Below are 50,836 nucleotides of genomic sequence, written 5' to 3'. Positions count from 1 at the left end.
TATCCCCTACACACAAAATAATTATCCTTCCATGCCCCTTACCTTTATACCCCAAAACTATTTACCCTTAATGCCCATAGAAGCTTTTGTAGATGATTGTCCCTTTTTTTTTCTTTTTCTTTTTTTTTCTCTACTTCTTATCTTCTTTTCTTTTTTCTCGTTTTTTTTCCCCTTTTTTGTTCATTTATTTCTTTCCCGAATCATACTTTTTTTTTTCTTTTTCACCATAATTTGATTCCATATTTAATACTAGCTCCTTTCTTTTTCTTTCTTTTTTTTTATTTCTTGTTCCTTTTTTAATTTCATTTATTTCTTTTTTATCTCCATAATCTAATTTATTCACCTTTTTTTTGTTAGTTTTATTTATTCTTCTTTTTTAGTTTATGGAGATTTTTTTTTCTTTTTATAATTTCATTTTTTTCAAATTATTATTTCTTTAGTTCCTATATTTTCATAATCTAATTCTACCTTTTGGATCTTTTATTTTTATTTTTATTTTTTTATATCAATAAGAAGGATAACTCATATATTATCTTTTTTATTTATTTATTTTTGTTTTTGGTATATCTCAAAAAACATATTTTAGCATATACCGTATATACCAAATCGATACCCACAGCAGTTGACGTATACTATTCATTCTTTTAAAAATAATAGACTATGATACTCATAGTATATATCATATATCGATGAGTATCATACAGAAATCACGATTCATTCCTTCGAGAAAAACACTTGGTCCTCAATGACACCAACGCGGTATATATCATATACCAAACGAGGTATCACATATAGCAGATTCATTCCAATCCTCTATGATGCCCAAACGGTATATTCATATACTGCTTCTTAAAAAAAAAAAACACTCATTGGTTCTCTATGATACCCATATGTTATATATCATATACTATATACTGACAGGATATCATAGAGAAATGATTCATTCTTTCAAGAAAAACACAACTTAATCCTTTATGATACATACATGGTATATATCATATACTGACGGGGTATCATGGATAACTGACCCACATGATATATCATATGATTTCATAAAGTACTGATTCATTCCTTCGAAAAAAAAAGCCCCGTCATCTATGATACTCACATGGTATCTTAGAGACTGGTTCATTTCATAAAAATACACTTCTCAATCCTCTATGATATCAACTCCATATATCATAAGTATCGATTTTATATCTTTCGAGAAAAACATAGACTAATTCATCAATTCGAGAAAAAAAAAAACTCAATCCTCTATGATACCCACATGGTATATGTCATATACTGACAGGGTATCGTAAAAGATTGATTCATTCCTTTTAAAAATAATACTCTGCCCTTTATGATACCCACATATGGTATAATATATCCGAGGACAAAGTTATTCCTAGAAAAACACTTACTCATTCCTTCAAGAAAAAAACAAGGTATCCTAGAATCATTTTTTATGATTTAATCATTTTTGACAAGTATATGATCATATACTATGGATATCAGTTTTGTTTGCAAGATTTTATTCCAACAATAATTTAACTTTATTTTTTATTAATCTAATATTAGTATATATTTTAATACTTAAAAAAAAAAAAAAAGATAAATGAAAAGTATCATGAAACACACACCCACATAGTTCAAAAAATATGTCTTCAAAAAGAAAAAAAAAATCGTTCAACAATGAATACTGGTCTGATATACCTTTGAGCTTCAACAATACATTATCAAAAGATTTAAGTTCATTTATTTTTATTTTTTTTAAATTCCAATCCTATGTGATACTCATATGGTATATATCATATACTGACATGATATCATTGATGATTGACTCACGTGATATATCATATACTAAAAAGATATCATAGAGGATTGATTCATTCTTTTAAAAAGAGCTTAGGGTCTCATAGCAATCGGTGCTTTTGTCGTGGTATATATATACCTGGGTAAATCATATCTTGAGCAGTATAAATTAATTTATTATTCGGCATTTTAAGAAAAACAGTTTGCCTATAGGGGCCATTTGTTGTTTCCCCTATTATGATACCCCTTCAACTGGTATATATCATATAAAATCGAAGTTATGTGTGGTGTGACATAAGTATCATGAATGGCATATTCAATCATTAATAAAACACTACCTCGCGAAAGATAACATAGGGACGTAGGTGCAAATGACCCTTTCTTTTCACAATTACTCGATGGAATAAAATAGGATAAAATTAGCTATTTTTTAACCCCGTTCATAATCAACACAACTCAATCCTCTATGATACCCATGCGATATATATCATATACTAACAGAGTGTCATAGAAGATTGATTAATTCCTTAAAAAACACACTCGTCAATCCTCTATGATCATATTTGATATCATATATTATATAGTTGACTCATATTGTAGTATCAAAGATATACTGACGTGTCGTTCGTTCTTTCAAGAAAAACATTCATTAAGCATTTTTAGCTAGTCGATACCAACTCGGTATATGTCATATACTAATTGTGGTATTCACTCTTATTGGACTTCGGCGTTCATTCCAAAACTACTCGGAGGGCATAGATACGACATGCATGTGACATGATATATATCATATTATTTGTGGTATCATAGAATATTGATTCATTCCTTCAAAAAAATACACTCCAGTCCTCTGTGATACCCATATGGTATCATACAATGACAGGGTATCAAGAGGACTGACAGTTCATTCCTTCAAGAAAAACACTTAGTCCTCTATGATACTAACCCGGTATATTTCATATAAAGCTTATTGACAGTATCAAGAGGTAACTTTTATGGTGTTGCAAGCGGTCATTCTTCAAGAAAAAACTTAGTCTCTTTGGTTAATGATACTAACCCTTATGTATATTTCATATCTTGAAAATCATATCATAGAGAATACATTCATTTTGAAAAATTGTTTTTAATCATTTTTGACAAGTTTTACTTATGAAAAATAATATAAAAAGTAGGGTCATATTTTAGATATAAGTTTTGTTTGTATTAATTATTTTTCTTCATTACTTCTTGTTATAATCTAATAATTTAACTTTTATTTTTTATTAATCTAAAAATAGTTAGGTAATATTTTTATTTTATTTCTATACTTAAAAAAAAAAAACGAAAGATAAATGAAAAAGAATTTACATGCAAACACACCACCCACATTTTGAAAGAAAAGAATGGCGAACTGGTAATTCAAAAAGAAAAAAAAAATGACGTTCAACAATGAATAGTGGTCTGCACATGGCTTTAAGCTTCAACAATACAGGTGGGCACTTCGGTTAAGATTTAGGATCAAATTTACTTGTACAGTGCTCTTACCACCGCATAGGTGTTCTCTTTATTGTAAAGCTTTCAAGTAATAAATTTAGCTAATAGCTTTCTCTTATTTTTGTAGATTAATTTTGTATCACGTGTCAAAAGATATAAGGATAAAATTTATAAAGTGAGTCAAAATTATAGTAATATGTTCCTATTAGGATGTAGAATACCTTTACAAGGTAGCAATTTGTCAGCTTAAACAAGAGGATGACAGAAAATATGGTTTAATATCTAAAAACATATTTATATGAGAATGCAGTATTATTTTATCACATCTTAATAGAGAAAAAGATAAATTCAGACTCAATAGAAAAAGGAATCAGATATGCAATCTAACCAGTAAATGGAAATTAATTAGTGATTATAATCCGGTAAATGAATAATTTAAAGAAATTATTAGGATCAAGTGATGTTGATCTACAGACCAGCTCTCTTTAATTGTTTAGTTTAAAGTACTTTTTAATATGTAAACAACATCAGATGCTATAAGCACAGAGCTTCGGACTTGTGATCGTGGACCACTTCAAAACAACGTCATTTCAGGCCCAACAGAAAAATCACAACTTATGTTTAAAGATTGAATGATCGTGGACCATTTCAAAAGTGTCATTTTTAATGTCCATCGGATAAGTAAACTTTGTGTCAAGGTTCAATGATTGTGGACCACTTCAAATCAACTTCATATTTAGGCCCAACATGAAGCATGTCTTATGTTTAGTTTTATGTGATGGTCCAAGCCCGAAGTAAACAGGCCCCTCAGTGTCCTTTTTCTTCAGAATTTTTCACCTGTCGCTTTTTGGGATACATGTTAATTAGTAAATGATCATTTTTTTTTTATTATAGTTTTAGATAACAAGGTTAAAGATTTATTTTAAGCAATTTAAAAATTTTATGAGTAAAACGTTGGATTACTGTTTGAAATTTTAAAAGTTATTATAATGGTAGAGGATAGTCTAATGTTTGGCCATGTTTGCTCAACTACTAAAATAAAGATAAAATCTAAATGTGAGCATAAAAATGATACTCACGTAAGCCAGCCCTTCAGCTCTGCTCCGTCCCCCCACCCCAAAATGTTTGGTACGTACAAAAGTTTCTCATTGAAAGTAAAGGAAACACAATCTACATAAAAAAGTATACAAATATCTCAAGGAAGTACAAATTTTAGCAAAAACTAGCATAGACTTGACCTAAAACAAACAACAATAGCCTAACAAAGCACATACCACCACTAGTACTCTTAGCGGTATCCTTACATCATCCTTTTTCGTCTATCTCCTACTTTTGCAATTTCTGATTTTGTTCATATTTTCACTTTGACTTTCACCCTGCGAAGATGTACTAGTCATATTCCACAATATAAACTTTAAAGAACTAAAGCTAGTTTCTCTAAAATTGCTTTAATTTCTTTTTCCTATTTCTAGTCGTTATTGTGTTTGTATTAATTCATTATAAATTATAAACCATGTTGGTTTACACATGTGGTGAGATGCCGGGCGTGGAGCTAGCTATTTGGTAGAGGTTCAATTGATTTCGCTTTGTTGAATAATTATACATAAATAAGGTAAAAATATTTTTTTTGTATGTATGTACATATTGCCGATTCCCTTTTTAAATGATGTATGCTGATATTTTTTATTTCTCTTATTGTAATCGAAAAATGTTATGTATAATAATAATTTTCACATTTGAATTTGATCGACAACAAGGGTAAACTTAAAAATTTAACGGTAACACGTACAAAAAAAATGTTGGAAATTTATAATATCTCCCACATTAGAACTTAATTGCACATGCAAATTATGTAAGAAAGATATCATGCCTCCCATGTCAAAAGTGTAAGAGCAACTATAGAAAAGCTTATAAAGTCTCCAACGTCATCAAAAGGGGAAAGTAAAGAAGAAGAAGAAAGACTATTCTAGCGGTTGGAATTACTAGCAAATTAAAGTTAAAAAACACGCGAAGATTGAAGAAGGATAGAGGGATGATGTTTCCTTGACGGCTTTTTTTGGGGACTGTCCAAAAAGATGAGTTATCCTTCACGTGCAGTGCGTAGACAATACACTATTTTGACTTGGAAAAAAGATGATAGAGCAAAATCTACCACAACTTAATTCAACCACCACAACCCCATTCCTCTCTGAAGCTTCCCATTTGTCTTCCCCTTATTCTCCACGTTTTATCACGTACAGCTTGTTGTCAATTTTTCCTTGTCCATTATTAGCTCTTTTCTTACTTCATTTTTTTAGGAATCTAAGTTTTTATGTCCCACGTTATAGAAGTTTTAATCAATCTATGTCTTGGTGCACATAATTATACACATATATATATAAAAGTTCGAGATAATTGATAACTACATTTGCTTAACCCGTGTGTAGAGTTACCAACCCGTGTGTAGAGTTACCATGCCCAAGAGGCGATTTAAATTTTTTGCTTAATATATGTAGATTTTTACAATGCATTGAACACACATATTTTTAAAGTTAGGGGTTCATATCTCTTATTTATTGAATTTTAATAATTTTTTATATATAATAAGAAAAATATGTACTCTTTCATTTGGGGTTGGTTGACCCAAACTTATTTGGCTAAGTATACGGTGGCCTTTGCCCAAGTTTTTTTACATTACATTTTGCTTAACCCGTGTGTAGAGTTACAATGCCCAAGGGGGAACATACATTACATATATGAAGCAGTGTCATTCGACACCATTTCGTTGAAAATTTAAAATATTTGTATATAAGTAATATGAAAAATATATATTATTAGTTAAAAAAATATAAATGGCACTGTTTGTCAGGAAGGGCTCCCTTTACCTAGAAGACCCAAAACTAATCAGTAGCCCATAACCCATTTTTGTAACAAAATTAGACAAAAAGTAGTTTAAACTCATTTTGGAACGGGATGTTTAAGCAAAGTTGAAACCTTAATTATTTTGTCAGTGCTTATGAAAAAATTATGTGCATGCTACTGGCAATACATGTGTTGGTGTTGAAGGGAGGTAATTCATATCTAATGAAATAGTTGAGTTGCGCATGAGTAGGTAAAGACGGCACCTCTATAAAAAGAATCACATAGGATTATTTTCTTTTAGAAACTTCTATTAATCATGTGTATGGTTCAAACAGAATGTAATTTATATACCTGGTCGGCGAAATGTTGAACCGACCATTAATATGTTTTCATAGTCCAGATCGATATGATTCACTACACTGTTTGTTTCGTCCACCTTTTAGCCAACTGGCTAGTCTCTAAATTTGTTACGTTAAGTCATTTGAGTCAAGTGGAAATTTTTTTGGTCAACACACCTAACTGTTGGTTACAATTGCAACCGACTTTGTTTCGGGTCTTAATCACATAGTCGTACTAAACACAATCATTTAGCCTTAATACTTTTCCTTCTGCGTTGTGATTAGCATACTTTCGTGTGGGAGATAAATAAATAATTAGGTATTACAACTATTAATATAACTGCGCAATGAGTTTTCAGTCTAACAAATAATGATCTCAGAGGTTTTTTCTTAAAAATAGTTGATGATAAGGTAATGGCCATTTCTTTTCTTTTTAATAGAAATTATCGATGATGTTAGAGTCTCACATTGCTGGATCGAGAATATATATATAAATTGTAATCTAGTCATATGGTTATAAATAGTTCTCACCTCCTATCTCTTGAGCTAATTTTGAAGTTGAATTAGGTCAAATATTCATTTTCATAACTTGGTATTAAGAATCAGACCATCCATATTATTAATTTTCTAGTGTAGGGTCTCATATTATGTTATCGATGTCCAGTGGTTCAGGCGTGCAATGAGGCATTAGATTTGTCTCATATTTATTGATTGTGGGGTTATTTTCTCATCCTTGTATATTTTGGATAATCCTCATCTTTTAATCTCTGTTTAAAATATTATATAAATTTTTTGAGCTAAATTTTGTGATTGAGTTGTGTACGATGTTCATCTTCCTAACACGTGATTAGGTCCTAGACACATTAAAAATGAGAAATAATTAACCATTTTGATTTATCATTGAATGCTATTCTAAAAGAAAAAAAGAAAAGAAAAAAGCATGACGACAAAATAAAAAACAAATGACATATCTATCTATTGGAGGCCAGGCCATGCTATAGGCGAAAATTCAACGGTCTTTGGCGTATACTACTCTTAATTACATTACTTTAGAAGTTCAAAGAGTGTAGGTAAAAATTAAGTTAGAAAGCATTTTAATTAAAATAACCAATGACAATTAGTTGACAAAGCATTTACACCTAACCAAGTGGTAGGATATCCTAATTGGAGGACACACAACGAGCTAATGACGCAATTTGCTAAACAACTCTAAATATCATAGTCACTTGGTCTAGACAAAGTTGATAACACGATAGGGACGTGGTAGAACAAAGTGCATGTAATTAATCGACTACAAGTTTGGTCAGGAACTAAAGCCAAATTAAAGTTCCTTGTACCAATTATACTTGAACATCCACAACGCTACTTTGCCTTTGACATGTTCCACTATTGCTTTTGGAAATATTGGTCCAGAAGTCATGGTCTACACAGCCATTTTTCCATAAATACCTAACCAAGAAAACAAGCCTAAAAGGTCTAACAATACTTTCCTCTTTTTCTTCTTCACCCTTTTTTTGACTGTTGAAAATTAAACTAGAGCTTGACTTTTATATTTGGATAATGTGAAGAATTTTAACTCTGTTAGATCACATAATGAATGACATTTAAGCTTGCATATATAAATATATTTGAATCAGCAACCTGAAAAATTATAGCAGGGTACCTGTTATAATAGGTTAGAATATATTGCAAATATAAAATATCTATAATATCATATCAGTAAATCCATTAAATTGAGGCTTTTGGATAAACTAGGTATTGGCATGAATGTCTTTCCAGAAATTATACAAAGATGTGCTTCAAATGAACCAGAAATATGTTTACGTGTATGTTGGGAACATTATTATTTTTCATTTACTTTCTTTTCTAAGACAAGATAGACCACCAAATTCTACAACTACTCTTTTTATCTTCAATAGAAAAAGTATATATAGTTTAACTTTGAAAAAAGATGGAGTTATAGTTTAACGAACCCATTAATTTCCTAAATTATTCACTTTAAATGTCTTCTGTTGAGACTACAGGGGACAGGGCACATTGGAAACTTTAAAGTATAAAGGCTCCTATCAATAAAACTTAAATGACGAATTAAGATAATATAATAAAATAGTCAAAGACTTCCTTGTGAGACTGGTGGATGGATAAAAATATGGTGATATATTTTTGTTTCTTGCTATCTTTATTTTTATCGTGTTGATTTAAGGAAGTGTTTTTCGTGTTGTACCAAAACTAATCCAATTTCTGTTATCCTCCGTGCCAAGTGTCAGCTAATTTCATCACATACACAGTTAAATAATTTTCTAGACTTTTCTTTAATTTATCTTTGCTCTAACAAACACTTCCACTAAAGAAAATAATTCCAATATAGTATATGTAGGCTTTGTTAATTCAAAATGTGGGTTAGGTACATGCCTAGGCTCTTCCTTTTATCGTTGAGCGAATTAACTAAAACAAAAACCTAATTAATGTCCATGTAGTCCATTCTGATTTACATAATCACATGACATTGAAGGAGCACCTTTCACTAAATGTCGTTCCTCAACTATGAAAGATGCCTCTAATTGGTTAATTAACTCAAGAAGAAAATTGTTTGCTATGTGATAGGCAAGCTGAGGCATCAGATCATTTATTCTTTCAATGTGAATTCTCCAAAGCTGCTTGTATTACTTTCCTATTGCAGTGGGTCCAAATAAGTATGCCGAATATGGATTTGACTGGAATCGCTAGGAAAGTCCAAGGGAGACTGAGTAGGAAATTCCTCTGGACACTGGCACTACAAGAAAATATATAAAAATTGCAACAAATTTTTTTATATTTGGCAACAACTTAGTTTTATTGATAGCAAATGATTTTTGTTGCCAAAGAATTTAATTTTGTTGCCATAGTATTGATTATTATTGCAAAAAGTACTTTTGGCAATAATGATCTATCATATATGGATGACAAGGAATGATGCATTATGGAATCACAAAGTACCCAGGCCCCAGGTGGTGTGCAAATCAATCCAACAGGAATGCCATGCTAGAGTTGTACATATAATACATAGAAGACAGAGATTTAAAGATAGGGACTGGATAGAAGATGTTATAGCTAGAATGAATGTGTAACTGAGGAATAGGAGAATGAGCAATAGTTTAATTTTTGTTTGGTCTTCTTTTCTGCTACTAGCAAAGTTGTAAATGACTCTGAAGTTCGGGTTATCAAAATCTTTAAGATTCTAATTAGCACATAATTCATTATTGTTACTTTTAAAATTATGGGTTCGAATCTAATGTTTGTTAAATTTAATAAACTTTCACTTACATAATATGTTTATATTCAGTGCAAAAAATGTTAGTTTAAGATGAATCCGATGTTTGAACATATGTGTACCAACCATTATCTAGCATTGTGATAGTTTTAGATGTAAGCTGGCCGGCCGGCCGGCTGCATTATTGTGGCGGTTATTTTATTAATCTCTCGTTTAAAGTTCTAGTTACATAATAGTCTCAGTCAACACATTGGGGACAGTATTTGAATTTTAACATGAGAAAAAGCTAGCCACTAAGGAATCTGTGTAGTTGCCATTTTTTAAATTGTTAGTAGTACGCATCATAATTCATGAGGCAGTTTACACGCGGTATTAAAATACTGATAAGCTAGATAGTTAGCTTCTAGTATTTGTTAGAATACCAACAGGACCAAATACTCCAATTGAGCAATTTATGTCTACCTTTCCGGGGATTGAGGCGAAGTACGAAATGTCCTAATGGCTGGCCTTAAATTAGTTGCATAATAAAATATAGTATTAAGATAATCAGAATCTAAGTATAGTTGGCTAAGCGTGGGGTTGTACGAATTGTCCTTAGTGTTCAACGAGCTTCATGTTATTTGAGTTGGTAGCTGAGATTCAATACAAGAAAACATTACAGAACACGTACACAGAGTTCGTTTTAGATCCGAATTTTAAGATTTCTATTAGTACTTACTTTGAACAGGAAAAAAGAAAAGAATTATTTTGAGAATACTTGGACAGCCTGGATAATTTTTGACTCATCGATGCGTTATTTGTATATTTAGAGTTTTATGTCTTGTACACCGACTCTATATATAAATAATTTTTATATTGCTAAATTAAGTTGATTTATAATAACATGTGACTCTCAATGTCAAGCCTTATATAATAACATGAAGAAAAAAATATGTTATAACCCGTTAAATTGCACTAGTAGATCACAATTCTTTATGGTTTTGATGTGGAGTATAACTTATTTCTTCTTTTAATAGAAAAGTTACAAGTTGCAACAAATATATACAATATAATAAATATGCCTAGAAAAATAAATATGCCCATGAACATCCATCCCCCTCAATAAAAAGTGGAGATGGGACTACATGAAATTCGACTTGAACGGACAAAATTAATGAGACTATAAATCTTGCGTTAAAGACATCGATAAGCTGATAACAGGACAAGCGTCGCGTTCTTGCGCATAATTAAAGTAGTAACACAATTAATATCAGTGTTTTGGTTTTTGAAGTCTTGAAGTTAGGGTTGACAAACTAATACTACATAATATGAGTGAAAGTTCTATGAACTATAAAAAAAAAGTTCTAGAACTGATCATGCAAAAAATATTTATGTAGTCATTATGATATAATAACATGTATATATCTATCATAAGTAATTAGTAATTTGAATATTTGATAATAATAAGTAAGTTACTTACTACAAAGTGGTGCATAATGCTGTGAAAGTCACCGTAACAGACAGGCCGTCAATGAAAAAAAAAAAAGGTGTCGAACGAAAAACTAAGCCAATGACTCTTCTAATGATACCAAAGGCCTACTCTCGCAAAACTTGGTGCTGAACTTAGATTCTTAGCTATTCTTAAATGAGATCTGAACCTATTAGGAAAAAGACATCCAGTGTATTTTCTCTTATTTAAGACGATGGCGTATAAATTAAATCTATATATAATATAAAACTAGGCATAAATAAGGTGATGTGGCACCTTTATATTCCCTCCCTTTCTATTTATCTTTTTCTCCTTTTTTAAAAAATATTTTTCCTCACTTTAAAATCTTTTTTGGCCTTTCTTATTATTTAAATATGAACATTCCTTTACAACCATTGAATGCACATTATAATGGCCTGAGAATAAAACATTCGGTTACAGTCTTTGAATTCGCCCAATAATGGCCTGTGGTTAAATTCAGTTTTCCTATTTAACATCTTTACATAGATTTTCAGTTTTAGAGTACTTTAAAGTCTCTGTAAATTCTGATTATACTCCCCTTCCCTCTAATTAATCATATTATAAATTGGTCCATTGATTTAAATTCATACCAAATAATCACCTAGACTTTGAAGGTAGCACTATTGCAACTGAGTCTTTATTCGCTCAACAAATTGTGGAGAAAAAGAATGTTGGGTGATGAAGAAGGAAATGGCAGTGTTAGAGAAGAGGGTGCCGGTGATGGGAGAAAACCACAGAACATTTGAGGCTATGAGAATTTGTTTGTGTCGTTCCTTTTGGAGTAGGACAGGTTTGGCAGTGAATGATTTATTAGGCCATAGCTATACGTAACGACTTAGGCGTGCTAGTTTATTTTTGTATATCCATTAATGGTGTATCATTGTTATTATATTGTTGGTTGTCGATCTGCTAATTGCAACGACGCTTGATTGACTGTAGCTTCATTGGAGTACGATTTACACTTTCTCCTACCAATTAAGATCCACCAACCTCATTATATGCAATCAAAAAATATTTAACTTCCTGGGTAGTAAACTCAAAAGGTTAGAGTTTAGATGACCTCCGTCATGTCATTCTCTCTCTCTCTCTCTAAATAACTGATATTTGATCAATTCGAGTTACAGGTTTTGGTTTTTTAATTTGTGATTTTAGGGACAAAATTAGGGCATTTGGGTTGCTAGAATTGAAGTAGAAGCAAAAAATGATAGAAATATAATAAAGGAAGAAATAAATAAAAGGAAGAGAATAAGCAAAAGAAAAGTAATAGGAACTAGAGTGTTTGGTCCGATCACTGAGGGGATACGTTTAATTGTTGTTGTTTTCATTTGTTTTAAATTTATTATTATTTTTTGTATCTTTCCTTTATTTTTAAATTTTTATTTGAAAGACATAAAAAATGTTAAACTTTATTAACCATAAGAGTCAACAACTCTTACATAGAAACAAAAGTAAGAAAACTAAGAGCATGAGGAAACAAGTTGCATTACCTAAATTTTTACATTATCATCATTTTGCTCTTGTATTATTCCGCTCATATTTAATTTGAGTTTGTTGTCAATATTATATATAGGATGTTAAATGAATCAACAAAAAATAATAGAATCATGAAAAGATTTTCGTTTAAGAAAGATTAATTTTCTCTTATAAAAATAATTTTGAGATTACATACTATTTGCGAAAGAATACTTTAAAGCCAGAAATTTGTTCTAATAACACATGCTTAACTTAAGAGGATAAGGCAGAATATATTCTTTCTCTTTTTGCAATGTATGTTTTTAATTTCTTCAGAATTCATAAGCTCCATATTCATTGTATCTAAAAGACAAGTTTCAAGCTCAAGTCAAAAATGTATTATTATCCCTCTACATATCCTAAACAATAGTAGTATATATTGTATATTGTATTTCTTATCGGAGTATCATTTGATATGACATACTAGTATAAAGTATTTCTTATAAGAGTATCATTTTTTGACAAAATAAAGATGTCATTTTTTCGGATGAGGCTCCTCTCCATTTTCACTCTCTCCATTTTCCCCAAATTTCTACTTAGATGAGAGACACATGTCATAGTTAAGAATTAAAGATTAGAATTTAATTGTCTAAAAGCAAAATCTTAATCATGGTTAGGATGATAACTATTTCCTTTATTTACTCTAAATTTTTTGACAATTCCACAATTCTAGCTAAATCATTATCTCATTCAAAAATATATTTAATTTTTTCTCACCTTTCCTATTCTATTGCGTGTTCCTTTTTTTTTTTTTTTTTTTTTTTTTTTTTTAGTTACACATATCATGAATATCTATATTTTGTCAAATTGTGTTATAACTCTTTTATAATTACATTTGTTCCATTGGACATTTAAAACATGACAGCACTTACGATCATCTAATTCGACGAACAATCTTATTCTATTCATTTTTATAGCTATTTTGTTGCTAAAAGATTTCCATAACTATCAGTTATAGCAAAAATTAAGAAAATTAACATCTTACAAATTCTTTTTAATTGAAAATTTACAAATATTATTTTTTATTTTAAAAAACTTGTTGATTCAATTTGGTCTTACTGTCCCCCCTGAGCCAATGATGTCAATTTCTCTCATGTTTGATAGGAATGTAAAGAGGAATTAATGGGAAAATATAAAACTGGTAGTTTAGTACATGTATAAAAATAAAAACAAAACCAGTTAAAAAAAAATCGTAATAAAGTAGGAAAAGTGAGAAAACCTTAAATATATTTATGTAACTATGACATGCGTCTCTTATCTAAGTAGGAACTTGGAGAAAATGGAGAGAGTGAAAATGGAAAGGAGCCCATCCCATTTTCATCAAAAAAGAAAACGTTTTTCTGAACCATCCGTTTCTGTCATCATTGATCTTATCTCAAGATGACAAAACACAAATTCAAAGCAACTCATCAGCCCCACAAAGCCAAAAAGAGGATTGGAAAAGTGAGCCATCTTTAAAATGAGGTTGACAGTTACTATTCTCTAACCTTATTATAATTATTACTTAGTTGAATTCGACCAAAGCTTTTAATAATTATGAATAGCTTAGAGTTAATGCCGTAATACGCCATCAGAATTTAATATAAGCTCCACTCTGCTACCTCAACGGTAGTTTTAATCATTAGTTTAATTAAAATGAAAATAAATGTAACTGTGCAATCGCCGCCTGAATGTTCCTAGGAGCTTCTTTTTTGATCTTGCAACAATATAATCCTGAGATTCCACGAAAGAAAGCTCAACATAAGTTCCAGGAACTGCGAACGAAATTACCACACCCACGTGATTCTTCCATTATATTATTTACTACTAATACTACTCCTCCACCACTTTGCTTGGATCTATAGCTAACTCACACTCCACAATCCAAATCCACAGTCCAAATCCACAATTAACAGTTCTACAAAAGGAAAAATATATTATATAATAAAGTGTGACTATTACTTGTTAATTAAGCTCATTAATAATGCCGGATTAGCAACCCACAACATAAAGTAACCATATAAATTATGAGTTTAATTTTGTATATACATGCACTAACAACGTGCAACAAATAATTCAAGAAAATTGTCCATATTTAGAGCGAGATTAGTAATTTGAAAAATAAGGCAGGTACTCCAGTACATACATGCTACAATAAGTTAAAATACATAAAAATTATTTACAATGCTTAAATCCATAATTATAAGAGTATATACTCTTCATTTATGTAATTAATTTAAATATTAATATGTAAGTGCATCTAATAACACTTACGAAGGAATTAGAGTAATTCATGGCACTAGTTATGGTTCTTGCTAGAACTTAAGTACTAGTGATGGCACTATCCTTTGTACAAATGTTTGATAAATAATATTAGTTCCTTAATGACCAAAAAAGTATTAGTAATATCACCACAACAAAATATGCTTTTAGCGGCACTTAATTTGTGGCAATAACTTAATTGCCGCTAATTATATTCTAGAATCAATTATTACCTAAGAATACCAAACTTGAGCCCTAACAATAAATGTCATTAAAAGCTTTAGCGACCTTGGATCTAATGACATTAATCAATTGTTGGTAAATCTTTTTGTGGCAATAACTATTGCCGCTAAAAGGAAAATATATTGCCACTAAAAACCTCTTTTGGTGTAGTGTATGTACTATCATTTATATTTATATTGTATGCAGTTTGATACTTAGCTTAATTATCCTCTTCTCAGCTAACAGTGTTAATATTAGCTTAATTATCCTCTTGTCAGCTAACAGTGTTAATATTAGCTTAATTATCCTCTTGTCAGCTAACAGTGTTAATATTAGCTTAATTATCCTCTTCTCAGCTGACAGTGTTAATATTGTTTTGCTCTATTTTTTTAATGAATTTTTTCTAGAGAAACTTAAAATACTATTATCGATGCATCATTTTGTTTCTGTGATGCATGCCATGTATTAAGAAAGAGCAACACCTTTTAATTTGTTTCTCCTGCCTCGTGTGATACTTGCATAATACACGCAGAAAAACACAGCATTTAAATGGCTGTTTTCCTGTATAGGATATTAATTTCATATTCTATCTAAATACTAGTACTACTATAAATTATAAGTGATACTCTTAAGAGGTCATGTAGCATGCTTGTAGCAATTAAATAAGTGGATTGATAACTCTTTAAGAGGTCATGTAGCATGCTTGTAGCAACGGAAATTAAGTGGGCTATCACAATCAGGGTCCAACAATTTTACCAGAAACTAGCCTCGTGGTTGGGTGATGCACCACCCAAGTCCAAAACCATGCCCCCAACTGAGGTGGCTAATGTTAGGCCCACACGCACCCCAAAATTAGGGCTATGTAGACGTGCTGGGTCCCACCATGTCCCCTTTTGACCATACACCTAGATATTACGAAATTGTCCATGGCCCCAAGTCGACTTCCTTCCAACCTTCTTTTTGTCTTGCCGCCCTTAATGGGTCCCACTATGACATGGCACCTGACGTGTCACCCCCACTCTTCCTATTTAAGCACCCTCTTGCTCCATCATTCGCACACCTTACAACTCTTTTAAGTAATTTTCACAATCTTCCTCTTTTCTCTCAACAGTCAATTATTCTATAACCTTTGATAAATTACCTTTGTCTCAAAATCTCAAATATGGCTGTTGATTCGGTGTTGTCATCTCCTTTGGGTCCTCCTACATGTGAGAAAGATGCAAAAGCACTTCAATTCATCGAAGAGATGACTAGAAATGCTGATGCCGTCCAAGAAAGAGTCTTGGATGAAATATTGACACGAAACTCTCAAACTGAGTACCTCAAGCGCTTTAAACTTGACGGCGCTAGTGACCGTGAAACGTTAAAATCCAAAATTCCGGTGGTAACTTATGAAGATCTTCAACCGGAAATCCAACGGATCGCTAACGGCGACCGTTCTCCTATCTTATCCGCTCATCCCATCTCTGAATTCCTCACAAGGTAAGCAGTTAGTAGAATATATTATTCGATCTGTTACGATTTTACGTGACAACATTATTAAATACTTTACGTCATAAATTATTTCTTACTACTTTAAATATATTTTTAGTGTTACCAGAATTATATGTACTTTCTAAATTTTGTATATTAATTCAAGAAAACTAAAGATTTTTAAATAATTTAACTTTCTTTTACCACGAATTCGGGCACGTTAAATGGAACGAAGTAGAACCTAGCTGGCCAGCTCTTTTTATAAGCAAGCTTTTAATTTATGAACTAAAGTTATTGATATTTCTTTTTATCTCTGTTAACAGCTCTGGCACGTCAGCTGGTGAAAGGAAATTGATGCCTACAATTAAGGAAGAGTTGGATCGTCGCCAGCTACTTTACAGTCTTCTTATGCCTGTTATGAACCTGTAAGTATTACGAAATAATAAATGCAAAATTAAATAGAGTTTCGTTACCTCTTCTGGTATCCGTATTATTGGGGAAACATAAAGCCTATTTCTTACGAAACTTCATTTATGTGACAGATACGTGCCTGGATTAGACAAAGGCAAAGGACTATACTTCTTATTTATCAAGTCCGAGACGAAAACTCCAGGTGGACTATTGGCTAGACCCGTTCTCACAAGTTATTACAAAAGTGAACATTTCAAAAGCAGACCACATGACCCTTACAATGTTTACACAAGCCCAAATGAAGCCATTCTTTGTGCTGACTCTTTTCAAAGCATGTACACTCAAATGCTTTGCGGTCTTTACGAGCGTGAGCAAGTCCTTCGTCTTGGAGCTGTATTTGCCTCGGGCCTAGTCCGAGCCATTCGGTTCTTACAGCTCCACTGGTCACAACTGGCTCATGATATTCGAACCGGAACTCTGAACCCACAAATTACAGACTCGTCCGTTTGCGAACGCATGGGTAAAATTATGAGACCGAACCCAGACCTAGCCGATTTTATTGCTGATGAATGTTGTAAGGAAAATTGGGAAGGAATTATCACGAGGATTTGGCCTAAGACTAAGTACCTTGACGTAATTGTCACCGGTGCTATGGCTCAGTATATTCCTACTTTGGACTATTACAGTGGTGGATTACCAAAAGCCTGTACTATGTACGCAGCTTCCGAGTGTTACTTTGGACTCAATTTAAATCCCATGTGTAAGCCCTCGGAAGTTTCGTACACCATCATGCCAAACATGGGTTATTTCGAATTTCTACCCCATGATCCTACCAAAAATTCTTCACCTACCAATCTCGTTGACCTGGTGGACGTTGAAGTTGGCAAAGAGTATGAACTTGTTATCACGACTTATGCAGGGTTGTACCGCTACAGAGTTGGTGACATACTCCGAGTCACCGGGTTCCATAACTCTGCCCCACAGTTCCATTTCGTGAGGCGAAAAAACGTCTTGTTGAGCATTGACTCGGATAAAACCGACGAGGCTGAGTTACAGAGAGCCGTAGAGAATGCTTCGAAACTACTAAGGGAATTCAACACTAGCGTGGTGGAGTACACTAGTTATGCAGACACAAAGACGATTCCAGGTCATTACGTGATTTATTGGGAGTTATTAATGAAGGATTTAAACAATTCTCCTAGTGATGAAGTGTTGGACAAATGTTGTTTGGCCATGGAAGAGTCGTTAAACACAGTGTATCGACAAGGCCGAGTTGCTTGTAACTCAATTGGTCCATTGGAGATTAGGGTGGTAAAAAATGGGACATTTGAAGAACTCATGGATTATGCAATTTCAAGGGGTGCTTCTATTAATCAATATAAGGTGCCAAGATGTGTGAATTTTGCACCTATTTTGGAACTTCTTGACTCGAGAGTAATGTCAAGACACTTTAGCCCATCGTTGCCTCAATGGACACCTGAACGACGTCGTTGAGGAGTACTGTTTATTAATTACACATGCATGAGTACTGACTGGGAGGAGAGTCAATAAAGATTCCCTAAACTTTTTTTTTGTTTTTTGTTTTTGTATCTTTTGTTTTTTCATTTTTTCTTGTCTTACTTTTGTGGCTAGATGGGTCCTGATTGTAACTAGACTAAGGACGTTCGGCAGAATTAGCTAGGTTTGTACGTTGTGGCTCAATTAACCTGTGAAAATGATGTAATATCCCAAGCTTGTTAAATGAACTGTTTCTTTCTTAAAGTTTAACTCATCTATGACGTAACTAACTCTCTTTCACTAACTTTTCTTCTAACCGTAAAAGAAATACATGATTCCGAAGTAAGAGGTTCTATTCATCTATATTAAATGTATAAGCTTAAAGATTATTGAAAATCATAAATCACAACATTTTTATTATTGAACACTTGATGTATATATACATTACAAGTAATGTTTTAGGTATACATAGTATATACAATAACAATATTGTAAAGATTTTTACAATATTATGTAATTTAACCCATTATAAAATTATTTACATTATTTTTCAGGTTACCAGATTGTGTTTTTTAATAAATTGTTACACATGTTATTGCACGTAACATTAACATGATGATCAAAAGGAATTATACATTGTAAATGCAGAGCAGTTAAACTCTATTGATATATAATAATGCCATACAAAGAAAATGGGAGAGATTATTTTGCTCCATATTTTAAAATATTATCTGTTCATGATGAACATGACCCGTCCACGGAAAGTGGAAGGTCTCCATCACTATTAACCAAGTCACTGCATAACTTCGTCTTTCTTTTTAGTTGCATTATTGAGCACTATTCATATTTTGTGATATATAATTCAAGTCTGTCTAGCCTTAGATACTCTTGCCAGGCTTTTAGGAATCTAAGGCTTTAATAAATTTCAGTTTTGGCTTTTCATTATGGATAAAAATTAGTTAGTTTCGTCCGCTATATAATATGGTTTGCCAACTCGGAGCAATAAATGATGAAACAAAAAGAAAATGAAAGGACGGCTAAATAAGAATTTAGAAAATTTTGGAGCTTGTTTTGTGGCTGGTTGAGTTAGATCAAAGATTCATTTTCTTAACAAATAGAAGAGATTAGAACTTAGAAGAGTTAGACTTAAAGAAAATGAGTTCTGTAAAACGAAGAATATCATAAATAAGATTACTTGATAAAGAATATTAAACAGAAGTATACAAGAAGAACTGTGTCAAAATATTGATAAGAGTATATTTCAATTTCAGACAGAAATAAAATAAATTGAAGAACTTGTGAAACAAGGAAATAAATATAATTTAAGACGAGCATTATATATTCTACTTTATTTCAGGCTATTATATATATGTATCGGCGTGATGAACATGGCCCCATCCATGGAATGTGAAGGCCTCCATCTCTAGCTATGAAGAAGTGACACGATAACTTCAAGTATATTTTTCGGTTGCATTATTGAGCGCTTTTTTTATACCAGTAACATGCTTTAATTTAATTACGCTTATATTATCCTTAGATACTCTTGCCATGCTTTTAGGACTCTAATTATTTTTTATTATCAGTTTTGCTTTTCATATTAGAAAGTTCATCAATCTTTTTCTCAGATACGATTTTTTTAGTGGTTTTCTTTTTCGGTCTTAATTGCCTATAATGATTGAGTTTTAATGGACTCGAGAAAACAAAAAGAGTTCCAAATTAAATCATCTGTCTGCAGCCTGCTTATTGACTTGAGACCGGAATTCAATGGGAATTTACATTATGGAATAATAAAAGAAATCGTTTAGTCTGGTCCACCGTCTAAAATGGTTCGCCAACTCAACGGCAATTAATGTTGAAACATAAAATAAGGTGCGGGCCTTGCTGATAAGATGGCTATGCCATAAGAAACTCATTAATTTTCAGAAATCTTAAATTTTGTTTAACCATTCAGTAAGCCAATCAAACATAGACAAGTATGACCTTTCTTGTAGTGTAATTCCGTTCGAGTCCTTAACGTGAGCATAGTTACACTTGGGTCCAGAAGAACTTGGGCTGTAAGGTTTCATAGATCTGACATACTAATAATCCTTTATGCTTAAAGTAATGTGAAGTTGTGAACTAGAAATTTAGATTTTGAGCCATGCAACTTTGAATAACCCTACCCTGTCATTTTATTACATTAATGTAGATCATCTAATATGAGATAAAACGTACCGGAAAAGAATACCTAATCTACCTATCAAGTAAGATTCTTGTCAGTTTGTATATAGCTTGGATACAGATAAAAGGTATATGTTAGGGGTCGTTTGGTACACGGTATTAGTTGGGATATCCAACACTAACTGTGGGATTTTGTATCATGTTTGATAGAAGGTATAAATTTATCCTGAAATAAATTTATACCTTGTACCAACAAAGTATAAAGTGCATCCCAAACTTAAAGATGAGATATCCATCTTATCCCTTTAATCCTGAGATTATTTTATCTTTTCTCCTAGATGAGACAAATTAGTCCCAAAAAATAAGATAAATTAATCCTAAAATTATAATCCTAAGAAAATTTTATCTAACGTACCAAACGAACTACTCGCGCGGAAGGATAATCGTGGATGGGCATTGTAGCTGGATTAGTACCAAGTCCAGTCAGGAGTAAGGACCGGTCCTTGTTAGAGTGAGCTAATCAAGTATTGCCAACCCAAATTAGTATTTGATGGTTCTGGCCCAGGGAAATGTACTTCTCAAGTTGGGTCATTTGCACTTTGGTCCCTATTTTGTGCTGGTCTTTAATTTTAGTCCCTCAAACATTAGTGTATCAGTATGGACATGCATATATTTTTCTTTAAATAAGGACCTGTATTGCTTTAATTCATATATAAGAGCAATTGAACAATACATGGAAGGTATGCCAATAAAAGTAGGACTTGTGAATAATTTAACAAGATAGGTAAAATAAAGATAATGTCAAGTCTTGTTAATCACCATGACTTGTGAACAGTTAAACAAAACCGACACGTCTTGCCAATTTAACATGACTTGTGATTACTTTAAAAATATATAAAATAAAAATTGTACTTAAACTCATGCCTCACCCCAGACATGACTTGTAAGCAAGAAAAGTTTGACAATCTAACTTATGAGAAATCCAAATATTAGTAGAATGAAGATTGTACTTCATGTATTGGCCGACATGACACTCTTGAATAACATGACTGGTGAACAATGCAAGTTTGCAATCCCATATAACTTGCGAACAATTTAAAAATTAATAAAATAATAATTATACAGTCAAATCTCTCTATAACGGCATTCGTGTATAGCAGCACCTTTCTATAACAGTTAAGATTTTTCGAAATCGATTTTTTATGTTATATTTTACTTCTCTATAACAACATTTTACCTATAACAGCAATTGCCAACTTTATAACAGTACGCGCTTTGTAAAATTACCTCCCATATAACAACTATCTGTTTTTTTTTGTAATATAATTATTAACAATCCTTATAAAAATGGAATATCTATGATTATCAATAATAAGTAGTATAGATTTTGACCAAATATTTAATTTGATACCTTAATATACTATATTTATGATAGAATATTATATATAATACATATATAGAATTTGATGCAACACTTTCGATCATTGAAGCTTTCACTGATGAAGAGATTATTGCCCGTGTCATTGAAGTGGGAGAACAAACTCAAAAATATGGAAGCCTAAATCGACAATGAAAGTGCTGACGAAGAACATCAACCTATTGTTACCTGACTGGATTAGAAGATTCAACGGTTCAACTCTTAGATTCCCTTCAAGACAAAGCAATTGAATACCTGTTTGCTGAAAATTTAGACACAAATCTTCGTAAATTCAAGCATTTTATCACCACTAAAGATTGGATTCTAAGAAACAAGCTACAATAAAATTTCTCCCATCAATCTTAAAAGGAATTAATTTTCAAGTATTGTAGATTTAAAATGTGTGCCTCAGAGCTTAAAACTACCTACATTCAGTTATGAATTTATTGAAATTATATTAACTTTCTTTAATGTTTAGTTAGTGAAGCATTCATATATTTGAGATTTAAAATTTAAATAACTTGTTATTTTTTTTACAACATTAAAAAATAAAAAAGAGATTTTATGTATATTTTTTGCCTATAATAGCCAACTATATTGTTTAAATGACAACTGTTATAGGTGTACAACAGTAATCGGGTCTGGTGCGGTGAAGCAACTTTTGCCCAAATTTGTTAAGCGGTGACAAAAACTAAATAATAGCGCCAAATGATCCTATTCGTCAAATCACCCAATTTTCATCAATCGACGGAGAGACGTTTTCCACGGGTTTAGTTCCTTTGAAGGTGTGTACAGTGTGCAATTAAGATCGTTCCTTTTTCCGGGTCGGGTATAATTTTACCGGTTTTAGAATTGAAAGAGGAGAGAGAGAGAGAGAGAACAAGGAGCAATAGCGGTTGTCAATGGCAACCTTCTCCTTTCGCCCCTCCACTTCTCCTCTTCCTCCACGCGCTTTCAATCGCGTATCTCTTTCTCCTTCACTCTCTTCTCTTCCCCTTTATTCCACCAGAATTCCTAATAAATCATTGACCTTAAGAACTGTCTCAATTGTTGCTTCTTCTTTTGATGGTTTCAGTGCCAGCAATCACAATTCTCCTTCCAAGGTTTGTTTTCATACCTAATTTGCATATTCTGATTTGTTCCTTTTATGTTGTTTTGGTTTAATATGTATGTCTGTATCCACAGTTTTGTAGTAGTTCAAGTGCTATGTTGCTGCTAAATGTAAATTAGCTTTCCTTATCGATATATGTTAAGCAATTACCAATTTATGCCAATAGGATTTTAGGGAAAATTACGTTCTATGTCCAGTGGCAGATCCAGGATTTTAATTCAGGGGGTTCGAAAAAAATAACAAAAGCTAAATATAAAAAAATAATGTTGTTGATGGGAATCGAACCTATAACACTAGAGACAATTTTGAACACTCTGGACTGCTTGAGCTAACCTTTTCCATTTATTCAGGGTGTTCAAAAGCTAATATATATACATAAACATAAAAAATCTACCCTATATATGCACTGTAAATTTTTGCGGGCTCTGCATCCGCCCGTCTATGTCTACTGGGAGAAATTATTTATGCCACGTAGCTTATATTTTGAGTTTCGTTTAGCCCATATTTGTGTATAAACACCTTTTGTACAAGGTTGATACATTATGTATAGTGCTTTCCCCAAGGTATAATGTTGTATAATATTGTATATTAGGCTACGTGGCGTAATATTTCATGTTGGGCTGTATATTTTTGAAAATTTCCCGATTTTGATTTGTGGTTGTGAGCATTTTTTAGCACTTCAATCGAATTGGTTTTACCTCCTCACCTTAAATGAGAACTGTTGGATTCAAAGGTGCGCGTCTACTGGTTGGCGAACTTGGAATATATATATACACATATTGAAATTTTAAAGAACTTTTTCCAAAATAAAATTCTGTATATATGTCAGTGGCACATTTGTTGCCTTTAAATTTCGGATGATCTCTGGTTGTTTGGGAGATGAGTTTTAACTAAAGAGAAAATACTTTGGCATTCGAGTTATGTTCATTTTAATGACGTAGTCTTGATGCTTAGGAGACCTGATCCTTGGTTGATTCAGGGCTGCATATGATCTTTTATCCTGTAACTTATTATGGGGAATGAAAATGCTTGATACTGTTCAAGATCACTAACCATAGAGGTTTGACATTGGTCTTATTCAGCAAAACTATGATATTTTTCTCAAAGAAGAATACTTATTATATCATGTAGACACCAGTAACAGAAATCAAATCTGAATTTGAGTTGTAGTTATGTTCTTTAGGTCCATTACGTGTTGATATACTGCAAAATATTTGAGGTTTTATTTGTTCCATTAGAAAAACAAGTATTCTTGTCATGATGACTTGATTTAAAATATGATTTGCTCGCTGTTCCTTTTGTATGTAGCGCAACTGATGGTTATTCATTCACAAAACCTTGGAAATTGTTTTGTAGGAAATATTAGTATAATGCTGAACTTGATTAAAGATTGCTCATTTTCCCCCCTTTTTCTTCTTTATTCCTTTCCAGAAATCAGTCCTCTCAAATTTGATACAAGAGATAGAGCCCTTGGACGTGAGCCTTATTCAAAAAGATGTACCACCCACAACACTTGATGCTATGAAAAGAACTATATCAGGCATGTTGGGCTTGCTTCCATCGGACCAGTTTCAAGTTCTAATTGAAGCTTTGTGGGAACCAATCTCCAAGCTTTTGATCTCTTCAATGATGACTGGGTATGCTTTGTCTTTTAGCATGTGCACCTCTTGAGTCTTGCCCACAACCCCTCATCATGCTTATTCTTAGTAGGGATTAAGTTTAAGGATCGACACTAAGATAGAGGAAAGAAGATTTGGTGAAGATTATAGCCCAGTATGTCCATCTTACTTTAATAGCCATTGCCGTTTGGGAGCATCATTAGCATGATGAGCCACCTTCGCCCCTCTTTTACTTTTTTTTTATTCTCTTTAGGATCGTTTCTCCTATAAAAGTTAATTGAAATCCTACAGAACACTAGTCGCTTTTATTTGATATAAGAAAATGGATCCAGTTCTATTATATTTAAGCTGCATCCACATTTTTGTGTTACCAAAAACACTATATGCCTCCTCTTTTTTCATGCAAATAACAACAATTATAACTAGAAATTTATTCCCAAGTTAGATGGCGTTGCTAATCCCCACTAACCATGTCACTCCATATGGACCTGTATCAATCTTATTTTATAAATTCAAGTTCTCTCGCATTAGAGTGCTTAACATTTTTCCTTGGCATACAAATCACTAACAAGACTAAAAGAGGCCTAACGAACATTGGACCTAATGTAATCAGACTAGTGATGGTGATTCTATAGGTTGGAATCACACTGGTGTATGAACAGTTGAACACGGGACGTAACTCAACTTTGTACTCCCTCCGTCCTAATTTATGTGATATAGTTTAACTGGGCACAAAGTTAAGAAATAAAGTGGGACTTTGAATCTTGTGGTCTAAAATAAGCCAAAGATATTTATGTGGTTATAGATCATCTCGTTATGCGTAAAAGGTAAAGTTTAAAGTTAAATTGTTGTCAAATAAGGAAATGTATCATTCTTTCTGGGATAGACTAAAAAGGAAAGTGTATCACATAAATTGGGACAGAGGGAGTATTGGTTCTTTTTTTCTTCGTCCTAAAGAGCATTAATTAGGGTTGTTTGATGTGGTGGATTTCCTGGAGACATTCTTCAAGTGTTTATTACCTTGTTGTGAATAATGTTTTCCTTAAGGAAACTATTTCTGCCAAAAGGGGATAATGATTACTTCATTTATGTATATAAGTCGTATTCCTTTGTGTTGTGCTGCACGCCCTATTTCTATCCAAGTCAATACCAGATTTTCACCTATCGGATAGAACACGTTACTCTACCTATTTCAAGCTAGCGTTTGCGGAATAGTAAAAAACAGTAAAGTAAGAGACACATCAATTTTACGTGGAAACCACCCGGCTCACAAGGGTGAGAAAGTCACGACCTACAACTCTGAAGGATTTTTCCCAAACTCCACTACAACTGTGAGCTTATGCAAATTCAAGTTACAAACTCTGTAACCTAGGAACTAACCTCTAATTCTATCTCACTAATCTCCCTAGACTAGCAAGCACTCTTCAAGTTATCCCAACTTGAAGTTGGATTTGACTAACAATTTATACCTACACTATTTGCTTCTACGAAAGCGGATAAGGTACAACTCGATAAACAGCCTAATACACAAGTCTAGACTTAAGAACTGTAAAACATAAACTCTGTAAAACAGCTTCTTTAATCTTCTTTGTAGTATCAGGGTCGCCTAGAACTTCTCTCAGTTATAGCTTTGACAGCTTTGCTCAACTTCTGATTTTCTCTCTTTGTAGATGCACAAACTTTCTTCTTGGTAAAACTTGGATATATATAGCATTGAGTACGCAGCAGGTCATCAAAACCTAAACCCTTCGTGAATCGGCCCATTAGTAGTAATAGGGTTTTAGTTGACTTAGGATTCTTGCCTTTCCATGCGGCTTCACTGTCCTTGTAGGAGTCTGAAGTATCTTGATAATTATGGCAAGGAATCCTACAAATCTTGACCGCCAAGTCTTTACCATAAAACACAAATCCTACTCCGAGTAGGACTGTGATCTGAAACATGTTCTTGAACCTGGTCCATGCGCCTGGTTCTTTCTTCTCTGAATCTCCTCACTTGTCTGACATGGTACATGTCCAAAAACCTGTTTCGTCCATCTGTATTCTGCAGCAGTCTTTGACTCATCTTTTCCTAGCTCATTCTCCTATCTCTGGGGTGAGCATGTTCTTGATCTTGATTCAATCAGTTCCATCTTCATCAGAGTAAGCTTACTCTCACATTCTGCTTGCATCTGAACCTTTTTGTTCTTACGAACTTCTTCCCCCAGTTGGCCTGGTGGCAATTGACTTGAGCTTTGGGGTGCTCCCTTTCAAGGTCTCAAGTTCGAAACCCGCTGGGTGCAAACAATTTCTGAGGGCCATCGGACTGGGGAAACCACAATTACCCGTGGTGCACTTGCGGGAAACTCCTTGCCGAGGGCCTGTGCACCCCCGGGATTAGTCGGGGCTCAAAGAGACTCGGACACCCGGTGCTTAATCAAAAAAAAACTTCTTCCCCCAGTCCTCCGTTCTTGCTCATTTCGGCATATCTGAACTCTGAAGAACATACCTCTCATATAGTATGGAACATCTTTATAGACCTGGTCCATCTATCCTTGTCTTGCCCTGATCTGTTTGCTTATGTCCTTGATCTATTTCCTGCACTTGGCACTGTGTTGAACACGTTTGCAGACCTAGTTCATGTGTACGGTGTTTTGCATGTCTGCAACCTCTTGAGTAGACCATATCCCCAGACCTGGTTCAATCACTTCATCGGCATGATTTGCCTTTGTCTGGTTTAATCACAGATGACTTCATCTATTTCTGAAGTGCTGGTTTATTGTCTTTGTTCATTTTACTTTGTCAATCATCAAAACACATATGCTTAAGTCAACACTTTGTCACTTGCCTCTTACTTTTCCCAACTCTTACTCCTTATCACTTACCTGAATCGACACGTAGACATGTTGTCGACCTTTAATACTCAAAATTTTCATCAAAACATTACTTCATACTTTGTTCTATGCCTTGCACAATTATCATATGCCAGCAGTTTTTATATATTGAAAAATGGGCTAGAAAATGATTCTTACAAGGTAAAGCATTTCTGCTTGAATCTAAGTCCCCTAAGAAAATGCAAATCAAATAAAGAAAACAAAAAAATTAGAGGGGGGTCAAACTTGTTGAATAGCAAGAATACAATTAAAAAAATAATTGGAATCGTTCCGGAATCTATTGATTCTCTCCCAATTGGTTGGACCGTAGGTGCGATGATTTAAGGGTGGGATAATCTTGATGTAGGTATGTCTCTGGCCTAGATCAACCTAAGTTAAATGAAGTCTCTATAGTTCAAAAATCAAATATGAAGATCTGTAACCCCCCGAAATTTTGTACATAATGGCTCCTGCTTCCTACCCATAGTTAGCATGTATCTCCCCCGGTCATTTATGCAGAAGACATTTTCCAGGTAAAACATTCTCCTCTGTACCTAACATACCCTAAATTGAAAGAAGGTTCTGGCTGAACCAGAATATGTAGAGTTGTTCACAAGGTACGATCAAGAAAATCTCATAACATGAACAGAAAGGAATGAGCTTAAGAGATGAAATAATTCTTAATATTGCTGGAATGAGCATCAAATTCTCATTATCTTTAGTATCCACTCTCTAGTTGACTTAGACGTGAAGACTTGAAAGGACGATGGAAGTTTGATATGTTGTTTGTAATTTATCGGGGAACAGGGAAATGGGAATAGTGAGAGATGGAAGAAATAAACTATTCTTACAAAATAATATCAAAAAGGAGCTTGAATTTGTTCATTCTACTTGATGCTTGTATCTGAATGTGTTGCATAAAGAGAAATCCATTGTAATATTGCAGGTATACACTACGAAATGCAGAGTACAGGCTTTGTCTTGAAAAGAACCTTGAAATATATGATAGAAACATTGGTAGACAAAAGCCTCTAGATTCTAGAGTTGGAGATGAGACATTGCTGAATGAAAATATATCGAGCAAAAAATCAGAACATAAACAACCATCATCAGAGGGGAAGACTGAACTTTCACCTGATATTCCAGACGTTGGTAAAATGACCCCTGAAGCTCAGCAATACATATTAGACCTACAGACTCGCTTAGGATCTTACAAAAAGGTAGAATCAGCATTCCAGTGTATGCACCTTATATTCTTATTTTATCAAGGAAAGTAAGATTTCATTAAAACTGCATCCAGTAGCTGCTGAAAATTACAAGCAAAAGTCCAAAGGGTTAGCTCCAGTACAGAGATCTTCCTACATGCTTACTAGGATGCTGACAAAGTAAAAAAACTGATCAAAGTTATTTAACAGTATGTTGTTTACTCAAGCAGAAAAGTGTATACACATTATATTCATGGTTTAGTCCCCTTTAATTGTAGGGTTTACTGCCAGAATTGCTTGCTAGTTGTCGTTTATATTTATTGCTTCGTCTTGTCTGAACATTAAATTGACATGTCTGTTGTTTTGTGTGTGGAAGGAACTTCGTGAAGTTAAGAGGAAAAGTGCAGCTCTTCAGATGCAACAATTTGTAGGTGAGAAGAATGAGTTGTTGGACTACTTAAGATCATTGCTTCCAGAGCAGGTAAATGGTTCTTTTACTGTATAAAATGTCAACTGTCCTTTCTTATGACTGCATAAGCAGTTTATACTACAACAATGACAACTACTATGTCTCAAGCCAACCTAGCTGGGGTTTGTTGTATGAATGTCGCTATCCACTTTGCTCCATTTGGACCCTTTTCATTCAAATTTTCAGTAGGCTCTTTATATTATCTACTAACATATTAATCTAAAATATTAATCTTAAAAAGATTAAAAAGACTCTTAGCAAATGCTAAACCCAATGTAAGCGTACCAACACGACAAAGCTTAACCCTAACTAGTTACCTGCTTCGATCTTCCGCTTATCATTTTAAACAAAAAGAACATACCAGTGTAATCCCACAAGTGGGGTATGGGAGGGTAGGATGTACAAGACCTTACCCCTACCTTTGTGGGGTGGAGAGGCTGTTTCAGATAGACTCTCGGCTCAAAAGAGAAGTTTTTGAAGCAGGGTTGCAAGAAAATATGACCGCATAGCATCTTATGTATGTGAAAAATATCCAAGGGAGGTGACAGATTAAAAAAAATATAGGACTACTCCACGGCTCCATCTTTGTTTTCCATTGATCTGCTTGGATACATTAGAGTTCTTGTTGCTTATAATTAAAAAAAAGAAGGAAAATAATAGAGTTCTTGCTGAACTTACTGATATGTTGGATGTGATGAAACAGAAAGTTAAGGAAGCAATTTAAGAGAGATTTTTCGTTATAAGTTTATTTTTGGATGAATTTTAGGGAGAGAAAGGATGGGATAAGGTTATGAAAAAAGCCTTAAGTTTCATAATGAAAAGGACCATGTTAGGTTGGACATCCCCTTTCTCTAAAAGAGACCATAGATTTACGGACAAAGTAGAAAATATATGTAAGGTTTAAAGTCAAATGTAACCTATTCAAATCCTTCTTTTCTACTTAGAGAAAGAACTAAGACTTTCACAGCTTCTCTTTCACTCATACCAAGAATAGAAAAAGATGCTTCTCTCCCTTCTTTTATTCTTCTTTTTGATATCCAAGAAATCCCGGAGGCTAGTGGAGAAACTCGGTGGATAATGGGCCTGCCCATTTACCTTTCTCCACTTAAATATCAGCCTTTTGTCTGTGGCAGGGCTTAAATCTGTGATGTGTGCCTAACCCACACATCTTGCACTTCTTCTCTCCCTTCTTTTCTTTTGCCTAGTTTCATTATTGAGGGAGATTATTTTCACGTGGTGCAAATTGATTCTACTACCAAATCAACATTGCAGCATGTTTTTCCGTTAGTAGTTTTTATTAATCTCGACTTATTCTATATTTTGGCTGTCTCTTGATATGGTTCCTCTAGCTTTACTGTAATTGTAGTTGTGTGATCTCTTGGTTGTTCACAGATTTGGAAGTTGGGAAACTTATATCTTCCTTATTCCTATCTTAATGTCTTCCTTTTTCTTTCCTTTGCTCACTATCAACATCAATGCGAGCAGGTTGCTGAGCTCTCAGAACCAACATCCTTGGAAGTAAAGGAGACCATCCATTCCGTAGTCCATGGACTACTCGCAACTCTATCCCCTAGAATGCATTCTAAGGCCCCTGATTCATCAGATAATACCTCTGCAGGAACTGTAAATGGTATAGCTGGAGACTCCATCGATCTTGTCGAGAACACATCCATTCACTTCCAGCCTCAGATATCATTGACTAGAGATTATTTGGCTCGTCTGTTGTTTTGGTGAGACTACTTTCTCCAATAATCTAAATACTGAGGTTTGCAAATGTACAAGTCTTCTAGTTGTATGAACTTGGATGTTGAGAAATTTTTCTTTAATTGACTAGGCTTCTGTACGAACAAGTAAGGAACTTAAGTTTTATAGCTATGTAGGTTATTGGTTCTTGAAAAAAAGTAGTTCCTGGATACAAGTATAGCCGGTGTGCACCCACTATGTTGTATTTGGGGAATCCCGTAAAGGTCAATATAAAGAAGTTTCATGTACAAGTATGAATCAAATGCTCTACTTGCTCCAACTGTATTAGGCTAGCTGCAACCTTTGTTCTGTTTTCCCTACTTGCAGTCTTTCTCTTGCTGCTTTGATCAGATGTTTGCCTGTCAGTCTTACACATCTGTTACTCATCCACTGCCCAGTTTGTTAACTGTCTGAATGTGCTCCTGTGATCATGTAACGTTAGGCTTCTGTTACTCGTGCTGCCCTGTTTGTTGACTGTGTATATGTGCTGCTGTGTTGGTTCTTGATATCAAAAAATGAATACTCCCTCCGTCCCATTTTAAATGTCAATCTTTCCTTTTTAGTTAGTCCTATAAAGGATACCTTTCTATATTTAGAAACAATTTAACTTTATAAGATGATTTACAGCCATACAAATATCTAAGGCTTGTTTTGGACCACAAATTTTAAGAGTCTTCCTTTCTTTATTAAAAACTCCGTGCCCAGTCAAACACCTTCAAATAAAATGGGACGGAGGGAGTATTAGTTTTGCTCAATATTCTGAAAAGTCCTCTGTTTTCTGCCTTGAGCTGGATGCTGAATTTTACTGCTCCTATTTGATATTTAAAGACAGTAACTTTGACTTTCTCTCTTAATAATTTCATCAGGTGCATGTTGCTGGGGCACTACCTTAGAGGTCTAGAATATCGGGTGAAGCTTTCTGAATTATTATCCTTGCCATGTGGGTTAGAGAGTGAAGGTTCGAGCAATTAGCTAGTTGATTTGACACTTGTTTTTAGCCATAAGAGGCCGAGAAAGGTATCAATTAGCAAGTTGATGGAGCGCTCTTGTCTTGTTTAACTTGGTTGACTCTGTAAATAGGCGAGTTTGTTTGCTCGTCAATTGTACACGCTTGACTACAGTGTGCTGGCTGAAATATGGTTCTGCAAATTCTAGGCGGTTCTGTAATTATTTGATGAAATACTCGATTACTGGTCGTTGTACTAATCTGTCAAGTAGGTCTATTCCTGTTATTTTGATACAATGCTCGTGTGGAGACTGTTGATAGCATCTAAAATATGTAATTTGATGTGTGACTAGGTGAGAAAGTATCTTAAGGCTTGCAACTAATGCGAATATGTTCAGGATGTACTGTTCAGAATTCATTATTATAATCAGAGAAGAATAAAAACTTATTATGTTTATTTTCCTTTTTCCATTTCTGGAGGAGTATGTCCGGTGCTGAAAATCGTTTTGTGCCTTTATCGGTATAGTGGAAAATGTTTAAGTGCATATGTGATTAAAATTCACAATTTTATTGGATTAAATGGAGTGGTTATGGGGTGTCTGGGATGTTTAAAGCCTAAATCTATTTCTTCATTTGGTTTAATAGCCATCATCCTTTCCATTAAATTATTCAATAGAAAATTTTCCATAAGAAGAAGATATATGTTGCAACATATTTTGGACATGTTAGCAGAGAATTGAGTTGATATTGCATCAAATAATTTTTTTATTTCTGTTAGACATGCTGAAGGAGAACCTCAAAGTGTTAGATAACAGAACACCCTTGTGGGTATCCACTTCAGATCAGTCTTATGAAACATCAAGTTTGTTCTAATGTTATCATATTTATTGATGAGTTGATCTGTCATGTTTATTTTGTCGTTCGTCAAGCTTCTTGATAGTGCTATTAATTCTCCATGTTCTCTTTTCTATGATGGAATCAATATTATATCTGTGGCATTTATTGAAGATTAAATGAAAATGCGTGGGTCATTCTCTTAGCTTTAAGTTATTTAGAATTATAACATTTCGGTTAAATGGCTGAACTATTGGACGGCAGTTCTCTTGCTAATAATTGATGTATGAATACTTCAATTAGGTAGTTTTTTTAAACCATGACATTTGCACTAGCTTGAGTGCACCTCGATTAATTTTATAACATACTTGCTAATTGCTGCTATCTCCTACCACTTGAAGACAAAGATTTGTTAAAAGAACTCTATCCACTAAGACTTTTATTTGGTTGAACGACTGAAAAAGAGTTCAAATTCTAGCTTGTAGCAGTTATCGACAGAGTGATAAGAGTTTGTTTCAAATGGCACTGGCTGCACGAACATTGATTAGTAAAAAAGAAAGTGGAGGAATTAAAGTCCAGAATTCATCTCAATACTCATACAAATACAATAATTGCTAGTAATAAAAAGACGTATAAACTTTAACAAGTCCTAGAGGAGCTCTTATTCTGAAAATTTATCAGACACAAAAGAGTCTGGTACTCTTGTTACTCAAACCAAACAGTAAAATAGTTTCAGGTACACAAGCAGGTGAAGAAATATGGTTTATATTAAGGACATTTGGGCTTGCCCTTGGAGTTCTTCAAGTCTCTATAACAAGGGCACTCGTGCTTGTTGCCATAAGTCCCACTTGGAACACATTTGCACTTTTCACAGCACAACTCACAGTATTTCACACACCGATCCTTCACTCCTGCCTTGGAGCACCTAGCCTTGCATTTCTGCCCGCAGTACACTGCACCATCCAAATATCATAGTAAGTTAATAAAAGTTTATACCATCAATTTATCTAAAAGATAACTACAGGTAATAAAAAGTGTGACTAGTACCTCAAAAAATAAGACCGAGTGAGAAATTCTCTATATTGTGGATCTATATAAGTTAAATCCAAGTAAATTTTATGCAATTAGTTAGAAAATTTATTACGAAGAAAACCTAGACTTGACGGCAAGATCGTTGTCACCGTATGATTTTATAAAAAACTACGTGCATAGCGAGAGCTTTGTACACCGACTGCTTTTTTTAATTTAGAAGTTTTGGTAGACTGAACGGCAGTTGTGTTAGCTAATTTACCTGATTTGGCGGTTGCAGGTTCAAGAAATGAGGATGTCAAAAGAAGAGCAAACACCAACATAAAAGCTAACAAAAGCCTCTTCATTTTGACTCTCAACACTCTTCACTTAAATTGGCAGAGAAGGAATGTTTCTTTGGAAACTCAGAACTTTAAGCAAATAGTAGAAACTACAGGGTATTTATAGACCCGTCAATTTTTTTTTTTATTTTTTTTTTAATATCCTCAACAACGGGGTTCGTATTAAAAAAGTGGATTCACGTGCCATCAATGGCTGTATTGTTTATCATCATAAGTCAGCTTGTATTTGGTTTAGTTGGATTTATGGAGATCACAAGCCTTTTCTACCCTGTTCCAACTTAATGTTTACTTTACATTGTATTTTTTAAGCAATGTGAGCCTGTTGCATTGTATATATGTACATTGGTTTTAAATATTATTTTTGCATATGTTTAGTGAATTTGCAGTTCTGGAGGGGTTCAATTGAATCTTTTTTGTCGGAAAATTATACTATGTCAACAGGGTAAAAATGATATGATTTTGATAATATATAAATTGTTGAGTTTCCATCGCCATTGACATAAAAAATAGATTATAGTGCAATCAGGGGGTCAAAAATTGATTTACGTTATGAGTTCAAATTTTATACCTTGACATTTTTTATTCTTTGAAATTCTTCGCTCCGTCACTATACCAATTAATAAATCGCTCGTAGAAGGGGGTCTCCGCCACTGCGTGCCATCTAACACACAAAGGTAAATTTAAAGAGTCAATAACGAGTAATTCCACAGCCAGTTACTTTAACTACAACCATTTAAGTATTTAATGGAAAATTTCAAAGAAATGTATATTTGGACCAAGTCTACGCCCGTTTTCACAAAAAATAAGTTGGTTAATAAAATCCTAACACTTATTTTCTATTTTAAATCTTGAATCTGCATTTGTTTAAATACGGGTTGTCTAAGATTGCTCCGTCTGAGAAATAAAATGTACCATGTGTATTAGTTAAGCACTTATTTTGTGCGTCAACTGCACTATATAACCATTAACATGTGTTTATGTAAGACAGGTAAGAAATGACAAGTACATGAAATTTTAATAAATACCAGTCCTACGTTCAACGGATTGGTTCTTTGAAATGCAAACAAATTGAGCTGGGACACCAATGAAGGAGACTGTGGGCACAGACAGCTGTACACAGTTTTCTGAAAGAAAACGAAAGTCCCAAGTGCCTTATCAGTTATCTTCATATCTTTCTGAAGTTGTGTGGCATCTTCAATAGTGATGGGACATTAATGTATTCCGTAAATCGACATTGTACTCGCTGATTTTTACTCCCTCCGTTCACTTTTACTTATTCAATATTTCAAAAATAGATTTTCTCTTTTAGTTGTCACTTATATAAAGATATCAAGATAAGATAATTTATTTTTTCTTATTTTACCTATAGTATTAACTACTCACTTTAAATCATTTTTCAAATCCAATAAAAATATGCACTAATTAATATGGATATATTAATAAATTATATATTTTATTTATTATTTTTTAAACAGCGTGAAAAATTCAAAGTGAATAAAGAAAAATGAACGGAGAGAGTAGTATGTAATATGAGCTTGAAATTTTTGTCTTTACGTGCACAAAGAGGAAGGGTAGATCCAATGTTTTCGTATTAAATCTAACTAAGTACACTCACCTGCTCGATTTTGTGCTTGCAATATGACCCTGGACAATGGACGTACTTAATTGAGATGATAAATAAATTATAATTCACTTTGACGTCCCCTCAAAGTAGCATCGACAAGCGGGCATTTTTGTCTCGTTTTTCCAGCTTACTTCGTTTCTTATAACTCAAATTTTATTTGCTCGAGCTCCCTTTCGTTGGTTATTTTTTCGTAGGCAGCAAAATCATAGAGTCCGGAACCAAAATGACTTAATAAAAAATCAAGTGAATCAAAATATTTTAATAAAAAAAAAAAGTTACAAAACTATCTTTAGTGTAGTAAAATACTGCGCTAAAGCAGTTCACGGAGACGGAGCGTTAAGCTCGCTTTAGCGCGATGTTTTTTGCGTTATAAAGCGATTAAAAAAAAAAAACTAACGCAGTAAAATACTGCGTTATAGAAACTTACCCAAAAAAAAAAATTGGCCAACTTTATTTTTTGCAACACTTAGTGTTTTTTTCAATACTTTGACCAACGATTAATCGTGTGTCAAGACTCCGAAACGCTAATATTTTATATAGAACCTGATATTTTTTTCTGCGTATAATAATGTAGGCTCAATACATCAAAAATACGTAAACGTTCGGATCGTCATTTTAGGAGTTGAAAAGGTGCCCGAAATAAATTTTGTTTGTAAACTTTAGGTTTAAGTGTTATATACATAGGCGTCCATTTTTATTTGAAGACTTGTTGTCATTAGCTTAAAGTTTTTTATTTTTAGGGTTTAGATTTAAGTGTGTTATTTTTTAAAGCGTAACTTTATTTCGAATATATGCGATTTTTTGCGCTCGAACGTCCGATTTACGCGATTTTTTTTGCAACATATTCGAAATAAAGTTACGCATTAAAAAATAAACACTTAAGGAACACATAGTGTTTTTTTTTCCATAAAAAGATCGCAACATCTTATTTTAATAAATCTTTTCTTTGCAACACTTAGTGCTTTTTCCATACTTTGACCAACGAAACGTTGGTCGTCATTTTAAGGGTTGAAAAGGTGTCGTGTATCAAGACTCCGATATAGAACATCAATATTTTATATAGAACTTGATATTTTTTTTTCCACGTCTTATAATGTAGGCTCGATAGATCGAGATACGTAAACGTTCGGATCGTCGTTTTATGGGGTTGAAAAGATAAAAGTAAATTTTATTTAAAGTTTAAGTGTTTTATTTTTTAAGGTTTTGATTTAAGCGTGTTATTTTTTAATCAAGACATAACTTTATTTTGAATATAAATATAATTCTAAAAAATATAGGGAGAAAAACTAGTTGTAAAGTGGTCAAACTTTAGATGGTCATAACTTTGCGCTCGGACATCCGATTTATGCGATTTTTTTTTATTTTAGGTATTTTGCCGAGATCTTTGCGGACGCAGAGCCAATTTTAAAAAAAACACACCTTTTATCCCATTCAATTTCAATTTTTTCCCAAATTGACGTGAAATTTTCAGTTTTATTTATTTATAATATGATGATACGCAATAGATTTCAACGTAAAAATCTCGGGGTAATGTAGCTGTGAATGTTAATTTCACTTCATGTGGTTTCAATTTTTGAAAATAAAAATTTGACTAATTTTCTCGATATCTAAAGTTGACTAAAATAACCTTACAGTCGGACACTACCTGTTTTTTTCAAACAAAACTTACTTCGGCACCTTTTCAACCCCTAAAATGACGATTCGAACGTTTACGTATCCTTGATGTATTGAGCCTGCATTATTGTACGCAGAAAAAAATATCAGATTCTATATAAAATATTGACGTTTCGGAGTCTTGACACACGACTAATTGTTGGTCAAAGTATGGAAAAAAACACTAAGTGTTGCAAAAAATAAAGTTGGCCAAATTTTTTTTTTGGTAAGTTTCTATAACGTTGTATTTTACTGCGTTATAGATTTTTTTTTTTTTTTTTCTATATATAACAAAAAACTGCACTAAAGCAGTTAACGGCTCCGTCTCCGTGAACTGCTTTAGCGCAGTATTTTACTGCACTAAAGGTAGTTTTGTAACTTTTTTTTTAGTTGAGGTATTTTGATTCACTTGGTTTTTTATTAAGTCATTTTAGTTCCGGACTCCAAATTATAATACTTATCCAAGGAAGAATAAGAGCCTGTTTGGATGGGTAAGCCAAAAAAAATAAAAATTAATATACCCAAACTTATTTTTTCGGCTTATAAACTGTTTTAGATAAGCTAAAATTCAAACTGAGTAATTATTTTTTTGAAATTATTTTAAGACAAAATAAATTTTTAAAAAAAACAAAAAAAGTAAAATAAATTTATAAGAACTTATAAAGCCCAATCCAAACGGGCTCTAAGTCTGTATACCTTAAGTTATATCACAACGTAAAAAATACTTTGACAACATTAAAAAGGCAATGGCGTCGCATTGGCGGGTTGAGTTACACCTGCAGTGTGTGAAAGAATACATGTCATTTTTTTTTTTTTTCGTTACTACAATCTTTCTGTAGGTCAATTCGGACCACCAGAGAGTTAATTTGAGTTGACCCAAGACTTTAAACTTTTAACTCGAATCGTGCTTGAATTGACTCATTAAAAAGAACAGTTGAGGCACACCAAAGAGGAGAGAAAAACTGAACCCAGTATTCAGTAATTGAACAATGAGTTCTTAATGCACTAGGTTAATTTCGAGAGTAATTGACTTCCCAAGTGCAAGGTGGTACCCGAATCGAGAATAAGTTATCGCAATCGCAATCCCAATGTACCAGCTCTGAATGTTGAAATCTTAGCTGTCTTGTGGAAGTTCCCATGAAAGCAGTGTATTTACAGAAAAGGACTCTTAACTAATAAACAAAGTTCACAAAAATACAAATTATGAGGTCTAAGGCCAGGCTAAATAATCAGAAATCTAGGGATTTTAACAAAAGCTTCAGTATTCAAAATACACCTAAATTGACATTTCGGTTTGTTACAAGTGCAACTAGATGGTTAGATTGATAATTTAATCCACAATGCCTCGCAGCTTTAGGACTGAAACTAAGGGTGACAAAAGCCAAAAAATCCATTCGTACTTCCAACCTCAACTCAAGTTTTAATGGGTTTGGGCTAGAGTGGTTTTGAAGATGTACCGATTTGAGGAAATTTCAAATGTTTCGACTCATCAACAAATCATCACGTGTTGTGACCCATCAAATGAACCCAAATTAACCCATCAATTGTCCTCCATTAATAAGAGTAAAAGCTTACAAAAATTAACTTCTTTTTTAATTATTATATAAATTTATTTTTGTAATTACTTTTATTTTTTTAAATGTTTATTTTTTTATTTTTTTTAGGAAATTTTTTTTTATTTCCTTATTTAAATTATTTTACTAGTAACATTTTATTTTTAAGTTTTTTATTTTTTTTTCCTAAGGGCCTATGCGTATCCGTTTAACCTATTTTCGACCCACCCATATCCGACATACGTTTGCTACTCTTAGTTATGTACAAAACAACCATAAAATATATAAAAAGAGGAGAATTTGACAAAATCAATATTCATTACGACAATTAACATTTAATTATTTTCGGAATAATTTCGAATATAATTTATGCACTGGGATAACTTATGAGGAAATATTTACATGAATCTCTTTATTATTTTGAGTAAAATCATACCTTTTAGTTTTTTTTTATATCCAAAAAGTATTTAAATTTGATTTTCAATACACCGTTTATATAGAAAAGCATGAGCAAGAGATATTTATAATTAAAGAATATCGATATTTTTATTTTCTCAAAATGTTGAAAAGGTGGGTTAAGTTGGGTTATGACCCTTCATATAGCCCATCTTGACCCAGCCCATCTTAGCCCAAACAAGCTTTGGGCAGGGTTGGACTTTGGCCCATCTATAGGTTCAGCCCATCTTGAAACCATCGTCAATAGCTCAGGATGCTAGTCTTTACAGGATGAGAGAACATCAGAAAGGTGACACTTCAGCAGTGGTAGTTTCGATGTCTCATAAATCAGCACTACACTTCATACAAATATTACAACATACACCAGGTTGCTCAAACAGAATAACAGATAGTTGAAGCAAACCTAGATTCCAGTTCTGTTGCTGTCCTACTTACATTTTTACTAAAACCTAGCTAGTCTCAATTGTATCTACAAAGACTACAAGCACATACAGAGCATGCAGAAATCATCAAGTAACTTTTTGAGTTGATGTGATATGACTGCATAAAGATCAGCCTCCGCTACCGAATAATGGCTGAGACTGCCGAGTGTACGAGTACCCTTTGTCTTGGTCACTTGATGCCAGCAGATTTACCTACATCATATTCATGAAAGAATATTAGGCACCCGGGTGACTAACTGTTCAATGTCAAAAATCGACATGTCAAGGCATTGAATTGACCTTAACAATTTCTGAGTTTGAACTTGGACGTACATAGGCTGCCAAGACACTCATGCTAAAATCCTGAAAACAACATGATATTGAAAGTGAGAACAGTAAACTTCCTCATTTAGAGGGATTGACTTGTTGCTGCACCAGCCTTCGACACTTGACTGAACTGATCTCAAGCAATACAAGTGTCACGTTAAGGTTGCATGAGAAGCTTCATCAGAGATATTTCAACTTCTAGCTTGATCCAACTAAATATTTGGCAGACTAGACCTTTTAGATGGAGGATTTGATACTATCTATCTCAAGTTAATAGGCTTAGTCATCAAAATGGAAATAAAAAAAAAACTTAAATCACACAGATTGTATCTTACTGGGGTTCATTTCATATGACATTTAAATGATATCATTTGAAATCCTTAGAATCTAACGTTTTATCTTTTAACCCAAATGTCTCCTTCCAAATAGATGTTTTAAGAGCCTAAGCCTTTCGACAGTTTCATGGGGATATATAAGTTAAAAAACTTAACAGCTGTATACTAGTTTACCCCTTTTTCCCCTCTTTTTTGTAGATCAGAAGCCAAAGCCTCCAAATATAAAAAATATGCTTTAAAAAATAAACCACTCTCCCATGCAAGCACACACAAGAACTATTTCTGGCACAGATTGAAGCAATCTAGTCAAACCTGTCTTCCACTGATGATATAAGACCCATTAGCTGATATCTAATTCCATTAATTAAGTGACACATGGAAAAAGGATTGTAGTTAACTTAAAAATAGTAGAAGCATTTTTATGTTAAAAAGTAAAGGCAAAAAATAAAAGAAGAGAACAAAAAACTTGTCACGTGAAAAGAGGACTCACTCTGAAAGGATCCCCCCTCAATGATTGGACAAACATTGAAGCTCCTGAACCTTTTCCCTGAGCAACACGGAGATGCAATCTCAGTCAAACAGCAATCAGCGGCAATTATGATGGTAAAAATAATCATCATGTGGTCGAATCAGTTAAATTTGTAAGAAACAGTGGAAAAGCAAGGAAAGTTATTGAAGCATGACAATCATCAATAAACCAGGTTACCTCCAATGATACGTCTCTAAGCCGCCTACCCGTTTGAGCACAACAGATGCGGACTACATGTTCATCACAGCTTCCGCTGATGACATAATCCCTTCCGTTCATGTAATAAGAACGAGTGTAATTTTGAGAGCTCCCTGTTGACGTTATACTAAAATCTAGATGGAGCCTCCCATCAACAGCTAACAGTTGTTTCACCTGCCAATAATTTTTCCATGCTCTCAATAAATCCTGGAAAAGGATGACGTTTGGCGGAACTACATGTCATATATCCATTAAAAACTACTTTCGCAAATCTTTTCATTTTACTTTGTGTTATGTCAGTTTGGTATATATCCCTCTTAAACAGTCCTAGAACTCCTCCACTTAAATGGTGGGCCATAATTTTTACGGAACAAAGTTAAAAGTTCTTCCACCTTCTCAGATAAGATGAGGGGAAAATGAAGTTATTCCTCAGGAAATAATGACTGGCCAAGAGTTTTATAGAAGCTTCAACAACTTGGTAAGAGAAGAGTCATAAAAATGAGCATTTTATATGCTTTGGAAGTTCTTGCTCTCTTTTTTCATATCAATCTTTTGTTTCACAGGAACATGCCCCTGGGATATCCCAGGAAGCTGATCCTGAACAACTGTCCTCTTCCTGTCAGCCTTAATAGAAGCTTTGCTGCAGGTATAAGACATCAATCCTCTTTCTGTAGAGTTTAGTCAGTACTTCAGTCTCTTTTCTCCTGTTGCATTCATCAATTCTTTGTTTAGTGGCTAGTGTATAAAGGTGAATTTTTCCATGTTTCTCTTCCAAGGTGAGATTTGGTCAAATATTTATCCTATATATGACCTAATCATTTCCCAACAACAATTTGATGACTTTATCAGATAGAATTCAGTTCTATCCCTACAATCTAACCTTGATTAAAGAATACCAGGGTGATGGTGAAAGTCCATTTTAAGATAACAAGGTTTCATAGTGAAATCCATGAACTAGATTATGCTACAATATGATTATTTTTAATAAGAATATGTTATATGATATGATTACTCTGTGTTATGCATTGGAAACAGGGACAGATCATGAAAAAGCTCAGACAAGCACAATAACAGCAGCGACCTGGAGCATCATTGTAAATGGGAAACTTATATCAATAAATTACCTCGTTGTCAACAGCTGAAACAAGAAGATATTGGTCATCAGGGGAAAAGCAAACCATCACATTTCCTCGAGAACTTAAAGCAGTGTAGCAAGGCTGGTTTGGTTTCTGTCTTAAATCCCACAACTTAACATCACGATCAAATGATGAAGTGGCAAAAATAGATGGAGAGTGGTGTGCAAATTTAACGACATTTATATGTTCTCGATGCATATCATCAAACACCTGCAAGCGTCTGCCACTGCTAATGTCGTACAAAGCAACATGTTTTGAGTATCCACTTGCAAGAAATAATTCATCCGTAGAGTTGACATGAACAGATGTTAATTGGTCAAAGTCATCAAACATGACTGAACCTGAACTGTGATGGCTGCCTGTGGCTGTTGGAGGCATCAACCGTATGTCATATAATCTAAGTGAACCATTATCAGAACCAGCAATGACCTGAGAAAAACGTAGGGGTTTTATCAAAATAGGCAGGTGCTTAAGTTCAATGACTTAGCAGGTTAAGCCTACAACACCAAAAAAGAATAGGCATGGCCAATGAATCTTTTGCTCTGCAGCTGACAATTGCTTCGAAGCCAATTCTAAACATGTAAAATCCAACCTACTAACTGATTATATTCATCAGTCATGAAGCAGTCCATCATTATTATCCTGCTTATTTGTGACTTTTCAAGCTAAATTACTTGAAAATAGCAAAAAGTTCTTTAAATATTGGTTCATAAGAAACTCATGACCCTTCCACAACAGAGTTCATGGAAACAGATAGGGGACCAATGGATATTAATCATAAAGAATGGATTTTTTACAATATAGGCAAATCCCTTTGACATTACTTGAGAATTACAGCCTAGTTTTTTTTTATGACAACCGTGGTGTCCGGACTAGCTTGCGCGCGCCTCGACTAATTCTAGGGGGCACCTACTACCTCCCACCAGCACAGGTACCAGGTAACTCTGCTTCGACTGATAGGAAGAAATCACATATTCTTTTTGCCTTCGCTGGCAACTGAACCTGATCATCATGGTTCGAAACCTACTTCATTGACCACTAAGCCACACCCTTGGATGATAAAAATAGCACTTGCTAGTTAGAGAATTACAACCTCTAGTTGCGCCCAAAAAAATTGTGATTTAATCAGTGTTCGCACAACATTATTAAGGAAATGAACCACGATGGACTTCTAAGTTCTTAATAGTGTCAGGTGTAAACCAGAAACAGCAAAGGAGCATGTTTAGCAAGGAACGAATACTCGGAGATAAAATAGTACGCACAGATTAGGATTTCTAGGAACACAATCCCCAGGGAGATTCCTTCACAAGATGCAGCTATAATTTACACCTTTTACATGATATACCTTGGAGGGATAATTTTTTAGCCAGCATAAACCCAGCACACTGTTCATTGCTCCAAGTGAGGGAATATAACTGACGATTTTTTCACTCTCATGGTTGATAACAATCACTTCACCATCCAATGTTCCAAAAACCATAAGGCTTGCATCAGATGGATGATACTCAAATTGGCGTGGTCGATAGCTTCTTCTATCATCTCTTGCTGTGGTGCCCATGATCGAGAGGGGGCGGAGGGCAGGCCAAGCAACGGAACCTACTTTGGCTGCAGACAATGACCTCGAATAAAAGTACTGCGACTTTTGCCTAGGAAAGAGCCCGCGAGCATGGTTTGCTCTAGTCTCCCGGTTTTGCAGAATGCTGACAACACTCTCCTTATTCTTCCTCTTATATGGTAGGTGCTCAAATTTTTGTGAGAAGATCAATTCGGCCTTTTCTCTGTCAACCTTCCTAATAGGCAAGTTATCAAGAATTTTCAGGTTTGGCAATGAAGCTATCATGTACTCTCGGTAGAATTTTTCGAAACATATTGGTGAAGGATTATGAGATATACATTTCTTTGGAGTAATGTATGGCAGTCGTGTGTCAGACAAACGGAAGAATGGCTCCTCGTCATCCTGCATCTCCATCGTGCCAAAAGAAACCTGTCATGGTGCAATAAAAAAGAAAACTATCATTCTTTTCCCATTCAAATAGAGGGGCTCGGCAGTGAAATCAAGTTTTTAGCATGCAAAGCTTTAGCGGCTCGTACAAGCAGACAGATGATGATGTCAAAAGATGAGAGTAATTTATAAATACACAACCGAGTCTTTGTATATTAAGATCAGAGGAACAACAACAACAACATACTCAGTATAACCCCACCAGGTGGGGTCTAGGGAGGGTAGAGTGTACGCAGACCTTACCTCTACCTTTTGACGGGTAGAGATGCTGTTATTAAGATCAAAGGAGAAGAAAAAGAAAAAAGAGAATAGAGTTATAGGAGAAGGAGTATTTTGTTTTTCTGTTGTCTATATCACTGGTCTTCCCAGCCCAAATAAACTAAGAAGGGGAATCTGGTTAAGTATTTATGCCAAGTTATATATGTAGCGTAATAATAAAAAAACCATTGCCGGTATACCTCATTTTGCAGATTAACCAGATCCTCCCAAACAGGAGGTGCATCAGGCAAGAGTTCCATGAAACTCGTTTCACGATCCTGGCCTGAAAAGTCCACTTCACTGTCATCAGATGAATCTTCCGCTTCGCTACTCACATCAAGATTCATATCAGTATTATTCAAATATTGGTTTCCTTCATTAAAAAGCCTATACATGATATTTTCACCACTAACTGATGGTGCTTCATCATGAATAGTTATCTCCGTATGATCTGAATACCAGTAATCATTCCTTCTATCTGATGCAGAATGCTTCCGTGCTTCATCATCTTGTAAAAAATTCTGAAAACGTAATTCGACTAAGGAAGGGAGTTTCGCAAGTGCAGCGGTGGTAGTCCATAAATTAGTCACTCTTGTCTCACACAATGAGAGGAACTTCAAATTTGGCATACAGGTAAAACAGTCCTCACGGAAGTTAGTAAGTGATGCACTGAAATCCAGGTTAAGGGTGTGCATCCGCGTGAAATTCCCAATCATGTTGAGCTTTCGGAAATGGGAGGACCTCAGATTTAGGACTTGGCATGGTAAGCCTCGTTGAGCAAGATCCCTGAAAAACACATATAAAGGAAATGAATGCACATCAACTTAAATACTGCAAAGGAGAACCTATCCATTTCACATTGTGTCTTAACACAACAAAAGGAAAAGCAATATATGCGTCAGCCAGAAAACTGGAGGAAAAAAACATGCACACTAGGAGAAGACAATCAATTGTCGGGTTCATTCTTTTGGATATTTTAGAACATTCGATTTTGAAATAACATGACATGTCTATCTAATGAATAGTAGATTCGAAACAACTTTCCCTTGATATTTCTGTTTAATTTAATTCCAAATATATTTTGAGTATATAATAAATTAACTGTGCTAAACATTTTCAGTTTACGTCAGCTACGCCCATAGATTTAAAACTTATACTTTTTGTTTTTATGACAATGGTAACATATTTAAAACTTAATCTTTGGTAAATACTTTTTTGTTTAAATTGTTAAAGGTATTTTATTGAGTATCCGCATCAACAGAGTGCTGTAGAAGTTACATAAAATGCGAAGTATTTTCCAGAAATCTGGACATTGTTTTATATCTTCTTTATAGAAGTACTCATTTTTCATAAGATCGTCATGGCAGTTATTCAAAGAATCCAGTATTGTGCATGTACCAAATATTTTGAGCCAATTATAAATCCTAGAAGGCAAATTCTGATTGGCCAACAAAGTCAATGTTTCATATTTCTTTCTTATGAGTTTAACCAACCCATCCAGAAAGGTAAAATAAACTCAGGACCATGTGCTGATTCCTCCTGTATATATTAGTCAAAACTAAAACATCTCTAATGAAATGCATAATTATAAAAATCTAAGCGGAAAAAACTTTTAAAGGTAATAGATGAGAAAGCCTATATGTTAGAGGAAAACCAACATATGCAATTCATGGTTCATAATTGAAAGGTGTATTCGATCACTTCCATGAAAATGCATTTGTTTTTTATTTACTTTTTCAAATATATCTACTTAAATTATGGTTGCCTCTGCGGCAAAGCAAAACAGATTATTGATTGTGGCAAGGAGTAGGAATAGACTATACAACAATGGCAATACGTACAGCAAGAAGTCCTTGCCAAACAATATGTCCTGGAGTTCAACAACTCGAAGCTTTCTACTGCTAGCACGCAGCAAAGGAAGAAGATACTCCCAACTCAGGATGCATACAGATCTATTTATAATATCGACTGCATCAATCTGAGAAAGATCAACTTCCATCAACAAATCAAGCAGTGGGTGGAAATCTGTATCCTTGATGTCATCCAGCAAAATCACTAAGCTAGACACCTCATGGCGGGCTTTCTTCAACTTGGCCTGGATCGTATATGGGCAGTAGGAATGTAAGATTTCAGACTACAAGAAATAAGCAGCACATTCCGCAGCAAAAGTCACAAGAATTCGCTAGCAGTGAGAAGGATAAAGGAACTGATTTAATAAAGTAACAGTAAGCATGTCCTCTTTATCATGCATTAGCCACACCTATGGTGCCAAACCAGGAAATACATTTATCTAGCATGTAGAAGAAATAATGTTTCTTGAAACTAGTGTCAAATCATGTTAACATGCCCAATATAGATTTTCTTGAAATAAAACCCAATTCTTTCTATAAGAAGACCATCTTTTTCCAGAAGATATTCAGCAATTAGATGTCTACCTCATTGGGCGAGCAAGTAAAAACAAGTAGTAATAAGCATGAAATTTTGATTAAAAACAGCATTACAGATGGTTGTAAAAAATGAACAACTACAGTATCACAAACCTTGAAAAGAGCTGACAGAACTTGTTTATTAGGCGGAACTCCTCTAGCCTGACAAGAACACATGTACCTGGACTCAATTTAAGTACCAAAACCTTTGTCAGAAAAATTGAAAAACAATAACAACAAAACATTCAGCAAAATAAAGTATCGCCCATTTAATCAAACAGCGGAGAAAGTCAACCAAGCATTGATATAACGGAAGTCAGCATTAAGAAATAAGTAAGCGCAAAGCAGGTTGTTTGTTCCTTATAAAAAAAGACTTGTTGTTTCTTTTTCTTTGTGATGTGTTTTCAGGGATCAAAATTAATTATGAGTTTTGAGGTCATCAAATTTACTTTTCCACTTTGTTTAGACTTGTTCATTACTTCGTATTTCATGTCTTCAGAGATAAAGATTGATTGCTAATGTATATATTTTTCCCTCTATTTCCCACGCGACTAAGATGGAGCATAGCGCAAAATTACAAAATCCACTAGTCAGTCTATCCCTCATAAAATAAAAATAACACTAATATTCAGGCATGATTAAATATGCCAACCTACAAAAGTCAACAGTCTAACCAAAATTACATCTCCAACAACGACGACATACCCAGTAAATTCCCACAATGTGGGGTCTGGGGAGGGTAGAGTGTACGCAAACCTTACCTAGGAGGCTGTTTCCGAAAGACCCTCGGCTCAAAAGAGAACAAGACAAAAGGTCAGATAAGGACAAGCATAACAAAACAATATGAAAACGAGAAGCAACAAAAGCGAGAGAGTCATAATAAACAGTAGCTACCATAAATAAATAAGATACTCGAAGTACAAGACCTAACAATATAAGCAAAAACCAAATGGCAATAAACGAATGAGCAAACTACAACTACTAGGACGAAAGAAGTAAGTGAGACTACCTCCTAACCTTCTATCCTAATCTGAGTCCTCCACAACCTCCTATCTAAGGTCATGTCCCATTGTAAGCTGAAACTGCGCCATATCCTATCTAACCACCTCTCCCCAAAATTACATCTCCAATGTTCTCAAATTTTACCAGCTAGAGTAAAGGTGGATAACAAATCACTCTCTAGCCTCCAATTAATCATTTTGAATCTTCGAGAACATCCTAGTCTAGAGTGGATAATCCAAATTAGAGAATTTACCTCAATAAAACCCAGTGATTTCAGTAATAAATGTTATAAACTTTAATTCCCAGTAGAGCAAAATTACGATTACAAAAGGAGACAAAGAATTTACATTTGGTGAAATTGAAACGCAAATATACAAATGGTGACGAAACTGAGAAAAATATTAGCACGTGATGTTGTAAAATTACACGATGGATTTTTTTACCTTGTTTCTAAGGACGCGATATCGGTGCTGGCGGTCATGATAGCTCCGATTTTTACAAAGTTCCGACTGGATTACTCCGATACAGTTGGCCGTTACGTGCGGACTAGCAAATTTTGGAATCACCAACTTCTTTTCATCTTTTTATATGGTTTTTAGCCCTTCTAATTTTATTTTATTTTTGTTGTTTTTTTCTCCTGATCTTTCCTCCTTCTTTTTGTTCCTTTTCTTTTTTCATTTTTCTCTCCTGTTTGCATCGGTTTCCATTTAAGTCAAATTGGATCTCGAAAAGCGAAAAATATCATATAAATTGAGACGGAGGGAGTACTACTTAGTTTTTCAATTAATGATGATTTTTTTTTCCTGAATACTTGTACTATTGTATGAATGATAAAAGATTGTTTTTGAGATGTTTCGATATTAAATTTAAATCTATATAGAATATAAGTTCCAAACATCTCTGATCGATAAATTACAAACTCCCTTAGATATTTTGTTTTAGATCATAGGCTTTTAGCGGTTGACGCAAATGCAAATTCTCTCTAGTGAGCGTAGTGCTTTGATTACTGACCTATTGCATGTGCTTAACCGTATATTAAAAGATATTTTTGATTAGCAGAAAGAGGATTTTTGCTAGTAATTGCGAGTTCTTTTAATCCCTCATATATTTATGAACTTTTGATTTTGATCCTTGTGATATTTAGCATTTTTAAATCTCTGCTCGTGATATTCACAAATTTAACAAATTCTATACCACATCATTTAATTACTCATGTGCTATGTGTATTATTGCTTCATGTTTGAGAGTAATGTAATTCTAGATATGTTTTAAATTGTAACCTATTTCCTATGCAAAGGAACCATAATCACTCATTTTAATTAATTAAATGTTAAATATGCTTAGTCATAATTATAAAGACTCAAATTGGAATTTATCCTTTTTTCCCGTCTTTTTCACCTGGGAAGTTCTATTAGAAAAAATAATGCTATGGACTGGTTAATTGTATTATAATCAGCCAATAAGGTTGTTAGCTTAATTTCTACTTCAATTAAAAGTGGGTCATTTGCACGACTGTCCTTCAAAGGCACTGGTCTTTAATTTTTGGCCCTCAAATTGTTGGTCTTTAATTTTTGGCCCTCGCTTAATACCCCGAAGTTTTGGGTTAGAATCTCGGCTCTAAAAAAAAAAAATCGCAAGGTAGAGGTTTGCCTTAAGAAAAACTTCTTACTGGATAAACCTAACTTTGCTACAAACTTCTGTCTTGCGAATTTTTTTTTAATATTTGATTGAGCGGGGCTCAAATCCAGAACCCATAAATTTTAGGCGACAGGTAAAAATTAAAGATTTCAAATTTATTACCAAAAATTAAAGACTAGTGCCTTTGAAGGACATTCCGCACAAAAAAAAATGATTAGAAGTACTATGTTCAAGTGTGTTTCCACCTCTCTAAACCCTAGGTGCCATTCATTTTTTTGCGCGGATTTCCCTTCTTTTGGGGTGGTCTTTAACTTTTGCCCCTCATATTTGTAGTCTTTAAATTTTGCCTCTCATATTTGTGATCTTTAAGTTTTGTCCTTCGCTTGAAAAGGTGGACGAATACCTGAGGTTCTGGGTCCGAACCCCCGTTCAGGCATAAAATAAAAAAATAATTTCGCAAGGCAAAGCTGGGGGCGTGTATGCCGGATCCGGCATACACTCCTTAAGGAAAAACTAAAGTTATGCGGGATCCGGCATAACTAAAAGTCTGCCCAATAAGTTAGAACTTTTCCTTAAGATATAGTTTAGTTATGTCTTATGGGGCAGACTTTTAGTTAACGCATAACCGAAAGTATGCCCCATAAGGCAGAACTCTTCCTTAAAGCATAGACTTTGCCTTATAAGACAAACTTTTTTAACTTAAGGAAAAGTTCCGTCTTACAAGGCATACTTTTAAGCATGTCTTTATGCAGACACTTTTAGTTAAGGCATAACTAAAAGTTTACCTTGAAAAGTAAAAAAAATAAAATATATGCCTCAAGGCAAAGTTTGGCCCCTCCGGTAGGCTTTTAGTTAAGTATAACTAAAAGTCTGCCGGGATGGGGTGCGGGGGGGGGGGGGGTTGGACAGAGCGAAATTCAAACTCTGTCTTGTAAAAAAATTTAAATTTTTAACTGAAAATAGAAATAACCCGAAATTCATAAATTTTAAATAAAAAAATTTAAAAATAG

At 33.9% G+C, this 50,836-nt stretch overlaps 4 protein-coding genes across 4 annotated transcripts; 2 read left to right on the top strand and 2 right to left on the bottom strand.

Annotated features, from left to right (window-relative positions):
- The first annotated feature begins 16,216 nt into the window (after nucleotides 1-16,216).
- Nucleotides 16,217-18,830, top strand: LOC132064832 (probable indole-3-acetic acid-amido synthetase GH3.1). Its single transcript, XM_059457957.1, has 3 exons — nucleotides 16,217-16,645; nucleotides 16,960-17,061; nucleotides 17,179-18,830. The coding sequence occupies exons 1-3, from the start codon at nucleotides 16,326-16,328 to the stop codon at nucleotides 18,539-18,541; spliced, it is 1,785 nt and encodes a 594-aa protein (XP_059313940.1). The 5' UTR covers nucleotides 16,217-16,325; the 3' UTR covers nucleotides 18,542-18,830.
- Nucleotides 18,831-22,850: 4,020 nt separating this feature from the next.
- On the top strand, nucleotides 22,851-32,520 carry LOC132064831 (uncharacterized). The gene is made up of 6 exons (XM_059457956.1): nucleotides 22,851-23,224; nucleotides 24,664-24,869; nucleotides 28,647-28,920; nucleotides 29,282-29,386; nucleotides 30,860-31,104; nucleotides 31,984-32,520. Exons 1-6 carry the CDS (start codon nucleotides 23,024-23,026, stop codon nucleotides 32,087-32,089), a joined length of 1,137 nt encoding a protein of 378 aa, XP_059313939.1. The 5' UTR covers nucleotides 22,851-23,023; the 3' UTR covers nucleotides 32,090-32,520.
- A 937-nt stretch (nucleotides 32,521-33,457) lies between these two features.
- On the bottom strand, nucleotides 33,458-34,349 carry LOC132064830 (peamaclein-like). Its single transcript, XM_059457955.1, has 2 exons — nucleotides 34,189-34,349; nucleotides 33,458-33,850 (listed from the first exon to the last, which is right to left on the bottom strand). Exons 1-2 carry the CDS (start codon nucleotides 34,271-34,273, stop codon nucleotides 33,666-33,668), a joined length of 270 nt encoding a protein of 89 aa, XP_059313938.1. The 5' UTR covers nucleotides 34,274-34,349; the 3' UTR covers nucleotides 33,458-33,665.
- A 5,475-nt stretch (nucleotides 34,350-39,824) lies between these two features.
- On the bottom strand, nucleotides 39,825-48,691 carry LOC132064829 (protein DWD HYPERSENSITIVE TO UV-B 1). Its single transcript, XM_059457954.1, has 10 exons — nucleotides 48,632-48,691; nucleotides 47,301-47,367; nucleotides 46,602-46,855; nucleotides 44,961-45,546; nucleotides 43,846-44,484; nucleotides 42,489-42,929; nucleotides 41,344-41,538; nucleotides 41,128-41,184; nucleotides 40,276-40,338; nucleotides 39,825-40,188 (listed from the first exon to the last, which is right to left on the bottom strand). Exons 1-10 carry the CDS (start codon nucleotides 48,667-48,669, stop codon nucleotides 40,105-40,107), a joined length of 2,424 nt encoding a protein of 807 aa, XP_059313937.1. The 5' UTR covers nucleotides 48,670-48,691; the 3' UTR covers nucleotides 39,825-40,104.
- Between the last annotated feature and the right edge of the window lie 2,145 nt (nucleotides 48,692-50,836).

The sequence above is a fragment of the Lycium ferocissimum genome, chromosome 7 (genome assembly GCF_029784015.1).
Source record: "Lycium ferocissimum isolate CSIRO_LF1 chromosome 7, AGI_CSIRO_Lferr_CH_V1, whole genome shotgun sequence".
Lineage (NCBI taxonomy): Eukaryota > Viridiplantae > Streptophyta > Magnoliopsida > Solanales > Solanaceae > Lycium > Lycium ferocissimum.
Note: the sequence above shows the minus strand (reverse complement) of the source record. Positions and strands in the feature narration are given on the sequence as shown.

What these genes read in the sequence shown, in the direction of transcription:
- LOC132064832 (XM_059457957.1), top strand. Translation starts at nt 16,326, where the DNA reads ATGGCTGTTGATTCGGTGTTGTCATCTCCTTTGGGTCCTCCTACATGT. An exon ending in ATCTCTGAATTCCTCACAAG is followed by an intron (nt 16,646 to 16,959) that starts GTAAGCAGTTAG and finishes CTCTGTTAACAG; the next exon opens with CTCTGGCACGTCAGCTGGTG. An exon ending in CTTATGCCTGTTATGAACCT is followed by an intron (nt 17,062 to 17,178) that starts GTAAGTATTACG and finishes TTTATGTGACAG; the next exon opens with ATACGTGCCTGGATTAGACA.
- LOC132064831 (XM_059457956.1), top strand. Translation starts at nt 23,024, where the DNA reads ATGGCAACCTTCTCCTTTCGCCCCTCCACTTCTCCTCTTCCTCCACGC. An exon ending in GCTTAGGATCTTACAAAAAG is followed by an intron (nt 28,921 to 29,281) that starts GTAGAATCAGCA and finishes TGTGTGTGGAAG; the next exon opens with GAACTTCGTGAAGTTAAGAG. An exon ending in GATCATTGCTTCCAGAGCAG is followed by an intron (nt 29,387 to 30,859) that starts GTAAATGGTTCT and finishes CAATGCGAGCAG; the next exon opens with GTTGCTGAGCTCTCAGAACC.
- LOC132064830 (XM_059457955.1), bottom strand. Translation starts at nt 34,273, where the DNA reads ATGAAGAGGCTTTTGTTAGCTTTTATGTTGGTGTTTGCTCTTCTTTTG. An exon ending in ACCTGCAACCGCCAAATCAG is followed by an intron (nt 33,851 to 34,188) that starts GTAAATTAGCTA and finishes TGGATGGTGCAG; the next exon opens with TGTACTGCGGGCAGAAATGC.
- LOC132064829 (XM_059457954.1), bottom strand. Translation starts at nt 48,669, where the DNA reads ATGACCGCCAGCACCGATATCGCGTCCTTAGAAACAAG. An exon ending in ATCGCGTCCTTAGAAACAAG is followed by an intron (nt 47,368 to 48,631) that starts GTAAAAAAATCC and finishes AATTGAGTCCAG; the next exon opens with GTACATGTGTTCTTGTCAGG. An exon ending in TAAAAAATTATCCCTCCAAG is followed by an intron (nt 42,930 to 43,845) that starts GTATATCATGTA and finishes CGTTTTTCTCAG; the next exon opens with GTCATTGCTGGTTCTGATAA.